Raw genomic sequence first — 72089 nt, forward strand, 5'->3', positions numbered from 1 at the left:
AGGACCCAATAAGCCCTCCTCCTTTTCCCTTTAAGCATCAACCTCACAGCTAGCTCCCTCAGCCAAAGAGGGAGGAACACTGACTCATTTTGATACAGCTCTTACCCCTTTTCCCATCCTTTTTATTCTGACCAGGCAAATCTTCCGTCTCTCCAACAAGGAGGGTACTGTGCAAGGGCAAAACATGCCATATATATGAACTAAAAAAGAATACTGAAATTATTATAATTAGATAAACATCCTCGCATTAGGTTCAAGATTTAGGTCAGTGAATTATTATTTCAAAAATGAAGAGAAATACTATTAAAAGCAAAAAAGAATTAAAGTAATCATGATTTTAAAAAGGTTCTCAGAAACATTTCTTTTTATCATAGCAAAAAGTAATATCAAAGAAAATGGTATCAAAGATAGTAACTTCTTATCTACAAAAGTACTTTAAAGAAAATTCAAAGTTCAGAATTAGACATTTAACTTTGCAATAGTGCAAGTAATGATTCAGTAATATATAGGCATCTTGGCTAGCAGCCCAGTGAAACCCTTCAGAGTTAAATTTCTGTTGTCTTCTACTGCGCCAAAATTCACAGTGTAAACTGTACATAAGATGTCTTTTTATTAACTGTTTCTATCATATAAAAAGAATGATTAGATGGAGTTGTTATCAAACCAATGGACAGGCATCCCATTTTAAACAAGTTTCCTTCTCAACTTTAGTAAATGAAGGACAACAAATTGATTTGAAAACCCTAGAAAAAGCTTTTTTCCCCCCCTTTGTTGCTAACAAAGGTACTTGAACTTGTGCCACCTCACAAACGCCTGTCAGATGTTTCAAATCCACATTGTCCTCAGGGCATTTATACGTTTATATGAATCAAGGACTTTGGTTATGTGCTTTGAATCAGAGGGTTGATAATATGCATACTGAATGCATCGGAGCCATAAAGGATCTCATTTATGTTCTCAGGGTATACTGCTTCAGGCACAAAACAAAGTACTTTGTGATTCAAGCTGCATATACTCCCCAAAGTACAGTCTGTTGTTGCAATGTATGTTCACCATATCTGAGACAGTGTACATTGCTCTAACTGGAAAGAAGTTGCTGACCAATAAATAGTCTGCCATATGTAGATTACCACATATAATTTTCAAGCTTCTTTTCAGATCTCATCCAAAGACCAGAATTTTAAATAGCATGTGCAATGATGATTAGTCAAGCAATTCCTATTAGTAATTACTGATTTTACTTTATCTGACAATTGGTAATTATCTTTACTAAACACAAGAACTGTGCCAGAATTTTGTGCCTAACAGCAACTATTAAAAAGGTGAACCATTTTAAAGGATGTAATCCTCACTGTACAGTACATGTTCATAATATGAAACCTTCTTTTCTGTCTATAAGTTGAAGAAAAAAAGAAATTTCAATGGTGACCATTAATTTAAGTCCACATTAACACTGTAGATTTTCTTCAAGCACTTGTTTAAATTAGAGCTGACACCTATTCCAAATCATACATTTCTGAAATCCTTATAAATAAGTTACCACTATTTTGAAATATTCATCCTCAAAATTAGGTCAGATGATTAAGGGATTATGCCTACAAAGCTTAAAATTTAGAGTGTCTGAACACCCACTGAATTAAGTAGAAGTTGTACTTGCTCGAAAGCCACATGATCTAGTAGATTAAGTCTAAGCCTGGTAGCCATAAGATTCTATTATTTCCTCTCATTTACTTTTTTTTTTTTGTACTTAGCATTAGCATTATTTAGTTACAAGTTAGGTGTATATCATTTATTCCGCTTTACTGATTGGGGCAATGACAACTCAATAATGTTAAATGATAGCCTGAAGGCATAAGAATTAATGTACCAAATTATCCTCTGCCATTCTATATTCTCTTCAGTATCATCCTGTGCAAGCAAGTGTGTAGTGGGAGAGAGGGGAGAAAAGGATGGGGACCTCCCTAATTCTGAATGTCTGTTTGTACCCCATCAAAACCAAAATGAAATCAAAAACAACAAATAAAAAAGAAATCAAATAGCCTTTGAGTTTTCTTAATGACAAAATAAACATACAATTACTACAAAATCAATACTGAAAGACTGGCAAAATTAAGACGGATCTGTCTAACATATACCAGTAGATACATTATACTTCATTTTGAAAATATCAGAAGCTCCAAAAAGAGCTTCAAAAACAAGCTCCAAAAAGCTTCAAAAAGAGCTCCAAAAACAATTTTTCTCTGAGCAGGATTCTTATTGAAGATAACAATGTGTCATATTTCTCCCCATCACCTTGCATCTCTTCTTGGAGTGAGAAGAATTTTCACTAATGTTTTGTTGCTTATACTAACAAGATCCCGAATTTTACAATAATATTCCCTTCTTTTTCCAGTAGCCAGTCCCTTCTTCTCCATAAGGCCATTACAGAGTTACAGGGTGTATTCCTGTCTCTTCTAGGTTTTACAAATACAAGCCTCATAAAGATAAAACTGATATTGTGGTTGAATAAGACATTGTAGTAACAGCAGATTACTAAATTGAAAGGTGCTACCTATTTGTTGTATTTATAGACTACTACAAAAATAAAAGTGCAGTACAAAATGCAAAATTTAAAAAATATGTTAATATACATAAACACATATGCACACACCCAGACACCAACATATTGTGTATACATATAGACACACAAAAATAGCATATTATATCTATAAATGACTATAGATTAATACGCTTTACAATAAACTGAATAATTTCTGTGGGATGATCTAATCTACTAGGAAGGTTTAAAGGTGCCACATAACTACACATGTAAGTATGTCCTTATTGCTGACCTTACAATGCACTTAGTATCTTGCACTTCACTAATGCTGTTTCTACCACTACAAGCAATTTATTCTACCTCACGTTCATCAAGTGCTCATAAATCAGCATTAGGCCACTTTTTTACTGAGTTGCTGATTTTTAGCCAGCTGACAGCAGCAGCACTTGGATTCAAAGTCTAATATTGGCACACATATTGATTTTAATTAGTCTAATTAGTTCATTACACTAAAAATCAAATAGACCATTTATTACATTCCCAACTAATGACATATGATCAAGGATTTAATATGATAATGAGCCAGATCAATTATCACTCATAAAGGAAGTCATTAACAAGTGTAAACACTGCCAAACTGAATACCATTACAAATCATGAAGTCATAGCTAGGTCATTTGCATAAGCATACCAATTTTATTTCATGATATTCCTTCTATTTAATACTCTGACTCCCTTTTATAAAGCTCCTTTTTTCATGAGACTTGATTAATAGCTGCAAAGTCAATTCAAACTATCTGTAATGCAACTGTTCACTACATAGTCCTTAAATTCTATGCTATTAAATCAAGGTTCAAGCAAACCAGACAATGTCTACGTACTCTCTCAGAAAATATTATGGAATATTACAAGAAGGAAATGAGGTTTCCAGGTGTTCCAAAGTATTTCTCTATTGGGGAAAATTTCAGAACTACTTGCTCTGTGGTCTGGGATATTTCACAGACAAAATTAAGCTAGCGATAGAAGTCAGCCCTGCCAGAATTTGTTTAGCAGTATAAAGAGGAAACATTCATCAGAGTATTTTTACCTTACTGTATAAACTGCAGAATTCAAACTTTTAAAATCAAATCACAACTTGAGTTTTAAGTGGTTAAATAGTCTATTATCCTTGAAGATTCAGTACTTAATTCTAACCTTAATTCTATTAGAATTTTTCAAGGTCCCTATCACCATCATTATCTATTTTGTATTTCACAGGAGCATCCAAGATGTCAATCAAAATCATAGCAATTATACTTTCTATTATAGCAGAATCCTATCTACATGGTAGATGATATTCAAGAATGTAAAGGATAAACCCTCAATCTCCCCAAAGCGTCTTTTTTCTCCTGAGAATTGCTTTCTAGTTTACAGTGGTTACTTTGGAATACTTTTAACATGCACATCTCTACATCTGAATATATTCAGTAAATACATGATTAGAGACATATCATATGAATTTATACATACGATGTAGCTCAGTATTTGTGAAATGCATAGGGGTTTTATTTCATTTGCTGTAATTTTATAAGAAGAAGTTTTTATTTCCATGAAGCTATTTAAAGATTTCTAAGTGCAGATGCTATAACTGACACATATAGTCCAATCAGTGGATGTTTAAATTCTAAGGATATAAGGAAATCTGAACTTACTGTTACTCTGATTAGAACCTCACTCAAGAAGCAAAAGCTTTTTAATATAAAACTGCATTTTTAATTTACAAAAATATATTCTTCTCCTGAAGACTGCTTGGAAGACATTGTTCTAAAAGTAACACACACTACTCCAATCAAAAACATCCAACATTAATCTATCTTAGAAAGATAACTAGCTCTTACAGATAATGTGTTCATCAATAACTGAAAGCCATACCTTCAGATTCTTAGATTAACTTTCTGGTCAAGGCATCTTTGATGGCATCATCAAAAAGTATTCAGCACCCTATAGAAATGAACTGAATAGCATCACACTCCAGTTTTGCACTAAAACATAAGAATAATGTAAATAACATAGGTGCATGTTTTTCAGCATAAATAAAAACGAAATGCTAACTCTTAAGTTAGTGCATCCTTACATCACATAATTTAGTAAATATGCAGAACATGAAGAAGTTAAAGCAGCCATGTAGCTTTGGGATCATAAAGATCTTCAAGGCACTAGGACACCAAAGCAATAACTCATAAGCGTGTAGAAGATGAAGGCTGGAGACTAGTCACTCCTTCTGTGAGGAGAAAGGCTCTTGCTGCTCCTGAAGACTTGCAGTTGATGAACAGGTTCAGTGCCCTTCAAGCTGAGGAGGAGCTAGGCATGGCTTCAAGTGAAGCAACTGAGCCAGTGAGCCCTGTGCCATACAGGATCACCTGGAAGAAGCGGTGAGTAATTGTTCTGGGTGACTCCCTGCTGCCGGGGACAGAGGCACTCATGTGCCGACTAGGGAAAACCGCTTGGCCAGAGGGGTTTGTTGCCTGCTGGGGGCTCAGATCAGAGACGTCAGGGAAAGACTACCGAGGCTTGTCCACACGTCTGACGATTACCCCCTTCTACTCTTCCATGTGGGCACCAACGATACCAAGGGCAACTTGGAAACTATCAAATGGGATTTCAGAGCTCTGGGGATGGTGGTCAGGGGTGTGGAGGCCCAGGCTGTTTTTCCTTGATCCTGCCAGGTAGGGTGAAGGATGAGAGGAGGAGTAGACGGATTCTCCAGATAAACAACTGGCTGCACCACTGGTGTTGGCAGCAGGGTTTTGGTTTCTATGACCATGGGACCCTGTCTGAAGATCAACAACTGACTGGGAGAGACGGGATCCGCCTCACCAAGCAGGGCACGTGTGTCAGACACGCGTCAGACTGGCCAGCCTGGTAAGGAGGGCTTTAAACTAGGAAAGAGCGGGGAAGGGGAGAGTTACAGAGACCGTGCAGTCAGCAAAACTGCTCAAGCGGGGATACGTGCAGCAAGTGCATGCAGCCAAGGAAGTGCCGACAAGACATGACTGTGGGGTACCCTAGCGCACCCCTTCTGGGAAACCGGCATGCTCGAATACCTCTCTGAAGTGCTTGTACACCACTGCACGCAGCATGGGGAATAAACAGGAAGGGTTAGAGAACTCTGCGCAGTCGCAGGGCTTTGATCTCACTGCAGTTACAGAGACATGGTGGGAGAGCTTGCATGGCTGGAATGTTGTCATGAATGGCTACATGCTTTTCAGGAAAGGCAGGCCAGGAAGGTGAGGTGGTGGAGTTGCCCTTTATGTGAGAGAACATGTGGAATGTATGAAGCTCCGCCTCGGGGTGGACGATGAGTGGGTTGAGAGCTTATGGGTAAGGACTAAAGGGCAGCCTAACATGGGTGCAACTGTTGTGGGTGGTTGCTACAAGCCACCTGAACAGGAGGAGGAAGTAGATGAGGCCTTTTACAGACAGCTGGAAGCAGACTCATGATCACAGGCCCTGGTTCTCATGGGGGACTTCAACCACCCTGACATCTGCTGGAGGAACAACACAGCAAGGCACAAATAATCCAGGAGGTTGCTGGAGACCACTGATGATAACTTTCTGACTCAGGTGATGGAGGAGCCAACAAGGAGAGGTGTGCTGCTGGACCTTGTACTAACAAACAAGGAAGGCTGGAGGTGTGAAGGTTGCAGTGACCTTGGCTGCAGTGACCATGAGATGGTAGAGTTCAGGATCCTGCGAGGAGGAAGCAGGGCAAAGAACAGGGCAATAACCCTGGACTTCAGGAGAGGCCTCCTCAGGGACCTTCTTGGAAGGATCCCGTGGCATCAGGCCCTAGGAGGAAGGGGAGCCAAGAGAGCTGGTTAATATGCAAGGATCGCTTCCTCCAGGCTCAAAAACCGTGCCTCCCTAAGGGCAAGAAGTTGAGCAAAGGGAGCAGGAGACCTGCATGGATGAACAAGGAACTCCTGGAAAAACTCACACAGAAGAAGGAAGTGTACAGGAGGTGGAAGCAGGGACAGGCCACTTGGGATGAATATAGGGACGTTGTCAGAGCATGCAGAAATGTGACGAGGAAGGTCAAGGCCCGCTTGGAATTAAACCTGGCTAGGGTGTCAAGGACACAGGAGAAGGGATTCTTCAAACACATCATTAACAAAAGGAAAACTAGGGAAAACGCGGGCCCACTACTGAATGGGGCAGGGACCCTGGCAACAGAGGGCACAGAGAAGCCCAGAGAAGGCAGAGATACTGAATGTCGTCTTTGCTTCAGCCCTCACTGCTAAGATTGGCCCTCAGGAATCCCAGACCCTGGAGACCAGGGAGAAAGTCCGGGGAAAGGAAGACTTGCCCTTGGTGGAGGAGGATCGGGTTAGAGATCGTTTAGGCAAACTCGACATCCACAAGTCCATGGGCCCCGACGGGATGCACCCACAAATGCTGAGGGAGCTGGTGAACGTCATTGCTAGGCCACTCCCCATCATCTTTAAAAGGTCATGGTGATCAGCAGAGGTGCCTGAGGCCTGGAAGAAAGCAAACGCCACCCCAGTCTTCAAAAAGGACAAGGACGGAGGACCCAGGGAACTACAGGCCAGTCAGCCTTACCTCAATCCCTGGAAAGGTGATGGAACAGCTCATCCTGGAGGCCAACTCCATGCGTGTGAAGGACCAGAAGGTGATGAGGAGGAGCCAGCATGGCTTCACAAAGGGGAAATCATGCTTAACCAACCAATTGGAAGCCTTCTGGGGTGGAATGGCTGTCTGGGTAGATGAGGGGAGAGCGGGGGTTGCTGTCCTCCTTAACTTCAGCAAGGCTTTTGACGCTGTCTCCCATAACATCCTCGTAGGCAAGCTCAGGAAGTGTGGGCTGGATGAGCGGACGATGAGACGGATTGAGAACTGGCTGAATGGCAGAGCTCAGAGGCTTGCGATCAGTGGTGCAGAGTCTAACTGGAAGCCTGTAGCTAGCGGGGTGCCCCAGGGGACAATAGCGGGTCCCGTGTTGTTTAACTCATTCCTCAGTGACTTGGATGGAGGGATAGAGCGCCTCCTCAGCAAATTTGCTGATGACACCGAGCCGGGAGGAGCGGCTGGCACACCCGAGGGCTGTGCTGCCATTCAGAGGGACCCGGACAGGCTGGAGAGATGGGCAGAGAGGCACCTCCTGGAGTTCCACCGAGGCAAGTGCAGGGTCCTGCCCCCCGGGGAGGAATAACCCCAGGCACCAGGACAGGCTGGGGGGTTGACCTGCTGGAAAGCAGCTCTGCGGAGAAGGACCTGGGAGTGCTGGTGGACAACAAGTTGACCGTGAGCCAGCCGTGTGTCCTTGTGGCCAAGAAGGCGAATGGTATCGTGGGCTGCGTTAGGAGGAGCATTGCCAGCAGGTGGAGGGAGGTGATCCCGCCTCTCCGCTGAGTCCTGGTGAGGTCACACCTGGAGTACTGTGTCCAGTTCTGGGCTCCCCAGGACGAGAGAGAATGGAGCTCCTGGAGAGAGTCCAGCGAAGGGCTCCTAAGACGACGAAGGGAGTGGAGCATCTCTCCTGTGAGGAAAGGCTGAGAGAGCTGAGAAGAGAAGGCTCGGGGGGGAGCTGATCAATGTGTATAAGTTCCTGCAGGGAGAGTGCCAAGAGGATGGGGCCAGACTCTGCTCAGTGGTGGCCAGCGATAGGCCGAGAGGCAACGGGCACAAAGCGAAACACAGGAAGTTCCGTCTGGACATGAGGAAAAAGTTCTTTCCTGTGAGGGTGACTGGGCCCTGGAGCAGGTGTTCCAGCGAGGTTGTGGAGTCTCCGTGCTTGGAGACGTTCAAAAGCCGTCTGGACACACTCCTGGGTAATGTGCTCTAGGTGGCCGTGCTTGAGCAGGGAGGTTGGGCGAGATGATCTCCAGAGATCCCTTCCAACCTCCACCATTCTGTGATTCTGTGAAGGTTTATAAAGCAAATGAAACCCCTTCAATCTATGTTTATATTAATTATTTTTAAAACTGTGTCACTGATCCTGTTCAATGCATAATTTCTTAATATCATATTTGTCCCACCCTGTAGCCTATACATTGTTTTCTCACTTTTTTCTTTTCTTCTCACTTCTACTCCTCTGATCTTCCCCTCCATTTCTTTACTCTGCACTGTGCCATTTTCTTCCCCCCTCTCTCTTTCCTACATGTCTCTGTGTCTTAGCCACCTCTCCTCTTCCCAAACCAGACTTTGAGCTGGCATCAAGTACAAACAGAAGATGACATTGAATTTAAGCACAGGTTCCAATCCTTACTTGAAAACAATGCAGATTTAGCCATATACACTGAACTAAACATATTATTATGCTAGATAGGATTTATAGGAACGACTTCGAGTGAAGATTCGCAACCTAAAAAAAAAAAAAAATCACAATCCACCATAGCGAGGACAGCTACTGCAAAAAGCCTATGAAGTACTTTTCACAGAGGATGCACGTTGTAATTTTTGCAAAAACAGAGCTCTACTCTTTTCGTCTCTTACATCTAGTGCTTGAATGTAGCTTCAGCCTAAAAGTAAATAAACAAAACCATGCAATTTCATTCTTAAACAGAAGAGAGGTTTAAAAGTTGAGCCTAGAAGAATTCCTATGTCTTTTCTGTGAGGGCATTTTGCATACAAGGCAGCTGGATTAAATGTGTTGTCCTAGCTCTTCTCTCCATTATTTAATGGTGGGTCGTAATGCCAGTTATTATATTGCTTTGCATGAGTTTTGAGAAGAAGGATTCTCTAATAAAGCGTAAGGCTTGGATGCCTCAGGAGAAACGAGACCTCAAGAGGACAGAGTCATATAATTGGTCTAGACTGGATTAATCTCTTACCTCAAGTCTTTGCTAATTTGTATAATAATCATTGGTAGGAGGATCAATTTCTCCAGAAAAAAAAAAAAAATCCAAGTAAAAAACGGAATTGACCCTTAGTCTTCATTTAGGATTCCACTATTATAAATTTTTAGTCCTGTAGTGATAAAACTAAAGAAAGAAATGTATTTTCCACGGCTTCTTTTAAGATAGCAAGAAATTATTGAAATACTGTCTCATATATGGAAGAAGAATGAGAAGTCTTTTGATTTTTTCAGAGGAAAGGATTGTAATTCTTACAAAGGCAAGTTTCCATAGTGCTTAAACTCATCTCTGAGGAACTGAGATAAAAAGAAACAAGGATCTGAAGTATATGTTGAAAACTATATGGACCAAATGGATTCTGTTTGTACATTCATTAATTGTGAATACATACATGAGCTTGCTGGAGGGGAGTGGGGGGGGGGGGGGGGAGGTAATAGCTTGGGAGAAACTGAGTATTTTTACCTTGCTTTGGCTGTGGTCTGAAAGCCACGACATATTGGACCGTTAGGAAGTGACACAAGAATAGAAAAATCTCAATAAAACCGTGTAGCTCTAGGGATTGGAAATTTTATGTAGCATGTTACCAGCAATAGGAAGAAACTGGACTGAGATGGCCTAGGATATATTTTGCCTTCCCATATACGTACTGGTTGATTTTTCTGTCCTCGGGTCTTAATTCTCTGTGGTAAGCTAAGAAATCTGAATTTAAATAGAGTGCTATTAATGCTAAAAAAATTTGCTTTGTCTGAAAAACTCTCACTTCCTTCCAAAAAAAATAAGTGATCTGAATAAACTTTTTTTGAGTAAGCAAAATCAAGTAAATATAAAATTTGTTGCTTTTTGTAATATTCTTACATTTCAGATTAGAAGTTTTTATTTTTTTCCAGCAAAAAACACATTTACCTGATATTACTCAAATGCTAACTTTATGCTAGCTTTTCTCAGTGTTTTTCGATTGAAGTGGTTCAGGAAAACTACCTTAACTGGTGAAGAAAGTCTTATTAAAGGGCAATGTCCCAATTTCACATCTGAAAGATAAAGAGAGATGAGAAATAAGAAAATCTGCATGAATCTGCGTGTATATATGCCTGTGGTAATGGTTTAGGGCTGCTGACGAGAGTGGCTGGCTACTTTTTTCCGAGAGAACAGAGTGAGCAGGTTAATGAGAGCCAAAAAGATTGTCTAGATGAAAGTGATCTATCCTTTCAGATTAAATATGTTTTGAGAACTCTATGGTTCCACTGTTCCTCTTACTAAACTTTCTCTTCTGCTCGATTCCTCTATGTATTTGAACTTCAGGTCAGCAAGAGAAGGATTTTTATTTTCTCTGGTCTTCTTTTTGTTCTTGAGAATTTTGTTTTGCCTCTCCACAAGCTTATGTTCCCTGTAATTATATCTCTGGTGTAAAGACACATAATTTCATCTACCTTGATGTCACCCTCGGTCCACAAATTCATTTATATCACACAGATGCAGAGCTAATTTATAGTAGGTGTCACTTTGTAAAACATATCTTGCTGTACTATTTTCTGAAGTAATGTTTTGACAGTTTCTAATCAAACTTTTCTTTCCAGCTTGTTGGAGATAAAAGAATACATCAAGACACTAATGGGTACTTTGAATTATTAAGGTAAATTAATTCTAGCAATTGCTATGAAGATAGAAAACTGAAGTACAGGATAAGGTTAATAAAGATTATTTAAACCTTTTGCATACACAAACACACATACACACACACATATACACACACACACATACATATACTGTGAAGATTTACATTTCTTAGAATGCTTGTTTAGTATAGCTTTCAACTAGTGGACTGAAATATAACTAAAGACCAGGGCAGAATCAGGCTTAGCTGGAAAAGTACAAATAGTTTTGTGCTCCCTTTCCAGAAGCTACAGTTTTCTGCTGCAAAATGAAATCATAGTTTATTGAAAGGATGTTCTGAAAAACAAAAAAGCCCCTAAAGAATAAGAGAAATCCTTCTGTTAAGCTCATTAGGCTGGGGTATTTTCAAAGATTCAGTGTTGTCCTTCTGCCTTCAAAAGTCACATAACAAAAAAAAATCTTCTAAGGAAGTATGTCTCTCCTTTACAAAAAGGCAGACTTAGTGAATAAGTACTTCTGTTCTGAGTTTGATGAAGTACTAATATACAAGAGGATGGCGAAATATTGTCATCAAAGGCAAGCCTCCAACATTGACAGATATTCTTCAACATCGTGTGATTGAAAAACTCAGAACACTTTTCTTTTTGTATCTTTGTAGAGTCTTAATCAAAATGTCTAGGGTATATAGTTGAATGCTTACAAAAGTCTAACTAGTCTCCTGGGACCTGTGATGGCTTGCATATTCGTAATGTTATTTGACAGATTATATATAAGACCATTTCAGGTATTGTTCAAGTCAGTAGACAATCCAAAACCATAGTGCAGAGTATTTTTAGTAAAAATTCCAATGAAAAGATTTCTTCCCATGAAAGTGAGTGAATGGAAATAATATCTATGTAGAAATGTTCTGCTGATGCCTGTCATGACATATCTTTAGAAGATCTAGAGACACACAAGTAGATCAATTTCAAAATAAAGGATTAACATAAAGTCATAGAATAGTTCAGGTTAGAAGGGACTTGAAAAGGCCAACCTCCTGCTCAGAGCAAGGTCAGCTATGAGTCATACTTTATCCAGTCTGGTCTTGAAAATTTCCAAGGATGGAGATTTCATAACCTCTCTGGGCAGCCTGTTCCAGTGCTTGAGTGGCCTCATGGTGAAAAAGTTTTTCCATATATCTGGTCAAAACCACTCTTGCTTCAACTTCAGTATCCATCATCCATCACAGGACATGTGCTTCGGCCCCCTGACAATCTTAGTGGCATTCCACTGAACTCACTTCAGTTTATCAATGTATTGTCCTGGGAAGGATCAGTATTCTGGAGGTCATCTAACAAGTGCTGAGCAAAGGGAGATAATCACTTCCCTCAATCTACTGGCCATGCTCCTCTTAATACAGTCGGGATGCTGTTGGCCACCTTTGCTGCCAGAGCACACTGCTGGCTCATGCTCAGTTCCCTGTTTGGCAAGAGCCCCACGTCCTTTCCAGCAGAGCTGCTCCCCAGGCAGTCAGTCCCCAGCCTGTATCAGTGCAAGGGGTTCTTCCTTCCTAGATGCAGGACTTGGCAATGTCTTCGTTGAACATCATAAGGTTCATGTTGATCCATTCCTCTGTCCTGTGATACTCCACTTGTAAGTGGCTTCCAGATATAGCTTGACCCATTTACCACTACCCGCTGAGCCTGACTGTCCAACCAGTTTTTTATCCATCTATTTGTCCATATATCCAAACCGTAACTTCTTAACTTGTATACAAGAATATTGTGGGAGACAGTGTTGAAAGCCTGCTGATTACTAATGGATTCCAAACACCATTTAAATGTTCTAGCATGAAGAACAACAGGGATGCCATTCAAGACTTCCATTGTTTCTATCTGGAAGATTAGTCCATATCATGGTGGGCAGAGTAATAGCTATTTGTATATAAACACATATATGTGAGGTCAAATTGTTTGTGGTTTGCAGAAATCTGTTTTGGGCTGGTGCATCACTGATTGAATTAGTCTGATAGTTTATTATCTCTTGGGAGAGATCATAGACTTAGTATATATTCAGTATGAAAGTCTCCAGTTCATCCAAATATGTTTAAAATTACCATCTAATTTTCACGTGTTCCCTACTGCAGAATAGGAAGCTTTCTGATATGAAAATGTACACAGGATAAAAGTGTTTTTTTTCTGAGGACACCATAACAATTTGTGAACTGAGACAGCATTTTGTTACTATTGTGTCATCTTCCATTATTGTGGAAGACGTTATTACTTTTAAGATAAAAGTGGTATTCTTGATTTGCTGTTCACCAAATCAGGGCATTTTGTTTTCTGCATATTATTTATTCCTCTTTCTAAAGAGTTTTTTGAAGGGCTGACTTATTTTTATTTTCTTTTCAGGAAAATCCTCCCTCCTGAAACTTAAAACTTTGTTCTTTCAGTATTGCTAGAACCTCAATTAAAATAAGTGCATCATCTCTGTAGGTATTGTTTCATTATTTATGGGGAATAAAAACTTTACATTCACTATACTCCATGTGGACACACTAATAAAGAATTTGCAGCATCTTCTTAGGCCAAAATGTCCTTGAATTTTCATTCTGATCAGTACACATCTGTTTGTTTTTTTCCAAAGCCTTATTTCTTTCCAAGAGAAGCAAACTTAATATCTTATAGAACTCTTTTTATCACATTTACCTAAAAGCCTATTTGCAGATCCTCAGTAATTAGCTATGCTATTTATTTTTTTGGCAGCAGAGCTAAGATGAACTCAGTTTTCTTCTAGGGAGAATCAAATTAAATTTCAGACTGTATTTGTCTAAGCTATGATATTAGCAAATTAAATGTACAAATTCATATGACAGCTGACAGAGAAAAAGGGGTTAAACTGCTTCCAAAGCATACTTTTGTATGTTCCCAATTTAGGATATTTGCAAGGCAGCTTTTTGCTTTTCAGTACATATTTTTACTTATCATATGAGCAGTTGGCTGTATAAGGACAAAACATACAAGTAGAGTAATTTTATAATTAACATTGACATGAATTCCAATTTCCTGCTCCTTGAAGGACCAACGTTCTTGCTAATCAATTGAGAAAAGTCTATATGTACACATACTTTTAAAAAAAATCAATAGAGTTCAGTGAGTTAGATTTTTCGGTTGTTCTGTACAGAGCATTTTTACAGCCTGCTCCCTTTCCCAGAGTTTAGCATTTTGCCGTCTGAATTTTGAGTGAAGAAGGAACTGGATGATGGTTGAGATTGCTGTGTCTTTTATTCCTCTGTATACATATGATATAAAGTTCTGAGGAAAACTTTCTGAGATTCAGAGATTACTTGTGTATCACTACTATGATGTGCATGTAAAGAATGTCTTGAGGGTCTGAAATAAGGAATTAAGTTTTTCCTGCATATATTTATATTATTGTAATTCTATATTGCAGTGCAGAGTTGATACTAATAGAGAAGATATTTGGAGTATTAGAGATTTAAGTCTGTCAGTATCTTTCGGATGGCATAGACATCAGCTGGTTCTTCAGATCACCTGACTGTGAAAGTTGGATGAGAGTTAAAATCTGAAGCTCCGGGTGGATTAAGTGAACTGTCATCTGGCTAAAGGAGCTGTTCAGAGAAAATGGCCAACATAAAAGCACTGCATGCCATGGTATATTGGTACAATTCAAAACAAATTTCCTTTTGATTTATTCCTTATTCATACTACTTTTCTCGTATTTCATAAAATACATTTTTTCTTTTTAGTTAAAATGGCTTTCAACATGTTACCTCAGTGTCATTATGGTATCAAAGAGAAGTAGCCTTTGATTTGTTATAGTCTATCTGACCTATAGGAGAGTTGTATTTGTTTTTCCACATTTTGTTAAGCATCTTTACTTACTCTCTGAATTTATGTAAAAATATGTATGTTCAAAAGTGGAAAAGTTTGAATTTGTTAAATTCAAATTTGACATAAATTGTATACATCAATGAAAAGCATAATTAGTGATTGCAATAGTTAATCAAAGAATATAGTGTATTCTTCATTTCTTGGCAATATTAAAATTATGAGTGGCTGTTTCTCTAAAAGGAATGCTGTAGTTCAGCACAGATTATTTGTCTTGATTTGGAAAGAACTGGGTGAAATTATCTGGCCCAATTTTGCAGAGAGGCAGACTAGAATGTAATTGTAGTCACTTCAGTCCTTAGCATCTACAAATGAATCAAGATATTTTGTCAGAAGTTAGAAAAATAAGTGTGAAGTGTAATTCTTGCAATACTGATAAGCCTTCTTTAGGCTGGGAAACAGGGGTGATTAAACAAAGGGAAAGCACCCCACCATATGTTTTTGTTTTGAATTGACAACATTTTGAACAACTACAATTTTTGAACAAATAGTTTTATTTTTGAAAATATTCAATAGAAATAGTCTAAATTAATGCTCTGAAAAGATAAAATTGGAAATGGATGCAATTTAATTGAATGTATAGCAATTTTGAGAAATACTATTTTTTAATGTGGTACAGATTGTGGTTTCCTGTTGTGAGACTTAAAGAAAATTTTATGGTCCATTCTACAAGTTTCAGGTTTGTTAAACTTATTTTAGTGAATCAAAAGTTGACTCTCTTCCTTCTTAAATCTGAACATTTATATCATTATATTCCAGCCTTCTGCTTGTTATTGCATCTTGCTAGTATTTAGTCTTGCTATTTTTTACACTAATCTGAAAAATTAAAATGAATAATGATATGGTCATCTGCTAGTTTTCTTTGAGGAATATAAATTAAATTTTCATCCGATATAATAAAGCACGTTTTGAAAGCTAGAGACCATTTCAAGGTGTAATAAACTAGAATTTGGAGATGGGAATGGGGCACATACTAAGTTCTGCCTTGGAAGCTATAATTTTTTTTAATTTGTATGGTTTTTAAGAGTCATCTGAACTCATTGTTTATATGTAATTCATGAGAATATCTATAACTTCTGAAGTACGTTTTACTTTTGACCCCACCCTCTCCACAATGTCCCAGAGTGCTTTTCAAACTATATTGTGCCAACTGTTAGAAACAACTTGTCTCTGTCTTCTGAAGCGTACCTTCGTTAACACAGAATCACAGAATGTCAAGGTAACATGCATAAAAATCATGGATTTTTTTGACTATCTTTTAAAGAAAGAATGTTCACATTTGAAATTCTTTGTAATGTCGATGTCTAAACATTTGTAATTTCAGCCTCTTAATGAAAATGCGATTCACTGATAAGTTATTTCCTGTATTTGAAATAAAAATGTTATTAAAATAAGGTAGTGAGAATTTGGTAAAAGTTTGTTAAAGACTTGATGGAGCTCTGTTGCTGATGGTCACCAGATTATTATCATATGTAATATTTATACTTATGTACTTTGAGGTAATATTTGGCTGCTGCTTCTACCTGTGACCTCCACAGAACCTTCTGGCAAAGCACAGTCTGATGATGCTTTTATCGTGGAATACTTGGCTTGTATCCCAAATACCCTTGCCCCTAAGACCAACATCAAATATACTAACGTAAGTACATTGACCCTGACACTCCAACCTTCTGGGCACTTCGGTTTACAGTTTAACTGTCCAGGGACCATGTAACAGTTAAAGCAAGGAACATGCCAGCTTTGCAGTGGATTTTCATAAGCATCAATAAAAGGGGCAAGAGTGCTATAGATCAGTGGAAAACCTAAAGAACATCTCCATATAATTCCCTGCCACAGTTTCTTTGCCAAAAACTGAAAGGTTTTGGGTACTATTCTGTATCCCTTACTTGTTCAGACTTTTTGTTTTTGTTCTCCTTCAGTTCAGTCATCTTATTCTAGTGAAAAGACGTATTGAGAATCTCTCTTAAGAGTAATAATAATGATAAAAAAACTCTCTGAACTCTTTCTCCAATTGTTCACACTAGGATTTTTCATATTAAAGTCTGAGGGTAAGATTTCTGTTTTCGAATGGCTGACAAATACAGTAACCTCATCTATCTTTGAAGTTTGCCCTGTTTTAAACAAAGGGCAGGGCCAGATGACCTCAAAATGTCCCTCCTAACCTAAATTATATTATAAACTGAAAGTTTCTTGTTCTGATTCTGTCAGATATGTTTATTGTTCTGCATAAGTAAAACTATTCAATTCTTAACGCTTTTCTCATTTAGATGGACACCATGATTTCTTAATAATACTATTTAATGTAGTATAGTACCCTTGCACAGTTGAGAAATGGAGATAGCTTTTGGTCAGAGAACTTATCTAAACTCCCATTACTTCCAATTTATCCATGCCCCTTTAAACCTCTTAGACTAGATGTCCAGAGATTCCAGCTCCTTGAACTATAGCAATATTAGTAGAGTTCTTAGATATAAAATTTCCAGCATTGATATATGAAGTGAGAATTAAAAGCATTGCATACTCACCAAACTTGTAAATAAAGTTTGTGAAATCTTAAATGAGAGTAGCATCCTAACAGCTTTATATTTTAAGGGTATGTTGGCTCATATTTTTAAAATAACATTTAAAACTCTGGGGCCTGTGTTGAAAAGTTACATGCTTTTGCTCTGTAGACTTAAGAGCATTCAAATTGTCCTACTGGATCACACCCAAAATCCATCCAGGCAGTTCCTTGTCTCAAACAGTGGCTCGTAGTGAAAGGCTAGAAATACTATAATACAAAAAGCATACAGTGATGCCTTTCAGGGTGAAATCCTCCAAGCTCACAGCAATCTTCTTCTTAGCTACAGGTAACATTACCATGTTTTGTTAGCTTTTATCACTGTGGCATGTGAAATTGCATTTCCTTATTTTGAATCTGTCATTTTGACGTTTTCTTTTGAGGCCTTCTAATTCTTGTCATACGAGAATAAGGAAAATATCCCTTGGTATCTTTCTTCATACCACTCATGATTTAAGAAGTCCTTATCACATCTCTTCTCAGTTGTCTTTCCCAGATGGAAGAGTCCCTGTCGAGTCCCTGTCTCTGGCAGTCTGGAAGCTATACTGTACCTTGGTACCCTGCCTTTATATCGCATAAGATTAGAAATTCTTTTCAGATGGAAAAGAGTGGGACCAGAATGTATAGATGTGGATGAACAATGAGTGCTATAATATAATTAAGACCTGCAATATTGATTCTGTTTAATTCAGGGTTTAAGAGAAAATAAGAGGTCCCTGCAAAGGAGAGATAAGACTCAAGTAGTTCATACATATCCAAGAGTCCATTTTGTTTTACAAAGTGACACCTACTATAAATTAGCTCTGCATCTGTGTGATATAAATGAATTTGTGGACCGAGGGTGACATCAAGGTAGATGAAATTATGTGTCTTTACACCAGAGATATAATTACAGGGAACATAAGCTTGTGGAGAGGCAAAACAAAATTCTCAAGAACAAAAAGAAGACCAGAGAAAATAAAAATCCTTCTCTTGCTGACCTGAAGTTCAAATACATAGAGGAATCGAGCAGAAGAGAAAGTTTAGTAAGAGGAACAGTGGAACCATAGAGTTCTCAAAACATATTTAATCTGAAAGGATAGATCACTTTCATCTAGACAATCTTTTTGGCTCTCATTAACCTGCTCACTCTGTTCTCTCGGAAAAAAGTAGTCAGCCACTCTCGTCAGCAGCCCTAAACCATTACCACAGGCATATATACACGCAGATTCATGCAGATTTTCTTATTTCTCATCTCTCTTTATCTTTCAGATGTGAAATTGGGACATTGCCCTTTAATAAGACTTTCTTCACCAGTTAAGGTAGTTTTCCTGAACCACTTCAATCGAAAAACACTGAGAAAAGCTAGCATAAAGTTAGCATTTGAGTAATATCAGGTAAATGTGTTTTTTGCTGGAAAAAAATAAAAACTTCTAATCTGAAATGTAAGAATATTACAAAAAGCAACAAATTTTATATTTACTTGATTTTGCTTACTCAAAAAAAGTTTATTCAGATCACTTATTTTTTTTGGAAGGAAGTGAGAGTTTTTCAGACAAAGCAAATTTTTTTAGCATTAATAGCACTCTATTTAAATTCAGATTTCTTAGCTTACCACAGAGAATTAAGACCCGAGGACAGAAAAATCAACCAGTACGTATATGGGAAGGCAAAATATATCCTAGGCCATCTCAGTCCAGTTTCTTCCTATTGCTGGTAACATGCAACATAAAATTTCCAATCCCTAGAGCTACACGGTTTTATTGAGATTTTTCTATTCTTGTGTCACTTCCTAACGGTCCAATATGTCGTGGCTTTCAGACCACAGCCAAAGCAAGGTAAAAATACTCAGTTTCTCCCAAGCTATTACCTCCCCCCCCCCCCACTCCCCTCCAGCAAGCTCATGTATGTATTCACAATTAATGAATGTACAAACAGAATCCATTTGGTCCATATAGTTTTCAACATATACTTCAGATCCTTGTTTCTTTTTATCTCAGTTCCTCAGAGATGAGTTTAAGCACTATGGAAACTTGCCTTTGTAAGAATTACAATCCTTTCCTCTGAAAAAATCAAAAGACTTCTCATTCTTCTTCCATATATGAGACAGTATTTCAATAATTTCTTGCTATCTTAAAAGAAGCCGTGGAAAATACATTTCTTTCTTTAGTTTTATCACTACAGGACTAAAAATTTATAATAGTGGAATCCTAAATGAAGACTAAGGGTCAATTCCGTTTTTTACTTGGATTTTTTTTTTTTTTCTGGAGAAATTGATCCTCCTACCAATGATTATTATACAAATTAGCAAAGACTTGAGGTAAGAGATTAATCCAGTCTAGACCAATTATATGACTCTGTCCTCTTGAGGTCTCGTTTCTCCTGAGGCATCCAAGCCTTACGCTTTATTAGAGAATCCTTCTTCTCAAAACTCATGCAAAGCAATATAATAACTGGCATTACGACCCACCATTAAATAATGGAGAGAAGAGCTAGGACAACACATTTAATCCAGCTGCCTTGTATGCAAAATGCCCTCACAGAAAAGACATAGGAATTCTTCTAGGCTCAACTTTTAAACCTCTCTTCTGTTTAAGAATGAAATTGCATGGTTTTGTTTATTTACTTTTAGGCTGAAGCTACATTCAAGCACTAGATGTAAGAGACGAAAAGAGTAGAGCTCTGTTTTTGCAAAAATTACAACGTGCATCCTCTGTGAAAAGTACTTCATAGGCTTTTTGCAGTAGCTGTCCTCGCTATGGTGGATTGTGATTTTTTTTTTTTTTTAGGTTGCGAATCTTCACTCGAAGTCGTTCCTATAAATCCTATCTAGCATAATAATATGTTTAGTTCAGTGTATATGGCTAAATCTGCATTGTTTTCAAGTAAGGATTGGAACCTGTGCTTAAATTCAATGTCATCTTCTGTTTGTACTTGATGCCAGCTCAAAGTCTGGTTTGGGAAGAGGAGAGGTGGCTAAGACACAGAGACATGTAGGAAAGAGAGAGGGGGGAAGAAAATGGCACAGTGCAGAGTAAAGAAATGGAGGGGAAGATCAGAGGAGTAGAAGTGAGAAGAAAAGAAAAAAGTGAGAAAACAATGTATAGGCTACAGGGTGGGACAAATATGATATTAAGAAATTATGCATTGAACAGGATCAGTGACACAGTTTTAAAAATAATTAATATAAACATAGATTGAAGGGGTTTCATTTGCTTTATAAACCTTCACAGAATCACAGAATGGTGGAGGTTGGAAGGGATCTCTGGAGATCATCTCGCCCAACCTCCCTGCTCAAGCACGGCCACCTAGAGCACATTACCCAGGAGTGTGTCCAGACGGCTTTTGAACGTCTCCAAGCACGGAGACTCCACAACCTCGCTGGAACACCTGCTCCAGGGCCCAGTCACCCTCACAGGAAAGAACTTTTTCCTCATGTCCAGACGGAACTTCCTGTGTTTCGCTTTGTGCCCGTTGCCTCTCGGCCTATCGCTGGCCACCACTGAGCAGAGTCTGGCCCCATCCTCTTGGCACTCTCCCTGCAGGAACTTATACACATTGATCAGCTCCCCCCCGAGCCTTCTCTTCTCAGCTCTCTCAGCCTTTCCTCACAGGAGAGATGCTCCACTCCCTTCGTCGTCTTAGGAGCCCTTCGCTGGACTCTCTCCAGGAGCTCCATTCTCTCTCGTCCTGGGGAGCCCAGAACTGGACACAGTACTCCAGGTGTGACCTCACCAGGACTCAGCGGAGAGGCGGGATCACCTCCCTCCACCTGCTGGCAATGCTCCTCCTAACGCAGCCCACGATACCATTCGCCTTCTTGGCCACAAGGACACACGGCTGGCTCACGGTCAACTTGTTGTCCACCAGCACTCCCAGGTCCTTCTCCGCAGAGCTGCTTTCCAGCAGGTCAACCCCCCAGCCTGTCCTGGTGCCTGGGGTTATTCCTCCCCGGGGGGCAGGACCCTGCACTTGCCTCGGTGGAACTCCAGGAGGTGCCTCTCTGCCCATCTCTCCAGCCTGTCCGGGTCCCTCTGAATGGCAGCACAGCCCTCGGGTGTGCCAGCCGCTCCTCCCGGCTCGGTGTCATCAGCAAATTTGCTGAGGAGGCGCTCTATCCCTCCATCCAAGTCACTGAGGAATGAGTTAAACAACACGGGACCCGCTATTGTCCCCTGGGGCACCCCGCTAGCTACAGGCTTCCAGTTAGACTCTGCACCACTGATCGCAAGCCTCTGAGCTCTGCCATTCAGCCAGTTCTCAATCCGTCTCATCGTCCGCTCATCCAGCCCACACTTCCTGAGCTTGCCTACGAGGATGTTATGGGAGACAGCGTCAAAAGCCTTGCTGAAGTTAAGGAGGACAGCAACCCCCGCTCTCCCCTCATCTACCCAGACAGCCATTCCACCCCAGAAGGCTTCCAATTGGTTGGTTAAGCATGATTTCCCCTTTGTGAAGCCATGCTGGCTCCTCCTCATCACCTTCTGGTCCTTCACACGCATGGAGTTGGCCTCCAGGATGAGCTGTTCCATCACCTTTCCAGGGATTGAGGTAAGGCTGACTGGCCTGTAGTTCCCTGGGTCCTCCGTCCTTGTCCTTTTTGAAGACTGGGGTGGCGTTTGCTTTCTTCCAGGCCTCAGGCACCTCTGCTGATCACCATGACCTTTTAAAGATGATGGGGAGTGGCCTAGCAATGACGTTCACCAGCTCCCTCAGCATTTGTGGGTGCATCCCGTCGGGGCCCATGGACTTGTGGATGTCGAGTTTGCCTAAACGATCTCTAACCCGATCCTCCTCCACCAAGGGCAAGTCTTCCTTTCCCCGGACTTTCTCCCTGGTCTCCAGGGTCTGGGATTCCTGAGGGCCAATCTTAGCAGTGAGGGCTGAAGCAAAGACGACATTCAGTATCTCTGCCTTCTCTGGGCTTCTCTGTGCCCTCTGTTGCCAGGGTCCCTGCCCCATTCAGTAGTGGGCCCGCGTTTTCCCTAGTTTTCCTTTTGTTAATGATGTGTTTGAAGAATCCCTTCTCCTGTGTCCTTGACACCCTAGCCAGGTTTAATTCCAAGCGGGCCTTGACCTTCCTCGTCACATTTCTGCATGCTCTGACAACGTCCCTATATTCATCCCAAGTGGCCTGTCCCTGCTTCCACCTCCTGTACGCTTCCTTCTTCTGTGTGAGTTTTTCCAGGAGTTCCTTGTTCATCCATGCAGGTCTCCTGCTCCCTTTGCTCAACTTCGTGCCCTTAGGGAGGCACGGTTTTTGAGCCTGGAGGAAGCGATCCTTGCATATTAACCAGCTCTCTTGGCTCCCCTTCCTCCTAGGGCCTGATGCCACGGGATCCTTCCAAGAAGGTCCCTGAGGAGGCCTCTCCTGAAGTCCAGGGTTATTGCCCTGTTCTTTGCCCTGCTTCCTCCTCGCAGGATCCTGAACTCTACCATCTCATGGTCACTGCAGCCAAGGTCACTGCAACCTTCACACCTCCAGCCTTCCTTGTTTGTTAGTACAAGGTCCAGCAGCACACCTCTCCTTGTTGGCTCCTCCATCACCTGAGTCAGAAAGTTATCATCAGGGGTCTCCAGCAACCTCCTGGATTATTTGTGCCTTGCTGTGTTGTTCCTCCAGCAGATGTCAGGGTGGTTGAAGTCCCCCATGAGAACCAGGGCCTGTGATCATGAGTCTGCTTCCAGCTGTCTGTAAAAGGCCTCATCTACTTCCTCCTCCTGTTCAGGTGGCTTGTAGCAACCACCCACAACAGTTGCACCCATGTTAGGCTGCCCTTTAGTCCTTACCCATAAGCTCTCAACCCACTCATCGTCCACCCCGAGGCGGAGCTTCATACATTCCACATGTTCTCTCACATAAAGGGCAACTCCACCACCTCACCTTCCTGGCCTGCCTTTCCTGAAAAGCATGTAGCCATTCATGACAACATTCCAGCCATGCAAGCTCTCCCACCATGTCTCTGTAACTGCAGTGAGATCAAAGCCCTGCGACTGCGCAGAGTTCTCTAACCCTTCCTGTTTATTCCCCATGCTGCGTGCAGTGGTGTACAAGCACTTCAGAGAGGTATTCGAGCATGCCGGTTTCCCAGAAGGGGTGCGCTAGGGTACCCCACAGTCATGTCTTGTCGGCACTTCCTTGGCTGCATGCACTTGCTGCACGTATCCCCGCTTGAGCAGTTTTGCTGACTGCACGGTCTCTGTAACTCTCCCCTTCCCCGCTCTTTCCTAGTTTAAAGCCCTCCTTACCAGGCTGGCCAGTCTGACGCGTGTCTGACACACGTGCCCTGCTTGGTGAGGCGGATCCCGTCTCTCCCAGTCAGTTGTTGATCTTCAGACAGGGTCCCATGGTCATAGAAACCAAAACCCTGCTGCCAACACCAGTGGTGCAGCCAGTTGTTTATCTGGAGAATCCGTCTACTCCTCCTCTCATCCTTCACCCTACCTGGCAGGATCAAGGAAAAACAGCCTGGGCCTCCACACCCCTGACCACCATCCCCAGAGCTCTGAAATCCCATTTGATAGTTTCCAAGTTGCCCTTGGTATCGTTGGTGCCCACATGGAAGAGTAGAAGGGGGTAATCGTCAGACGTGTGGACAAGCCTCGGTAGTCTTTCCCTGACGTCTCTGATCTGAGCCCCCAGCAGGCAACAAACCCCTCTGGCCAAGCGGTTTTCCCTAGTCGGCACATGAGTGCCTCTGTCCCCGGCAGCAGGGAGTCACCCAGAACAATTACTCACCGCTTCTTCCAGGTGATCCTGTATGGCACAGGGCTCACTGGCTCAGTTGCTTCACTTGAAGCCATGCCTAGCTCCTCCTCAGCTTGAAGGGCACTGAACCTGTTCATCAACTGCAAGTCTTCAGGAGCAGCAAGAGCCTTTCTCCTCATAGAAGGAGTGACCAGTCTCCAGCCTTCATCTTCTACACGCTTATGAGTTATTGTTTCACAGGGCACAGAGCCCACTTTCCTCCCTGCTAAATGGGGGTTGAGCCTCCTGAAGCAGTAGGGTTTCTGAAAATATCCTGTCTGTCTCTTGCTCATCTTCACAAATGCTACACAGCCTGCTTACTTCCTTCTTGTGTGGGAAAATGCGGAAGAATGTCGAGGAGATAGGCGATGGAAGCTAGCCAGACTGTTCCGTGGGAAAAGGAGCATCAACAGGGCATGGTGATCGACAGTCATGTGGCTGAGCCCTCACCAGTGTGGTGCTGCACCTGGGCCTTGAATTGGAAGCAGTGATGAGCTCAATATGCTTGCTCTGCATATGTGTAGTCCATAAAAACCTCACATAGTGCCCCCCACAGCGTTCCTCCATGGACTGATGCTTAGTTGTGCCAGGGACTCTCCCGCTTCATTATTGCCTTGATCAGGAAATCGCTGGGGAACACCCTCTCAGATGCAGAGGTAATAAACGCTCAGCATTGACCCTAGTGTGCCTTGTGTTTGTGTATTCCTTCCTGCCCGGAGTCCAGGCGGTGACCCTGCCTTACCCTTATACCCCTGTAACTCCTTGACCTGGCAATTCAACTCGTCAACAACAGCACACCTTCTGCAGAAGAAATGACTGTCATCCCCACCTTCAGGGAGAGCTCTCAGGCACTCCCTGCAACCTGAGACCTGCAGAGCTACATCCACTGTCAGAAGGTCTGTCTGGGTGGAAGCCTCTGACACAGATGACACAGCAACTCCAATAGCTACCGAGGAATGAGCTCAGCAGCGTGTTAAAACCATACCTGAGGGAGTACCACTACTCCCTCACTACTCCCAAGACTAGAGATGAAGGGGCCTTCTGCTGCATCTGTTTGCTGCCTCTGGGAGCTTCACTCTAGGCCTGCTCTTATATAGGCCTCTGCCTCACACTGACTCACAGAGTTCTTGACCCATCCTAATCAAGGGCTAGCTGAAACAAAAGCCCCAACTCCCTCTCATCAGGGGCAACCAACAGAGCTTGTTAGCAGCAGCTACACCTAGCTAGAGCTTCCCAGGAGAAGTTAAGGCCCTCTGTAGCTGTCCTTGCCTAGCTCCCCTTTCCTGTCAGCACCCTCTATCTAGTTACTCAGAGAGTCCTCAGTTCAAACAATGTTTAGTTGGAAGCAGGCTTTAACATGGCATTAAAGCTCTAATATTCATGTTTTGCTGTGATGGAGGGCTAATGCTAAAATAATCAATCAATCAGCTCTATTTTTAATTAACTCCATTTTTTTTCTCAATTTGATTTTTTTTTAAGATCCTAATGCTCTGGTGTATATTTCAGCTTAAGATTTTTGCTCCATATACAAACTACAGATTAAATTACTTAAAGTACAAAGAATCAAGATATCTGTAATAAAAGCTGTAATAGATGCAGTGAAAAAGAAAAGTTATTTAAGAGTCATTAAAATATTATAGCGAAGTTACATTCTAATATGTTTATTTAGGAAAAACAACAACAACAAAAAGACTGAAGACCATTGAGTTTTGCCTTTACCTGGACTGACATCCAAGAAGCCTAACATGTTTCTCCATCTTAAGAAGCAATTTACCTTTTTCTTGAGGGTTCTTATTCAGATATGCTTGTTTGTTCATATTATTTTTATTCTTTCTCAAGAAGGAAGAATCTCTCAAATGCCTTGCTTTTCCTTTTTTTTCTCTCTATTTCAAGCAAAAAGCCTCTCATCACAGTGAAAACTACTCATTTTCCCATAAATAGTATGAAAAATTAAAAGTGATTTGGCTCTCTCTCTAACTTATTTGACAGAGATTTAAGAATTTGGTATAATTTATTATACCAAATACATTACTATAATTATTTGGTATGATAATGGTACTACACAGAAAAATTGCCCTAAACAATTGTCCTGTTTCTGACAGTGATCAGTATCTTACATTTCAGTGCAAAACAGAAAAGAGCATGAAGTAAACATCTGGGGGGAAAATATGACTGTTTGAAAGTATTTTCCTAAGTAAAAAAATGAGGAATCCTGGAATGTGTCACTGCTAAAGAAAGGAGCTTCAAAGAACAGGCATACCACCACAAGATACAATCCTTATATTCCCATAATTCATTTTTTCCTTGAAAATGTTAATAAAATCAAATGTTTAAAGTGTATTTTTCTGTAAAATGATTTTCAAATAATAGAAATTATTTTTAAATTGGAGCTTTCCAATACATTATGAAAATTCTGCACACTTATGACAGATGCTACCCAAGGAATTCAAAGTACTTTCAAATATCTGAAGTTGGAATCATAATGTAAAGTTCAAAAGTCAGAATTTAGTTCTGAAATATTTACCCTGATAATTTTAGCAAAATTATTTAAATAACTCAATATATGTTTAATTTAAATTCATTTAATCGTCTTAAAATCATTACAACTAAGCACACCAGCAATTTAGAGAAAAATATTAAGCACAACAGTACTGTAAAGTTTAGTACTTTAAAAAAGTATGGTAAATCTGAATTTTCCTTATTCTTTAAGCATATATTAGGTTTATGTGTGTGTTAGATATTTCTAAACTATAGAAAGTACATTTTATAGAAAAATTCCAAGCTATTGAAAAAAATATGTGAAATTAATGTTACACTTGGAAATGAATCCTCCCCACCCTGAAACAGAGTTGATTCTATTAAAAGTGATAAATGAAATGGAAATTAAAATTTTAATGAGGTGCTTGTTAATCCATTTGTTCACATCTAATTTGAACTTGGTTAAATTGCTACTTATTATGAAGACTATAGATATGATTCCTTCTAAATCTCCAGGGCAAACAAAATGTTAGAGGACTGCTTGTCCCAAGATAGGTCCCTAGTATATTATCCAAGCTTCTGAAATTAAGCACTGGAGCTATTTCCTGTGATACATTTCATTTAAGAAAATTAATGACATTTTAAAGTAGTTGGTGAAGTCCTTTGACATGGTAATTGCCCACACCAGAACAATAGACAAAATATAACCAAAAGGAGACTGCCTACCTGCCATTGATCATTTCAAGACTGCAGGGTTTGTTTGTACCTATTGCAATTCTGGAGGACTTTATTATCTGCCATTTCTCTTTGCTGGGTTTTGGCTTATTTTATTTCATTCGGTGGATGTGCAAGAATTTGGTACAGGCACACATATCAATGATTCTTTCTGTTGGACTGTGACGAGCAATAAAAAAATATATCCTCATCTGCAAGACAGCACTGAAACTACAGTATCAATAGCACAGCATACATTTACACATAAAAGCAAAATGTAGAGCAACTACAGTAACTAATAATGTACAATCTTATAACAAGGCCATAAAAAATCACTGTATGAAAAGGAACATGTATACGGACATAAACCAGGAGATGCCAAAATCAAGTTTGCACATACACATCCCAAAAGAGTCTGTTGGTATTACAATATTGGCTTTACTTAAATGGCCCCATACATTTTTTCAAATAATTTATTTTTCATACAAATATATTCAAAGCTAATAGCACTTCGTAATATTGCCTTCAAAACTGCAACTTTGAATTTGTCTTATTATCAGGTTAGTTCAAGTGTAATGATAATTGAACACCTGAAACATTGCATAATTTTAGTGAAAGGCAGAAGAGTTTAAGACACACGGTTTAGAATCTTTTTACTTCATATATGATCAATTATCTTTTCTCATTGGTCTGTATTTTTATTTTAGTAACATAATTTGCTGAACTTTTCAGAATCTCATCACCTAATCCAATATATCCATAATATGATTCAATAAATGTAACTGTTCCCTGAAAGCAGCTATTTTTCTTAACATTAATGTTCATTTTTAAAGGATCCCAAAGTTTCAGTTTTCTGAAAAGTGTATGTCCAGCTAAATTCATGGATCAGATATGTAGTTTGTTCTGGTGACAACAGAACATTTAACACAAAAAATCTTTTTGCCTGTTTGGTATTTTCCACAATATTTGCTATCATAAAATAAAATAAAATAAAATTTATTTAAATAAAAATCATTCACCAAATAAAACCAAAATTCACCAAGGACCAATCCTCAGTGCATTCTATTAATAATGCCCTTATAGTCTGATAGTTGACCTTCCAGGATAACGTATCAATTTCCTTTTTTAAATCTTTATCCACCTTATATTCCTTCCTGTCTTCTCCACTTAATACTTCCCCATCTGTATCATCTACCATGTATCTAGAATTCTAAATTATCTTACATATCTCTGTTGCACCACAACCTAGGAAAAGGAAAAAGTATAGAGGAAGGATCCTTCAGCTGAAAACTACAACAAGCAAGGTTTGGCACTTATTGCACTTATTTTAGTACTTCTTCTGAGAAATAGAAATTGATTTTTCCTCCCCTTCTGGTATGGTTTGTATGTATTTTCTAATCTAAGATTGAAGTAATCTAAATATAACACACTAGGAATAAAATTTCAAATTGCAAGAAAAGATACCGTTTTGATAATCATCAAAATTCAGCTAAATAAACGCGGTTTAATTTTAGGGTACTTGCTTAGAAAAGAAAGAAATATACTTGAGAAAAAACAGTAGCTATTTAATATTACTGATACTAGCTCATGTGAATCTGCTTCATCCAGTACTGAAATGAACTTAGAGCACTTATAAATTCAGTTACCCTATCTCAATGGAGTAGGTTGTAATGACCTGCTGGAAGGTAACAAACTCTAAAAGCACTACATACATTTTGTAACCAAGCATCTGTCTACATGTTTAGTTAAAACATTACTCTGTGCATTCCTCAGGTTCTCTCTTCACTTATAAAATTTGTTCCTTTTGACTTCCGAAAAATGTGAATGCGTATCTACCGTGACAATCAAATCTGGATATTTCTCATGAAGGAAGATTCCCTGAGATTGATTTAGGATAGTATTAAATTTCTCTTTGTTATTTCCATTTTTCTCACAACAGAATATTAATTTACAGACTGAAAGAAGAAAGGAAAGGCAGGTAGAGATGATATAAGACTGTGCTGTACTATCCCCCAAAACAGCCTTCCTCTGAATCTGTGATAAGGAAGAAAGCCTCTGGAAATGTTTGTGTTTTCTATCGTTGAGTAAATGGCTTTGTCTACCCCTGTTTACTTGTTTTGACACATACAGATTTATATGATTCATCTGAACATCATCTCTTCCTTACATTAGGTAAAAAATATTACCTCGATTAACAGATTTCTCACAGAACTTAACGGACACAAAAAATTTTCTCTATCACATGGCCTTTAACATACAGCAATTTTTTTTTCCAGAAATAAGTTTTTTTTTTTTTAATTCAACTCATTTATCTTTGTTCCAGATGCAGATTTGCAGTATGAACTTTTAGAAAGCTCCAACAGGAGCCAATGGCAACTCAGACTGACCCGGCACAGTTTCAGTTGCTTCTGTCCCAATTAGGTAGTAGAACCTACTGAAGCAGAATTTGCCTAGCAAGAAATAAACGAACGATAGCAGAATCCAACTAATCAGCAGTTAGTTATGGAATCTCAATCAGATGAAGCCCAGAACATCAGGTATTTTGGGACACTAATGGAAGACACTTTCCATAGCAAGTCAATACACAATCGGGGGAGAAGGATTAAAAAGGCAGTAGCCATCTTCTTAACACCACCTCAGTTAAGAGTGAATTGCTGAGTCCTGTGCTCAGAGCATGAGCCTAAGTAATTGAACTAAGCAATTCAATTGAACTAAGCATTTGAATTAAGCAATTGAACTGAACAACTACAGCTAGGCAAGCAGCAGCACACCTGCACAGGCAAAATGGCTCATCTGGAAAGTGGCTACTGGTGACACATGAGAGAAAATGCAGGGGGACTATGGGGCACACAGGGCTGGAAACTTACCTATGGAGAGCAGTTTTTCATGATTGCACTACTGCATGTTTTTTCTTACTTTTATTTGAGGAGTGCACTGTACTTAAATTGGAGGCAGCTCCAGTCAATAAAATACATATGTTCTTACACTGTGCTAATAACTGCAGTACACAAGCATAACAGAAGATTTCAAAGTCAAGCTGTACTATTGAGTATCAGTGTAAGAAGCTGGACATTCTTTGCAAATTTTAGATCCAAAGAGGTCAAGCTCAGGATTCCCATTAAATTGCAGACGCACGCCTAGAGATAGCCAAACACCTGCATTGGAGTAAATCAGTGGGACTGAAGAGGAGCAGTCTCTGAAAGTAATCGGCAATGGGCAGAAAAATGTTCTGTTTAATACTGCAGTTGAGTGTGTTAAGAACAAGATTCTCCTAGAACAAGATTTAAGGATGGTGGCAAGTCTGAATTCAGTAACATCCTACCTTTCCCCAGACGTAAACTCCATTGCCTACATTTCTGCACAAATGTGCACTCAGCAGTCAATCTGCAAATGCACAATAAATTCACTGAGTCCTGATAACATTTGATTTATAAAGTTCAACCGTACTGTGTGTGCACAGTAAATATCTAATCCCTTCCCATAACCAAGCAGTAAACAATAAAGAAATAGCTAAGAGCAGACTGCCTTCATCGAAGTAATTCATTCAGCTCATAGCTAGTTTTTGGCTGACATCTTTCTTGACAACATATCAAATGTCAGCAACAGATGCAAGGTAGATGAATAATATTGGTGGTAGCAGCTAACCCTTTCCATCACTTCTCCAAGGAGCCATATTACTGCGCCTCACAGAAAATGATAACCAAATGCAAACTACAGAGCAATTAGACTGTCTGGATGGGTTAGATGCAAATGAACTCTGCAGGTGAAGCACCATGATACAGGGGGAGCACTCCCCTTTTTCTGTCCTCTCATCTTTTCCGATGAGAGGCCAAGAATCATCTTTTTGTTTTATATTTGTGCATTAGCTGTAAAGTAGATACATGATCCACAATCACAGTTTATTCAATAAACCACACCAATAATATATTATTTGTTATTTCTAAGAAGAGATATCCCTTGCTGCTAATCTTGAGAGGAAAAAAATTACTTCAACCCTACCAAAGAGAGGAGCACATTACTGCTATCATTTCTCAAGCCTATAGAAGTGTAATGCTTCCTATCACTCCAACAGATCCCTCTTGAAGGGCTACCATCTTTCCCATATGGTAGGCTTCCAAAACCTGGCGCACCTTAATGTAGCTGATTTTACATAGGAAACCCCTAAAAATCATATGGAAGAGTTTTAACTAAGAACGAACAATGAGAACTTGTAGAGACTTACTCTACAGATTCCTTCACCAGGCCTTCCTTCACTAAAATAACTCTTTTTAACCTTTAAAGCAATTACCATCCATCAAAAATTTCAGTAATAATAAGCAAAATTTGTCAAAACATTGTATTTTAATCACTTTCTAAGTCATATAGGCTTACATATCCTAAGTCATCATGACTACAAAATTCTAGCAGTCTCTGTAGCTACTAAAGATTCTAGTTTGATTTTCATATTAATTCACTCAAAATTAGACCTATCAAACTCCATCATCATAAAAAAAATCAAGATATACAAAAATTATCCATGAATGATGTGTATAGCATAGATATTAAAAAGATGCGTGGCAAAGTTCAGATGAAAAAGAATGAAGAGTTAGATGCAAAAGACAATCCTTCAAATAGGAAGAATAACTTATAAATGCCTAATTCTCTATTTTAACCCATATTTTGTTCTTAATATCAGAGATCTCTAAAAGCAGACCAAAAAATAAGTTATGTAGATGATATCACCAGATACCAGACAGAGGATTTTGCTAGACACAGGTCACGAGGATGAAAAAATGGGATGAAGCTCAAGTGCACTTGCACCTCTAGGGTTGGGATTGCAAGGACCAATCAAATGATTTATGGGTAACCGGCTATTTCATATACATTACTGTGGAACTCTGTTACTTTTTCATTAAACTGAAAGGGTAAAACAGTGAGATGAGGTAGAGAGAGATATCTTCTACTTTAGGGAGGCTATCCCTTCTCAGTACTCAACTAACTTGAAAAAGGTACAGCACTCAGGCACTAGGTTTCAATAACGGAGACTGCGTCCTTCATAAAAAGGATTATTTGATTCTATCAAGTACAGGAATCCCTCTAAGACAATTATGAATTCTAAAAGTATCAGAACTGCCCACGTGCACAGTGAGGGACATTCATTCCATTGCTCTTGGAGATTTCTGATGATATTACAGAGTGTGAATGCATAATCAGCACATATTTGTCCAATGCCTAAGAAGATAGGGCATAGAGGAGCTGCAATGAAGAACACAACCTACAACAAAACGTTCAGCTAAGTGAATCTAGTAACTGGCTGAGCTCTTGGATCCAGAAGCACCAAATGCAAGTAGTAGCTAGTTGCATATTTTTTTCAAAATCAAAAAGGATAAAATCAGTAGGAATGGACACACACTGCATATGTACACATGGTCAGGTTAAACTGATCTAAGATGTGCTGCCTTAAAAAATGCAATCTCCCTGTTCCAGAAGATGTTCCAGAAGGTCCTTATGATGGCAGCCATCATGCAACCACATGATGAATCCTGATTTTTCTCCCACGTTTTCAGCAAACTTATCTGTGTTTTTGCAGTAGGGACAAAGGGACTGCTTTTGCAGCAAGACAATTGCCTAGCACTTGAAGCTGGCCACTTTCAGCTTACTTGAATGCAGTGGATGCAAGGAGACAATGAGAACAGGGAAAGTTAAATTGCAAAGAAAAATTGCAATGGTTCAGAGCAGGGTTGAAAGCCATGACTATTGCATCTCAGAAGTCCTTTTTAAAGCTTGTAGTATAGAAAATCAACACCTTATGCTTATTCACAAGAACTGTTGTTGGCAAAGGCAGTTCACTGGTTTTACAGGTACACCTCTGCAATTTCAACTTCAGAACACTAAGTCTTTTTTTTTTTTTTAAACAAGTCTTACAAGACACTGATTTTTCATTTCTTTCGCACTTTTCAGATGCATCAGAATGATGAACGACAGGGCAGGAGGTGGGTCTGCCTCAGATAAGAACATTACCCCATGACTTCCTGCCTGTGGATGGGTTTGAAATCAGACAACATGCTAAAATCAAGTCAGTCATGACTGCACCAGAAATCTAAAGGAAAAACATGAAGGCCTGGTCCAGCTGTTCATATACTTAGGAATCAAACTGGACATATGCATGAAAAATCATGCATTCCACATGGCAAACCAGAACCTTGTCTGTTGGGAAACAAAGTAGATAAGAAGGTATCATTGAAGCAGCTGCAGTCTGCCTTCAAATGTGCATAGTGTATAACGTATATTTGTGCTAGAAAAGAAATAGTCAATTAATGTCAATTACAGCTAATTAAAAATTATGGGACAATGGGAAAGAGGACATGGACATACAACCCTCCCCTCTCCTCCCCCCCGCCCGGTATCTGTGGCATCTTTGGTGTCAGCATGCAACAGAAATTTCAATTACAGCCAAATATATCCAGAGTATTGAGTTGCAGCATTTATTTTGAAGGCAAATTATGTATTTAATACTGATCAAAGTCACTGAAAACTAAGGTCTGATCTTAATAAAATCCTTAAGAATCTCTTCAGTGGCACATATACAACAGGAAGAGTTTCCTAGCAAACATTTATGTCTTTTGGTAACAACTAAAGCCTGTGCTTCTCACTACCAGAAGTCATTTAAAGTTATTAAGGACCTTCAGACTTGCTTTATACACTTTAACATCCCCTTTTCAAGCAGTATATGTACTATAATGGCATTACGGCTAGGAAGATGGAAGATAACATTCAAGAAAATTTCTCCTTAGGTTAGGCAAGAATTCCAGATGATGCCCAACTGGCTTTGGAACCACAGATGCGGTCAGCTGCGGGAAGGGGTAGACAAGACACTTTGTCTAGGAACTTTCAACATATCCAGTCCCAGAGTTTCTGGAATTTCAGGGCATAGAAAGAAATAGAATAGTTGGTCCCTTTGTGGGCAGCATGATACAGAGTGCTTTTCACTAGCACAGCCTGGCTGCTTATAAAGTATCAGATCAATTGTAAAAATGCTTGCTGTAATATGGAACGATTAGTTTCCTGATTTTAGAGTTGGAAGTTGAGTTACATAGACAAGCCTTACATTAGTAACACAGCAAGCAGGTCGACAGACACTGTGTTTTACAGCACGTGTATGCTTTGGCTACATGTTCAACTGATTTCCAGAGGCCTGTAACAGCTATAAATTATAAATATACTAAACAGGATATAATTAATATTCACTTGCCTTGGATCCAAATATTAAGTTTACTAAAACAGTGTAACTGACAATACTGTGTATTTTGTAACACTGTAACTGCATAGACATAACATGTAAGCATTCTACTTAAGTGAACAACGTGATCGCCAAAAAGATGAAGAAAAATTGGTGTAGTTCACATAGGGGACATCCGAGTAACACAAGTTGTCAGACAAAGGACAGGGGTAAGCACAAGGGACTGAAAATAGACAGGATGTTCTACTGAATACACCAGGAAGAAAAGTGGCAAAATCAAAAAGAAGATAAGCAGTACTGAGAGCAGGGGAGAAATTCCCTTTTTGGGAGGGAAGCAATAGCATAGAAATATCTGGCCCAAGTGAGAAAACCAGGAGAAGAAAGAAGAAAAGCTCACTTTGGTTGTGACTTCTCTCATACCAAGGGCCATAATCATCAGTGCTAACCATATCGCATTAGCTCTGCGGTATTATTTATTCACAGATTATATATGTGTTAAAAAGCAACTATTCTGTATATGATTGACAGTGCTTAATAATGTGTATGAACTAATCATTAGCAAGATGTGTACTGTTTAATGAATTAAAGTTTAAAATTGGCCTGATTTGTCAGCCTTCCAAACACCCCATAAGAGCAATCTCCTTCCCTGTTATACATACATACAAACTTACATATATACATACACACACAGCCATCTCTTCAGTTGTCATGAATGTCATGCTGGTCCTGAAAGGGTGACAGAACCATGATAACAGTGCCATTTTCATGGACACACTTGGTCACATACTAGGGAGATTTCTGGATATTCAAAGTTCAAGAAAGGACTTACTTGTTTTTACAGTGTCTTTTTTTTTTTTTTTTAAAAAGTTTAAGTTGAGTGAGCTGGTAACACACTGAATAAAAGAACCATTATGGTAGCAAATGTATGAGCCATCCTGGAAAGAGTGGAAATCTCTCTGAAGCAGTCTGAAATAGACAATAAAAAGGAGTTCTTTCAGTTAGAGAGGTAGCCCCGTTAGACAGTACTCCATGATTTTGGAGCCCTGTGAAGCACCTCCTCTTTGTATATGTGAACAAAACCCTGAATATCAATTACAACTTCCAGCAGTGAAGGAAAATAAAAACAAAAATCTGTGTTGTGCTGGTCAGAATCCCCAAAATTTTAGTATTACTTTTTGGACATGGTGAGCTGCATCATCAAGTGCATGGATGGAGCACATTCTGATCCACGTGACTATGAAATGGAGGCCTAACAGCTATTATGATTAACATTTGCCTTATAACGATTAATTTCTCCTCCTTTTCTACATAATGTCAGCTGAATTTATTTTCTGTTTTGCAGGAAGGAGACAGTTACGATATACGTTGTTCCCAACTGAATGGCCAACAGGAGAGCTGAGAGAAGGCTACCCAGACTGTGAGAAATACTCTGGTGTAGCAGAAGCACTATGATTTGTTGTTAGCACACATCATTCCTGTTCTCTCAATTCAAGTAGCTACAGCTATGCAATATCCTGAATGACCATTTAGATATGGAAACTCCAGAACGTGGAGTTCTGGAGCTCAAAGAACACAGAAGCATTCTTGATCACTTCCTACATTTAGTCTAATAAAAATATCAACTTATTTCTCCAATAATGAGCTGGAATGGGGTATGGAAGTATGCTGCCTGACATGGATGCTGAATGAATTTTTTGCATGAGTTTTTAAGGAAGTCTTGTATAAAATAAAGTTGATATAGCACCATGGTTATTGTTCATGGGAAAAGAGAAAGCACATTGGTAGAGTTGTTCATAAATCATGATTCTCCTTTATTAAATGTGGGATACGATCTTTGGTTGAGCAACTTACTGAATCAAATGTCAGGTGAGCCCAGAATAATATATATTAGGATGACGGGGAAGTGTACCCATGCTTCACATTACATCCTTTGACACAGACAAACGTGTTCAGTTCTGAGCTTGAAGAAAAGCTTGTTCCTTATCAGCTACACAGAAAAGACTCTGTCTTGCCCCAAAATTAAAGAGTTGAGAGAGATGAAGTTCTGTACATACAAACTGGAGATATAAAAAAAATTGCTGCCTGCCATTCAAACCACGTCAAAAAGACATTTCAGTGTCTGTGTCACCGTTTGATTGTGCCTAAGTCAATGAGAGAATTTCAGATATCCAAGCTACTAATACAGAACTCACACAGATCACGAGCATCAAATCAGATCAACAGCATCATATTGTTCATTTAGAATCTCTACTGGGACATGGATTTGGTTGTTGGATCCTTCTAAACCAATCTGTTGATTTCTGCAGAGTATGTCCATTTGCACAGAAAGAATACGAAAACAAGAAGATTGGTACCAGAATCCTTAATCACAGGAAACTCAAACCTGACTAAAATGAAAATAACACACACAAAAAAAAAAAAGAAACGTCAAGTTATGTCAAGAACTCAGTAAGGCAGCTTACATGGGGATATACTCTTTTCAGAACAGACTAATGCACAACTCTGGAAAACAATTTTGCAAGAAGAAAAAAGATTCCAAAAGTTGGTGAAGGAGATGCTAGACCTTCACTCCTTTTGCCTTCTTGATTTTTAGAAGTTAAACTTTCCTTTTTAGTAGCCTTTTTAGAAGTTAGGATTTTCCAATTTTGACACATTAGGGACACGGCAATGAAAGGAAAGAGATTTTTCATTTGAATTCTAAGAAAAAGTTCACTAAGTCTTCTCAAGTTAGCCAGAACATCATTTCCTAATGGCAGTTCAGACCAAAACATCGATACGGTTTGTAATGTCGTGTAACAGGCAACGTTTTTTCAAGAGCCATACAGCAACTGGTCAAATTCCTGATTGAATCTAATGAATTAATCACCTGTTCAAATAATAAATGCCTGTGAGAACTGGGTTCCATTCTAAGTTTAAACATAACTTTTTTTTAAAGGGACACTCTCCCTTAAAATAATTACTACACTTGCCACTAGCACTATTAAAAATTGTGAGAAAAGAGCTAAATGATCAGAAAATATTCTAATTCCCAAACTAAGGCCACAACATTAGTTTAGAAAAGTCTGTAACAGTTGCAACCTACATCTGTATGCCGTAACTGTAAAATTTATAGCTGGAGTTGTTTAGCAAAAAGGCAGTCATTTATATGCTCAGGAGTTACATACACACTGTTAACATATCCGTCACAAAGGAATACCAATAATGTACATACACTGGAACACTCAAAATAGTTAAACTGTGATTAATCCTTCTTCCCTTTGTTACGCTATCACCAGGCATCTTGGAATTAACACAGAATCCCTAATCACAGGGATTCATACAAATACATCCAAAGTATTTACTAGTATTTACCTTGTCCACTATGAAATGGTAAAAAATTCACTATAAAGAGGTGTTCATACGCACTGATATGAAAGCAAAAGCACTGAGAAGGCCAGTGAAAATGATGAGAGAGCTAGCAATGCTGAATTGTAAAGAAAAATATTTGAAAACTAAAAATACACAATTTCACTAAGGGAGATTATAAGGCAATACAGAAAGTCACTGTAATACTAATAACTATGTATTATAATATTTGTGTAACTAATTCTTCGACTTAAAGAGTTACTTAGAAAAGGGAAATGAATAATCAGGAGTATTATAAAAAATAAGAAAAGAAAACCTGCAGCTGAGCATCATGAAAAACTACTTGGCAATGAGATCTGTAAAATAGTATAAAGCACCCCAAGGGAAGTAGTGGAATCTCCATCATTTGGGATATTTAAAATAGAACTGGACAAAATGTTGGAAAATGTTCTGTAGGGAATAATCCTGAATTTGTAAGGAGACAGACTGGATGACCTAACAGGTCTTTTTCCATCTGTAACATCTATTACTCTGTAATTGTCTCACGTCCTCAGTCCACACATTAAGCAATCCTCACAAAGCTCCAAGGCCAAATGGTTTGGTTCCAAAGCTCCCATTCTTTCTATGCTCATCATTTAAGACTAGCAGAGCAAATTCTATTTAGGAATGAAAATATTCATAGCGAGATCAAAAACAAGGAAAATAAATTATTCCGAGGCCCATCTATGCAATTTCTCCTACACTAGAGGTTTTCAAATTGTAGTAATGTGTACTATTCATAGAAGTGTATCATTAGTAAAACACAAACTGTGTAAAAATGGTATGCAGCCCATCTTCTGCCCATGCTTCTATTTCTTATGAATAGTGCCATCTAGCAGAAAACATTTGTTAAATCCTGTTGTTAAATCCTGTTGCAGACTCTGCACGTCACAGGAAAAAATTCTGCTGAAAAAGAATTCTGTAAACTCAGTCCAGTTTTCTGAAGCTGTACTTTTCCAAACTGACAGTTTCTTTCAGCTACAATATCAATTTAAAGCAGTGCCTACCTCTGTCATATCCTTACCACTCAATCCAAATCTTTGTTGTTTCAAAACAAAGTTTATTTGCATACTGTAGAAGCAGAAGGGAAGAGGCAGTGCAGCTGCTTTTAACATTCATTATTACAGATTTTTTTCCGTAAAGGCATAAGGTTCTATTCTATAGTTTCATAATTCCTAATATTATTTAAATATAATTTTGGAAAATCAAAAAAGCAATCTTTGATTAGGGACAGCTACTGGGTTTCCATAATGGAGATACAGCATCAGGTTTCATATTTACAGTGAACGTGTTTCAGAGCATGAGTTTGACAAAGCTGGAGAAAGGCTTTCAATCATTTCCATGAGGCATACAAAGCTTTAGCTTGAGCAAATGAGCAAAGGTGTCAGATCACAGTCACACCTTGGTAAATACCTGTGAGATTGCTGGGTTTGGCTTTTTGTTTAACCAGAGGTGGTACTTTAAACTTCAACGTTTAATTGCTCTGTTACTCAAACTATTGTTCTATTTCATTGCTCATCAAAATATGTAGAAATGAAACAACAGTATCATATTAAGGACATCTAAAAATAAGAAATTTAATTACTTAAGTAATTTAAGTTGTCTTAACTTATATGAACTTATATCACTAATGTTCCTCTATGGCCATGCTTATTCTAGCATACAAGTATCCAAAGATATGATATAGTTACATAATTAGGCCAGGGTATTTCCTGGTTTAGCCACACCTTTTATTTTCTTTTCATAAATTCCACATTTTGCATACAGGGATATTCTCCTGCATCTCAAGACACTACAACTTTTCCACATGCATGTATAAATTAATGTTACATACACTGTTCATATAGTGCAAAGTATGAGGAAAAAAGGATGATAAAAAATGTGCATTTTCTAAACAATCTGAGTATTGCACATTTAAGCAGATACTTAAAATATTCAACATGAAAGCTTAAAGAGTACTTTTTAAAAAAACTATATAAATAGATGAGAGATGTGAGCCATGTGAAAAAGAATCTAGAACAAAATTTAAATCAAATCGATACCAAAAAAATGAGAGAAGAGGTACACAATAAGGTCACCTCTACCATCATGTTTGAAGTGGAGAATAAAAAACATCAGAATTTTGCTACCGATCTCCTAAAATGAACCTTGTGATTGTCCATAAAGAAAAGCAACAGAAGTAGAAATGCTTTCACTATATGCACAAAAAGCAACAAAATGTTTACTAAACCACTTTGCAAATATTTATTCAAATATCAGATAAACCATCACCGAACACAATGAAAATCCCAAATGAGCTGGACTTCAGTTAATATCTCTCTTCTATATTACCACCCATGAAGGCTAAAAGAAAGCAAAAGAACTGGGATGTTATACTTTTTTTCAAACAGAACTTATTCCCAACTACTGAATACTGTTATTTTGTGCTCCAAGAATTACTCTGAAAGAAGTATGATAAAACGCAGCAATGAGTGCTTACAAAAGACAGGTAAATACAAAAATAAATATTTAACTCTTCACAAGATATTGCACTGATGCAGAAAGTCTACGGTTTTGCACACATGAAAAGAAGTACTTACTGAAAGTAGTTTAAAGAATAAGATAATTCTTAGCATATTACGAAGAACACCAAATGTAGCCGTTTTAATTTTAAATTATGATAAATACATTAGCCATGTTTGTTTTTAAACTCTAAAGAAAAAAATACCTAGTGCTGCATTGTGCCATATTTTCTACTCTTGATTTTGCTTCATAGAAAGGAACACCATCTCTGATAGTATCTCACTGATACATCATTTGAATTCTTACTATTTCATTCTAAGTCACCAAGTATAAATCACAACAAAAATGTATCTGTATATGAAAATGCATTTATGTATGTTACTTATATATGTTACTGGCAAATTCAAAAGGTATTTAAAGCTTGAATTAAAATTTCAACCTTGAATATTCAAGATATATGTTGTTTGAGCGGAGGGACCAAAATGAAGTTTTCGTTTTTGGAATGTTTTCAGACATTTTAAAAATGTTTAAGTTTTCTAGACTTCAGGGTCAAAACAAGTGAAGTGCTTGTGGATACAGTGTATTATCTTCCTCCTGAATCTACGGTCAGAAAATAAACCCAACACCTCCATTGCATCTGAAAGGTTTTACCAATCAGCAACACATTAGCATAAAAGCTGTAAACAGTAAATAGCAAACATGCATCTTGTCACTGTGTTGAGAAAGTACTAAGCAGCAGCAAAGGCAAGCACTGGATTTTGCTAAGCAAATAGTACAATTAATAATAATTGAAAAAGAAATACATTTTGACATCAAAATATGAGCAATTTCATGGACCTTTTAAACTTACTGAGGACACCACATACACGAAGGCTTTAGTTTTTAGAAAGGTTCCTGCTGTCCCCATCAGTTGTCAAAGCAAAGCTATCTCCTACAGCTCCAGAAAATGGTCCCAAGATAGAACTTGAACTGAATTGCTGTTGAATTGAGAGAGGCCTCTATCCACCTTAAAACCACTGTTGCTTTTAAAATAGATTTATTAATTAACCCTTTGATATAGGCTGCAAAAATAAGCAGCAGCACCACTGCAGAGAATAAACTACACCCTGAGAAGAATGCACTGTGAGTAATCAATAATCAAGGCAAGAATGAGAGGAGTAAGAAGGAGCAGGGATGACTTATAATACTTTTCCCTTACCTACTGCACCCAGGTAAAAATGCATTGCTGAAGATAACTCACCTTATATTAATAACAGTAAAATCACAATACCCAGTAAGGACAGTGTATCCTGTGAATTTATCAGCATGCAAAAATAAATACAACTGAAAGGTCAAGCACTCTTACACAGTCATAAGAAACAGGGAAAAACCTACCATACAAAACCTAGTAATTCATATGACACTATCTATTACGGTGCAAGAAAAGCAAGCCACCTGCAAATTTGTAAGATGACAGATTATTTAACTGGATTTACAGTAAATTTATCATCAAAAAGTCCAGATTACTGATGAAAAGTTTAGCACATACAGAATAAAATACCAGTCCATTAATATGATCCTGAAGGGATTGTATAATCTATCATCAGCATTCTAAAAGAAGAAATAATCCAGAAAAGTCAAGTACTAGATTCACTACAGGAGGAAGACTTCATGCATCAAATATTTCCTATTTACCCTTCACTTTTGGAGGAGCCAGTTTAAAATAGCAGCATTCTGCCAACTGTCAACTGGGCAGTCTGAAGTTCTCTGAAGTTTCAAATATGACCTTGAAACCGTGAAGAAAGTACTCAAGAATGACCTTCTCATGTTTTTCTCATGTTTTTTCCCCTGGACTTCATCAGCAGCTTGATAAGGCCTCAGAGTCATCTGCTACTTGTTAACTCAGCGAGACTTTACACAACACTGAGCTAGAGACACAGAAAAACACAAATGATATGCTGGCACGTACAGAACATACTCTACCTAGTAACTTACCCGATGAAAGTTGTTTCAGATAAAGAATAACAAGTCTACTTTGAATTTTCAGTTATTTTTTTAGGTCTTCATTTTGAAAGTTTCATGTAAGGAAATCATAATTAAATATAGATGCAGGCAATACTACATTTATCCAAATGCAAGTCAAGATATTATTTTGTTGTGAGAAAACTGCCCTAAAAATACACTTTATCCTATATTCACGTTTTGCTTTATGCTTAGGTATATGTGGTCGAGAAGCTGCAAGACCTGGCTGATCATCAACTCTTGCTGCCTCCAGAAAGAAGGGGTTGTTTGGAAATATGTTGCCTCTTGCAGCTGACAGCTGCTTGTTCTTCAAGGACTCTCGTGGTTGCTTTTAATCTCTACTGCCACTGACCCCCAACTCAGGAAAATGAAGAAGCATTCATGGAGGACAGCAGCATTTATCCTTTAATGAGATAGGGTGAAGATGAGGCACTGCTCAGTGCCGTTACTCGGCACCAACCCTTCTTCCCTTACTTCACACTCCTGTCCTTCACATCTGTTGTTGCACTATGGACTAACAGATCAGAATTCATGTCTCTCAATTAAGCTTTTCATTTTTGTATCCCTAAAAGAAAAAATGAAAAATGTCACTGCATCAGGTGAATGCCCTAATAAAAGGGGACATGCTTGGTCTGTAAAAGAAGGATGGAGCAAGTGTCCTCTTTCTATCCATACCCTGGTTACTCTGTTTGCTTTCTAATTAGAGAAGCACATTCTAAAGGGGCTGAAGAGATGCTGGAGTGGTCACCTACATTCGTGATCAAATCTTCTCCCTCTAAAAAGATAACACAGGAATGGTTTAACTATACTACTAGTTCATACATCTACAACTGCTTGCAAGTCAAAACATGAGACCCAGAGTCACAGTAAATCATGTAAGCACCATTTTTAGCTGGTTACACTTTTTGTTGACTTGATCAGTGGTCATTAGAGTAAATTTCTCTGTCACTGGCAACACAGGCTTTTCACAAAGCCTAGTCTATGAGGCAAACAAACAAAATGCATTAATGTAAATAAACTGAATTGCACTAGCTCTGGTTAAAAGTAAGAATTCCCTGGCAAGATATTAATGCAGTTACTTCAAAAGAAATCAGAACGCATTAAAAATTTAATTGACATTTCTTCCTTGCACAAATACAAAAACTGGTCTTCTGTCACATATCCTTTACGTTAAGTACTGTACGTCTACTGTGCTCTTCCTTTGTTTTCCTTACTAAGACTGTATTTTTGCTTCTTCTCATACACATAAGAGTTCAAATTCTAGATTTACAGGACTTAAGGCTACAAAAAATATTATGATCATCTATGCCGATCTCCTGAATAACAGACAACACAATTATACGATTCCAAATTAAATCTGTATAAACTCTTACTAACAGAATAGTTTGTTGTACTTAATGACCTCCAATTCCAAATTAAAAGACTTCAGGCTCTAAGGAGTCCATCATACTCCTATACAATTTGTTCTACTGGTTAAGTACCCTCATGGTAAAATTAAATTTTATCTAAATTTGGCTAAATGCACCTATCATCCACTGATCTGTTTATTCATCTACTAGATTCAAGACTATCAGAAATCTCGTCTAGGTTTCTATAAGTTTTAACTAAGTCTTTTCTTGAGCTTATTTAGTTAAACCAGCTTTTTAGTCTCCCTTAGCTACGGTAGCCTGAGGGAGAAGATATTAATCCAATTTAGCAAGTATTTTGGAGAATCAGTAACCTCAAAACATATGGAGAAACATATGGCAGAGATAGGCAAAAATAGACATTGAACACAGATGTAGAAAGATATGATCAGAAGCAAACATAAAGCTGAAAAAAATTGCTGCAAAGAAATTTATGTTTATAGCAAGTTGGCAGTGATTACCCCACATTAGTTATCTAACCTACTTTCAATATCTTAGGATCCAACTGAGCAACTTCTTCACTGGCCTCCCTTCAAACATCTTCAGTTGTTTGCAACAAGACTCTTATTTTGATCTTTTAAGATCAATGATACAGAACTGAAATACTCTTCTTGTCACAAGAATTGAGAATATAACAAGAAAAATTAAGCCCATAACATTAAAAAAGGATCGTCTCTCTAAACATTTTGGTATTTACCGTAAGTTAAAATACTCATTTACTCCTCACCTCTCTCTCTCTACCTACATTATTCCATCATCCAATTTTTTTCCTAATTGCCATAAGAAGCATAACCATGTAAGTTAATATATATTCAAATAAAAATTAAATGGAATCAAAATGTTTGGAAAAGCAGCCCCAAGGAACTGCTGGGGAAGAGGGCATGCTTTCCAACTTTTATTAGAAGTTTAGATTGATCTAAAGGTTAAAGGTTCTGTAACATACTAACAACATGGTTTCCTTTAGGATATAGCTTTTGGAAGCTGACCAAGACAAATTCTAACTCCTTGCACAATTCTAACACTGTTTGCCAAACAAACCTCTTTGCCTCATTCAACTCCTTCCATAAACTTAATGATTGCCACAAGGACTGGAAGAAGTGAAATTATTTTTATTAAGTATCCTAACTCGCAGTTAAAATATAATAGCACTTACAATTTTCTACAGCTCCATCTTTTCCCCTACCTGATGAATAATTATTATACGAACATTTTAAAAATCCAGGTTCTATACAACACTGGATTCTATACATAACCTTACAGGAGAGGTAAAACAGTATGATGCTTGACCAAAATAGATTTCAGATTAAACTGATAATTATACAGAGTTACGCTTCAAAGGAACAGATAATCACAATTAAACTCTGCAACTAAAAACTAAATCACTGAGAAAATGCTGAAAACTTAATAAGATGAACAGAAAGCAATACTTTCAACAAAGCATAGAACCAGGAAATAGTTTTCCAGAACAATAAGAAAAATGCCAGCAGGATAAAGGAAAAAAGAAAAGTGACCTATCTGTAATCAGCGTAAAAATGAAATACTCTGTTCAGAGAGACAGACACAATTTTCTGAAGTGTTTTGTCAGTCATTCGAGAAAAGTCTAAAGGAAAATAAAGTTTGAATTTTAAGTAGAAAAAACACACTGATCAGACTTCCATATTCTTAGGGCCTATGAACCAAATGCAAGTCTCTAAATTTCTTACATAGTGAATACAGTTAGCCTAATTACGAATTAAAGAGCTATAAGAAAGAGGAAGGACCGCTAATAAAAAATGTCAGTGACAGTATTTCAAATGCAATTTCTCTGGTCTTAGCTATCTAATATCACTCTATGAGGAACATTCCCATTACATACTTCTATGACACTGAAATTCACTGCCAAAATCCTTCCTCCAAAGTAGATGTCTTATCCATCCCTTGAGTGATAAAAAAAAAAAAAAAAAAAAAAAACTTACCATCTTCTAAGGAAAATCAGCAGCGAAAAAAGTCAGTGTGCTCCTTTCTTCTCCATAGTTTTGCACGGAAACATGAGGCAGACATCTAAGTTATCTGTCTGTTCATTTATTCTCTCTTTCACCTACCTGTAACAGACATATATCGTAGGCTCTAAGTAGCTGGGGCTGCAGTGGTGACCTGTTGGTTGACAGTAAATTATCTCAAGTAAAATTCTCCAAATGTAGATATTTTTGCCCAATTAAAATTAAATTTTAATCCATTGATCTAGTTCTACCAAATCTAAGAGGGACTGAGTTCTCAAAGATATTACAACCGTTATGATACTCAGTACAAGGGGGCAGGGGGGAGGGAGCGAGGGCAGGGAGGGAAGTGGGGAGTAACCGCCATTAATTCTCTGACCAACAGCAGAACAGGGAGATCTTACATTTTACTCATGTTGTTTGACCGCAGCCAGCACATGCATTGTTTGCAATGAGCCACAGCCAAGGATCACTCCTGATTCTCCAAGAGAAGTAAAAGGAAGCTGAGGATACTACAAGGGTATGTATCTGAAGGGGTGTAAGAAAGAAATGAAAGAAACTGCAGGGGGAATTTAAGAGATATCAGAGAACTCAAGGTAGAGGGATATAAGGGGTTTTGCTGTAGAAAATCCTAGGGAGATTTGAAGGTCCTGTTGACGAAGAAGTCTTAAAAGATGCCAAAGAGGGAGATGGCAAAAACCTGGGTTTGAAGGTGGCAGGATGTGGGGGACGTGATACAAAAATCAAAGAAAATGTACTTTGCTACGTCTCACTGAATGAAGTGTAATATTCTATTCTAACAATAGAGCACGTACACAGAAAAGAGGAGATAAAGGTTATCTTCTCAGTCTGAAAATGCATACATTGCTTCCCTGGTACCTGAGCGACCATGGCTGGGTTGTGGATTATTCACTATTCCTGCAGCTGTAGCTTTAGGTAGTCAGGAACGCGAGATACCTGCAACCAAGTACCCCATCATGAGAAGTCCACCTTCTCATCCTGCTCCCAAGAATGCTTACTGTTTCTCTCTGTAAGATCCACTCCTTCTAAGCTCTTCCAAACTTCACTATAAAATGACAAATCTTTGTCACTTTGTTATCAGTTGGTATCTTTGATACAAATTATGGCAGCCTCCTTCATAACTCACTTGCCTTTTATTATTATTACTTTTTAACAATTTTCATACTACTACTTATGTTGCCCTTACCATTGGCAAGATGGTCCCTGTAAGATTGTGCTAAATTTTTAAGTTTTATTGAAAAAAAATGTATTTTACCAATATAATATTTTAACAAACTAATTAGTATGAACTTGCAACCTATTAACTTATTGAAAAAGCTGTTAACATATTTCCATTACGCTATTCCGCAAATTAAATATTAGCTATGAGACTCTAGAACCAGGTCTCTGTTCGGAGAGGAAATCTCTCTTGCTAAGAAGGAGAATCATTTTTTTCTTTTTAGTTAGAAAAATAAGATAGCTTACAAAGGCATACATATTTCCCTCACACACACATATATATATGGTGTTAGCCTGAAAGTATTTAAAGATATCAGACTTTCCCTAACTCTTGAACTTTATTTTTCACCTGCTTAAGTGCCAAGCCTTATCTTTTGGCTGGTACTTTTTATGCTTGTCCCAGATTGTACTTTTTCTTTTTTTGATAAAACAGAGAGACATATAAGAATGACAATAAAAATGGTGCATCCACTTCAAGAGCAAAGTACACAGGAAAAGTTTTGTCCTTGTTAAAACATGAGCAATTGTTTTGATTAAAAGCATAAGCCTCATCACAATTTAACGCCAGAACTTGAAAGAATGTACATGAGATGAACTACACCAACTCCGTGCTTTTGTGAGCCCTGCAAAAAATTTTCCACCCTCAACCAAGTTGTGAATCTCTTCAAATTACACTTTGCATGTGCTCAGCCAAAACTTCACTCTAAAAGCAAAATCCTTTAAAAGAAAAAAAATCTCTCCTGAGTATTCTCCAATTTGGAGATGAAGGAGCTAATCCAACCTTTTTGTAGTTGCCTCTGTTCCAGGCTGCTATAAAGCCTATTCTTGCCAAAGACAAGAATAGACAGCAAGGGAACATTTCCTTCTGTGCCTTTTGTTCCTTCACCAATGGAGCACTGAGAGTTCACAGATGAGAGAAGCATAAAGGAGGGAAGAAAGGCCAAAGACAATTAGGTAGATTAGACAGACAACTGCTTTTGGAACAGTGATGCAAAAGGTCAGGGGAAAAAAAAAAACTGTAGAAGGGGAGAAACCAAGATGAGACACTTTTAAAACCATATTTACTTATGAAAGACAATGAGTAAAGTCAGGACAGAAAGTAAGGTGAGGATAAGGAGTAAGTAAGACGAGAAAAGACACCAGGAGGAGACAGGCTGGGTTAAACATGAGGAAGCAGAGAGTAATTCTGTATCTAGTTAAATACATCCCACACAGAAACTAGAACACAATCTGAGATTACAATCTCAGCGATCTTCAGTGATTGGTAAAGTGTGTGCTTTAACAACCTCTGGAATTTGGCCCATACACAGATGACTGTCATTAGTACTCTTTCAAATTAAGTAGCAGATGAAGGATTCAGTTGAATTCAAATTCAGTTTTTCTGGATAATGTTATTTCCCAAATAACTTATCTCTATTCTTTCATTTCAAAACTCACCGATGTAGAAGCACTGATGCTGTATTTAAAACTTGCAAAGAGTTGAGCTGACACCAACAGCAAAGGGGGAAACATTTTTTCAAGACCTTTCTACTGCTTCACAGGAAATTTTCACCATCCATTTTCACCATTGGTCCCAAACCAATAAATAACCCTGTTGTTGAATGAAACATTTACATTCGTCCTTCCATTGAAACATAAAATTTTACTGAACAAACAAGTACCTTTACATTATTCTGCGGTATCTCCTATCTCACAGAATGAGGTCAACAAAAGAATCCATTTAATTCCCTCACCAAATATGACATCATTAAGGAAAAATCTCTCTCACGATAAGCCATTTTTTTCAATACTGTAAAAGCAATCACTGTATTTATCATGTTCTCCCAATCTAAACAATCATGGAGATAAGAAGGAGACCTGTTTTTGTGAACATGGCTCAATTCTTTTCTTTCAAATTTTTCACATTATTTTTCATCGATAGGGTTATAAAATAACATGTCTTTATTACTAGTTACATGCAACACCAAAGTGAAGTTTACAGGGAAGTTTAGATTTCAGTGTTGATCTCTGCAACATCATCAAATATAATCAATCGGATACACTATGGTGTTCTTGGTCTTCTGAAAAGCTATACAAAATGGGACATCCGCACTTTGAAAATCAAATTAGCATATGCAGTACTAAAAAGATCTAAGGGACAATTGATGCCAAGAATTTAAAATAGAAGTCTAAAATGAGAAGGATAGTCCTTCCAAAAGAAAACAGGGAGAGAAGATATCAAAACAAGAAAAAATATACCTTTTTTTATCTCCAACTATTGGTCTGATGAAGAATCTTAGGTCTCATATCAAGAGAAATATTGACTGTAAAGCCCAGAAAGCACATTTGTTGCATTAACAGTTACCCTTTTTAAACCGTTAATTTTCATATTAAAACTGCTCGTTACAGTGATGCACAGAACTGCAAAGCTGAAGAGAGGGATTATAAAACAGAAAGGGTACTCTTCAGTTTAAGAAATATTTTTATTGCTCTCCAGTGAGATTTATTTCATCCACCATATAGCATGTGTCAAGAGTTATGCTGATCTTCCATTGGGAGCTAAGTACTCAATATTTTTTACATCACCATGCACCACAATAGCAATCCTTGACATTGGTTATAAGTGTCAGACAGAGCGTTCATTAATTGTCATCATCTCTAAGATATAAAAAACGCTCTTCTTGAATGTTATTACACAAAAAGTGTACATGTTATCTATATACAGCAAGTGCAAAAAATGTTTTGTACTGTAATAATAATCATTTAGAATATATGGGATAGAAAGTGTGCTATTGTTAAACTGTCAGTCAAAACCTTTGTTATACAAGGACAGAACATCACATCCATCTATAACAGCTTTTCCTGTCAGTCAAATGTGTTGTTCTATACAAATCTAACATCAATTTGATTTTTAAATTGGCAGAGGCTGTAAAATATTATTCTGATGTGATATCAATGTGATCTAAGTTACTGCTGATATCAGAATATAACATAGCTTTCCTCTCAAATCCAGTTGTCCTCCTGCTTTTAGGTATCCGCACAACTTAGATGATTTTGCATATATAAGTACATGAACAGTCAACTGAAAACATGCCATGCTATTTGGTGATAATTTCCTCTAATCTGCAATAAACCATAATATGAAAACTCTAAATCAGGTTGACGAAATCATTTACTTAGAAAAACAATAAATGTTCCCATTTATCCATCACATTCCTTCATTCAGAATCAGGTTAGCCGTTAGCCCCTTTATCCCAGCTGTGAACATCAGTGGCTTATGAAAATTGAGTTAAAAAGCACTGAGTTCCTACAACATTCTTCTGTGATATTAGCTGCAGAATGAATTGAATGGGATAAATAACTCACTCATAAAAGAATACAAAGTTCAACTGTTTCTAATCCTACTGCAAAATCGAACACAACTAAAAAGACAGACACGAAGAATTCAAAATTGATCACAAAAGAAAAATAAAAAACGATAAATCAAGACATGCTCTTGCCCTTTTAGGCCTGTTCCCATGCATATCTTGATGGCTACACTTTTTTTGTACTAAGGTACTGGGATATACGCAGGCTAGAAAAAGTATATCAAATCAACCTCTCCATAACCACTAACAAATGAAACGATCCATTTTGTTCCCTCTGTGAAGTGTGCAAGTAGAGGTAATCCAAAGTACAGATTACCAAAGCAAGATTAAGTTATCTTGACTTTTTTATTTTCTTTTTTCAGTATTAAGTTCATATAGTAATCCTTAATCTAGAGTGATTTATTAACATCCTTACAACTATAAGGGCATCTGAAATGTAGCAGACCTTTTTCCCAGGTATAACTTGTGACTTTCAATATACTTAGTGCACCTAAAAACTTTATGGAATATTACCTAGGGGTTGACAAGATTCTAAAATTCTCAAGAGTTCTGGAGCAAGTTTAAACAGATTGCTATAGAGATGCTATCATCAATCTGTTTCCCGCTCGAACCTTTTAGTAATCCCTACGGTCAAGTGGTGGGTGTCTTCAGATCACTAATCCTTACCCTGTTAATGAAGGCACAGGACTATGAAATAGAGAGACTAAAATGCAGGCTCATATTTTAGTTTACCAACTCAGCCAACCTGTTTGACAGAATTTTTACAGAATTGACGTAAACAGCTGCATAACAGTAGCATCTTAAACTCAGTGAATCAGAGTTGGAACTAAGTCACTAGAACTACTAAGCAATGGATTCCAATATCAGACTGTCTCAAAAAAATCACTATACCTTTTTTCTTTTCTCAGCTTCAACACTTTAATCTCCCATTAAACCACTTAATATTTCTATGGGTCAACTACAATCAACTGTTATGTCTCGAAAAACTCTTATAAAGTCAAACTAGTTCATTCTTATTAAAAGCATGAACACTTCATATAAAAGCAATTTTTGAAGGCAATCAAGATTTTATTCATAAAAATTAAATACAGGCAATATAACTTAATAATAACAGCAGGTTGCTCAGGATCATGTCCAATACTGCTTTGAACATCTCCAAGGATGGAGACTCTACAGGATTTCTGGCCAACCTGTTCCAGTGTTCAATTTACCCAAATACCCCCATTCAAATATGGGAGACAGAATAAACCACTCACTCTCAGTCAACCATGATCCTAGCAAAAATCGCAATATAAGTATAGCTTTGCTAAGGAAAAAAAAAAATCTAAATCTTTTTGAAGACATTGCTTATTCTGCTTAGAAAAGTGGTTTAAAAATAACAGCAAAATTAGAAATATTTCTTCCAGGAGAAGCTTCGTGAGAGGATAGGTGCTTGATACTGCACAAATACATAGGACACAATCCCTATCTCAGGGAATTTACATGTATACCATCAGAGCAAAACTTAGGAAGAAAAAGAAAAAAGAAATATGTGGGAATGCATCTAAAAACCTGGAAATTAAAGGTGCACAGTCTGCCAGGGTTATACAGTAGACATGTACCTTTTTTTAAATGGATAAGCATACTTATACAAACCGAAGTGAGCTAAGTTCAGTTTTCATTTTCGGCTTCCTTTAAAAACACTCTGTGTATACTTAACACTGAAAAGAATAACTGTTTCATCTTTAGAAAGAAAGAGTAAATGAGAAATAACCCTGGGTTACTAAGATAACAACTAAATTAACGTTCAAAATTTACCTGAGGAAAAAACTTTGATCAAGCTCTAGCATACCTTATATACATTGGAGTAAAAAAAATAAGAAGTATACTTATAAAACAATTCAAAGGTGTTTCCTAGGTATCTTAAAATTACAGGGCTAAGACATCACCATGCCATTTCAGTGGAAATCTGATGCTCACAAATAAACAATAGAGACCAAGAACCACACAAAGACAAAATAAAATTAAAAAAAATAGGCAAGATCTTTCCATTACTTCACAAATCACAGAATTTATCACAGAATTAAATCACAGAATTGAACTTACATAAAATTACTTAATCTGGCACAAGAAAGAAAAACTTAAATGTGGAAGTTACTATGGAAAGCCCTTTATTTTCTTTTCCATAATGCAAATATTGAGATTCATTCCTTCTCCAAACATGCATCTTCAAAGAATACCATGTCACAGTTAATTTTAAAATTTATGGAAATAGTCATGGAAGACAGCACAAAAAGTTTCACAGTAACAGTCAAATTCTATTAACATTTTGATTGACAAACATGTCTAATGCATATACAACATACAGTAATTTGCCTACTATACAGTTTCCTCCACCAAAAACCATGTCAAAGTTTTTCAGTAAATTAAACTGTCTTACGCACCACAAACTGAGCAACAGAAACAATTCTGTCAACATACCTACATGCCCACCAGAGTTTGGTTTGCTGTATTAGTTAGGTACTATGATTTTTTTCCTACCTCCTGAGCTATCATTATTACGCCAGCAAAAAACAGTGGGTTGGACCAGTCTTTAAATTTTCAAAGCACAGAGCAGATATTAATTTATGTCTACAGCACTGAGAAGCAAGCAGGTATTTTACATATGGGGGAATCAAAGACAGGTGAAGTGCTTTGTCTAAAGGTACTCAGAAGAAATCAGTTACAGAGCTATAATTAGAACTCAACATCAAGCTTTGTGTTAATACCTCTAGACCTGCTTTTTTCAAAGTGCACGATTCGGGACATCAAAAATAAGAATCAAACTTGATATTAAGATGGCACATGTGCTTACTGTCAGAATTCACTCCCTTCTCTCATACACACTTTAACAATGTTAAAAAAAAATCATTCAGCTTCTTCCTTTGTAACGATATGAACAGTTCTCTTTCTCAGGAATCAATTTTATGATATCATTTTGGAGTTTAAAAAGATACCAAAAAGAAAGCAAGCGCAGAGTTAAATTAAAATTCTGCATTTGATTTGGCCTATACACCTATAGACCGAGGAACTCATAAGAAAATACAGATACGTGCCAGGTATGCTAGTATACCAAATTATACTAGACAGATTTAATTAGTTTGCTTTCAATGCAAAGGTGCAGCACCTCAGCAATTATGAGACTGTTAATACAACAGAGCATAACAGCACCTTTAGAGGTCTTGCCTAACCTCTAGGCACACATATAACTCCCATTAAGGCTAATGGGAGTCACATGTGTGCATCCAAGGGAGAAGAGACCCATTAAAACTGATACAACATATCCATTAATCTTCAGGTCACTCTTAAGGTCAAACATTATAAAAATGTTTATGAACAGTACTTACTAGGTATGCACAGTGGCTACTTGGGTTTTAGGACAGACCTGCGGGCAGCTAAGGCCATGGAAAATGTCTGCTTTAAAAGCATCACCATGTTTCAAGTAGTAGCAGGGAAATTTGAGAGTGCTTTTGTGTACAGAGAGAGGACATTTTTCTATCATCTCCTGAAAGAATTAGGATAGAAACGACAGGGAAGGTTAGACATGAATGAAAACCTTGGACAAAGGTATACTCTAGCTTTTTGTTTTTCTTCCATCCCCCAGTCTTTCTTCATATTTCCGTCCCTTAGTTGTGGTTTTCTGCTTCAGGAAGAACATTAACTGCAGTGACTAAATTCCTAATCTGTGAAGTCTGCTACAAAGACACTACAAATAAGATTTTGATTATTGAATCACCAGCAAGCCACCACAATTCAACCACTGTTTATGGGGAGGAGGGGGGCATTGAAAGCTTTTCAAAAGAGAAAGGTAATCTCACTTCGCTACCCATTTCGAGTAACTGAAAACTTCCTTTTTCACCAATGGAGTTCCGCTTAAGCAAGCATCCTCTTTTCCAGCTTAGAAAAGGCTAAGGCTACCTGTTTCTAGCCATTCAATCTGTAAAACTTGCCTGATCGGAAGCGGATTTGAAATCTTCATCCACACTGAGTCCTGGAGGAGAGACATATTTCTCTCCAGCATGGGTGCCAGATGATCTCTATATGAATAGAGGAGAAAGAAAAACAGGAAGAAATGCAAACATCAAACGAGTACACAAGTGAGGATGAACACCGGCTCTCAGCTTGTTTATTGTTTCTTTCAAGGACCAGAGTGGGTGAGGAAAGGTGGCTTCATTTTAAGTATTTTACTCAGGAACTATTCTGAAACTTTTCTTCTGGAATATGTGTCAAAACTCTTGTTCTGCATGCAAGACTCATTCAGTACTCCCTGATAAAAGCTTCCTGTTACAGGGCCCATATGTATTTCAAGCATTGACAACCACTGTTGCAAGCTGCTTTTGCTCTGAGACCTCATATGACAGACACAGATGGTCAGCTGCACCTGGTGTGTCAGGTCACAACACAGAAAAGAGGCTGGAGAGCAATCTTTAACTCAGAAAGCATGTCTCCCACAGAGAGTCACAATAAAATCAGCCCCAACAGGAAGAACATTGCTTCAGTCCTGAGTTGCAGGTCCTTCTCTGATGCATTACTCTGGTATGCTCCATGTCACGTAAGGTTTCACTTAACTAAACTTCTAAAAGCTGAGAGGTCTTTTTGCATGCAGTGCCCTGTACAAGTAAGGGTTTTTCTTTGTTTCTAATTCAAACATGCAAAACAAATGATAATAAATATAACATTCATTCTATTATTCACCTAAATGAACGACTACATTTTCTCCTCAGCAAAAATAAATGATTCCATGATTTTTACGTCAAAAATGCAAGAAAAAAAGAATCCCCCAAAAATTGTACAGTACATCATAGATTATCCAAACACTTAGAGGGCACTTTGTTTTTCCCTACTGGTGGTCATATGCTTTCTACTACCACATCTTGCTGTGAATCACAAGAGAGGTCCTAGTACAAAAGATAAAGTGTTGTCCTAATTTTGCTTAAAATATAGTTTTCACATTAAGAAAAGTAAATTTGCAGTATCAGTCATGTGTTCTTAGTCCTATTCACCTCAAATAGTTCTTCTCAAAGTATTAACTGCTTACAACTGTTTGAAAATGCTTTACTACTGTAAAAATGACACATATGCTTTCAACGGAAGTATTCTTTCAAGCTCATAATATTCATAATAGGCTTTATTCCTTCACGTGACAGCAGAGGTAACCCAGAAGACTACCTATTTTCTTGACCAGAAGCTAAAAAAATTGACACAGGATCCACCAGTATCCACCCACGGAATATCCTCATAATCACTAGCACTATGTCTCAGCAAGTTATGTGAAGCACTGAGACGTTAAAATCATCTGCGAATATGCCAAAACTAAGTGCAATTACAATTCAGGGGGGAAAAATTATTTATTTTTTAATTTTCATGCTTAAAAATATAGAATCCTCCCAACTTGTCCTTATAGCTCAGTTTTAGAGATTCCCCTTCAGCTGGCTTTCTAGGAGAACATGCAACTTTTTAGTGAAGTCTTCCTCAACCAAGCGTGCAGCACGTTCAAGCATTTACATAAAAATGAAACACTCAGAAGCTAAAAGTGCACAAAGGTTTTCCGTACTTATTTCATAATGTGCAGTTCAGCCACTCTATTCGAACAGCAAGTTAAGGAAAGGACTGCAATCTATTTCCAGAAGTCCCACTTAAAATCATTTTCAGGTATTACTCCCAGTCCTCTCTTCGTTCCCCTGAACTCCTCCGCGGCACACCCGCGCCTGTTACACCGCTCGCATTTTGCCTAGCAGCAGCTATTCCCAGCCTCGGGGCTAGGCTGTGTCACTACCACAAGCCACCCGCCTGCCAGGTGTGCAACAAGCCGTGTCGCAGTAAAGCTGTTGGGGAAGCGCCGGCCTGCGCCGCCCACAGCCTCGCATCATCCCGGCCGAGGTCGGGCCTACCCGGGCTCGAGAGGCCGAGCTAGCGGGGGCGGAGGGTGTAGGGATACGGTTAGTGTGCAGCAAAAATTCCTGCTGCACGACGCATCCCCGCTTCCCCCAAGGGGCTGAGACGCTCACAGGGCCCGCTGGGCCGCCCCGGCCCGGCCAGGCCTAGCCTGCCGGGGAAACCGCAGAGACTGCCTGCCCCCCCTACGCAGCTACTCCCTCACGCTCGGCCCCGGCCCCGCCCTCCTCCTTCTCCTCCATTGGCTATCCACCCTCCCCTCTGAGCTGTCTGATTTGTTCTCCGGCCCGTCAGTCAAGTGCCCCCGTATTCCCCCCCCCCCCCCCCCGCCTTGCCCAGGCACGAATGCTGTCGCGGGAGTCTTTCTAGCGCGCCATCTCGATCGCCATGATTACTTCCTGCGTAGCTACAGCCACTCTAGGCGCTGCTCTGCGGTATCTATCGCCCGTGCCGCAGCTGTTCTAGGCCGCGGGAGCGGTCTCTGTGGCCCGCGGGGGCTGTCAGGGCCTGCTGGCGGGACGGTTCCCGGGAGCAGGGGCGGAGGGACCCAGCCGGGCCGCCCCGGAGGCAGGTCCCCGGCGGGCAGAGAAGGCCCTGTCCACGCGGGCTCTCGCCATACAGAGCCCCCTTCTCCCTTGTGCCCCTGCGGAGCCCCTGCGGCCCGGCAGCGCCCGCCCCTCGCTGCCGCGGCCTGGCCCCGGCGGTGGCGCAGGTCAGTCGGGGCGAGGGGGTTCGGGGAGGGGGGAGGGAGGAGCTCGGTGCCCTCGGGGTGCGGGGGGAGCCGAGGGGCGGCCAGTGACCGGCCCTTCGCGCCCCCCCCCCCCCCCCCCAGAGCCGGACGTGGCGGTGGCCGGCTGGGCTGTTGGCCTGGGCCTGGGCCGGGTCCGGGTCCGGGCGCGGGGGGCGGAGGTGGGCCTGCTGCGGCGGCCTTTTCCCGGTCCTCGCCCGTGCCTTCCCGGGCTGGCTGCAGGCGTGTGGCCGGGGCAGCCTCTGCGGATCAGCTCGAGGGGTGCCTTCCTGCCCCAGTTTCTTTAAAAAAAAAAAAAAAAAAAAAAAAAAACCTAGATTCCTCTTAATGCTCTGTCCGGGCTTCTGAGTTTCATGAATCCCCCGAAACTGTTTTTCCTGTTGTGTATCTCAGTATGTAAACACTTTACAGGCTGCCAGCCAGGCCCAAAGTGAGAGATAAGAAAAAAATGGAGCCTTGTGGTGCATTAAGTAGAGAGGAAAGGAAGTAATATTTTGCTGGAGGTGAATTTTTGTTCTGAATTGTTAATCTGATGTCAGCTGCGAGAATGAAACATTTAAAGGCTTCCAAAAGTTTGTTCTCCGTTGGTAGATGCTGTCTGCTAAAGGTGACAGAGTCCCCATTCCACTGTCTGTTAAGCTGATTTTGTGCAGCTCTCAGTTGTTTGGTGGCAAAATAATGGTTTGTCGCAAACAAAGTTGAGGTACGTTTAGTCTGAATGGCCAACTTATTTTGGCAAAGAGATGATTTCCACTTAACAGTCACTACCAGAAAACATAGGACTCTGTGTTTCTTTAAATCCAAAATCATATTCCTTTCATCTGTCAGTTGGAGAGATGTGTGCATCAAGGTCAAAGATGAAATACGGCCAGCTTGTAGTGAAGCTTGATTCCAAAATACTTATTTATCTCTTTGATGTTACTAGAACGTAGTGAATTCTGGTATGACTTCTTTGAAGCCTATGTTAATAAGCAATTCATCATTAACTGCTCATAAAATGTACACTCTAAGGCTATTGCTACTTTTATTCTTTATCAAAGTCATTTCATCAGCCAGTCGGTTTTTTTTCCTACCAACTTTTTTTTTTTCTCTTTATGCCTTAGTTTCTTCTCATCAGCATTTTCTTCTTCACTTCCTGGAAGGCTTCATCATCATCTGTTTATCTAATGAAGTGATTAGTAAGAAAATATTTAAAGTGTCATTACTGGCTCAGGAATTAGCATAGCAGACTGTAAAGGGGAGTAACAGCATTCATATCTCCGAATTATTTTGTTTCAATCTGTGTTCACGCTGCATGAAGCATCAATTTCAGTTAGTTCAGATTCAGAGAATTAAATTAACGACGACCAGTTGGAATGGACCAATAGGACCCATACATTATGTCAAGAGTGTTGGACAGATTTGACACTAGTACTTTAATTCCTCTCTGGTAGAATTTGCTACGAGAGTAGATGATCACGTCAGTCTTGGAACACCTATTATTGTGGCTAGTGCTCTTATAAGAATATCTGCTTAGAATTAAAAAAGTTACGTTGCCCATGTACTTTTTCTTTAGAGAGAATACCTTACCATTTGTATCTGTGGTTGGGCATGTGAAGAAGAGATGGTGTTTTGTGCTAGGTGTTACACCACAAATAGGCTAGTTCAAACTTATTTCAGTGTAATTTTTATGAAGAAAAGACTTGAAAGTAGATACACACTTCGTTTTCTCTGCATACTGTTAAAGAATTTATTTAGAATGTTGGTTTTTTTTTTCTTTCACAGTGAAAAGAGCAGTTTTTGATAAAGTGATGAATTTGCATCGCCATCCGTGTTTTGGAGAACAATATAATAGTGAAGTGAGCTTTTGTTATCATTGTAATATGTTTTTTAAGCATTCTTCCAATATTTTACTATCCTATACATTGCAGTAATGTTTAGTAAGGAATTTGTCTTGTCTTTTGGGTAAATTAGATCTTGCTGTTAATTACTAGAAATTGTCAGAAGGTTGCCAGTAAGCCAGACTGTGCAAACTGTGTGTTATCCAAACAGCAGTATGAAATGTGGGTTATTATTTTTGAAAAACTTCTTTTTTTTACTAGTATTAGCTTACATATTTACATTCTAATTATCATGACGTTTATAGTGTTCTCCATATTGTTAGGCTATTGATAGATTCAGTGAAGAGGAATATGCTCAGATATTATATATGAAGGTTTTGCAACTATCTTATATTTATGTACCCTGTCATGCTTTCCAGTCTGGGTTGTATTACGGGAGGGTGAGAGAGTTTGGATGTTTTGGTAAGTAACAATTTTATGTAGCACATTTTATGTAGTTTTTACAATTTTAAAGCAACAATTGGATATGTGTATGTTAAATACAAAATGTAGGAAAGTGCATTAGTCTGGGGACAAAACAGCTGAAATAACTTTTAGCTTAGACTTTTGCCTCTGCTTGATAAGTCCTTTGACCTTCTAGGCCTTCCTTGATTCAGTTTTGTTCATTTTCAGAACCCAGATGGAGGAAATGAATTCCAATTGAAGCGTAAATTGAAACTTTTAATGTTGATATAATTACCTAAATAATTAAAATTAGACATTTCATTGAACGAGTGCCTAAGTTTCCTTTACTCTTGCTAGAAATGTGGCAAAACTGTAGAGTAATAACGGTGAACTTGCACCAGTCTGAGTGAACTCATGCTGAAATCTCTCCAAGTGTTCCTTAGAACTCTCAGTACAGCAGTGCAAGCACATAAAACATCATCCTCTGAATTTATTTTAAGAAAAGTTCAACCTCTCAAGTAATGGGCCGGCCTTCAGATGCATTATAAATCCATTCAGTGATTAAAAGGCTGTCAGGTAGGTGGGATGTCGTGCCCCAGTTCATGCTGGTGGATTGTTGGGGATTAAGTTAGATACACCCAGCATGAATTTAAGGATCCAGAGGTTTATTAATAAAATAGGTGAAACTGATTCAACTTAATCTCATCATTAAGGGTCAGAATTTTCTTTGCAGATGATGATGATTTTAAAATGCAAAAGCTTTCATTTCTGGTTTTGTTGGATGATAATTGATGACTTAAATCAGGTACATTATTAGATTAGTATGTGTAGATAAAATAATCTGGCCTGACAAAGATATTTCGCTTTCAGTTATTGATCATTCTAAAGAGCTGTTTGATAGAGTGACTTAACTTCCTTTTTGAGTATCTCCTGTTTTTCCTTTTAAATTGAATGACTGTTTTTGGGTGGGGGTGATGTTGTTTAAATTTGGCAGGGATTTTTTTTTTTTTTGAGACCTTTATATATCTCCTTTTAGAAGAATTTCTTTTTCCTGAGACTCTAGATATCACTTATTTTATTAAAAAAGGTAATGACTCACAGAGATGTTTTGACACTTTACTGTGATTCAAGGATGTGTAGGAAGCAAATGTTCTTCTGATGGACTAAATAAAACTCAATTAAAACTTGCAAACAGGTATTATTATATAAAGACTTCAATAGAAACTTCTTAGAATAGGAAAGGTGATTTCTCTACTGTGATAGTTTTTGACACTGTTACTAATCCAGAGACTTCCATCTGTGCTTTGACATCAAATACTTTGGTGCAAGTCAAGAAAGATATTTGATCTTATATTGTGTTTAATCCTTTAAGAGCTTATAGTCTTTTAAAGTGATGGTTCTGAAAATTGCTAAAGACTGATCCTCAGAGAATATTTGGGAAGGAAGGAATGAAACAAGTTTATAACTACATACAATCAGTGCTAAAAAATAATGTGATAAAATAAATGACTTCAAAACACAAACGAGGGAGAGGGAGCAATATCAGAATCCACTATTAACATGTATCTTGCAGCAGTAATCCAACAAGTAATTACATATTCAAAATGGGAGAAAGTGGGAAAGGTTTCCTTTTTACTGTTTGTATTTTGGGAGGGAGGAGTGGGGAGCAGGGTTAAACTATTTAAAAAAGTTATGAGGTTCAGATAGGCTGGGGGCAAGGCAAGGAGAGAGGAGATATAGATTTTTAAAGAAAAATTAGTAATTAATTAAAAAATAGACCAGTAGGTCACCAATTTCGGGTCACAATATAAGTACTTTATTTCCTGATATACTGTGTTTCTATATTAATTGTAATGACCTACTTTTTAAAACAAAAAAACCCCAAAAACCTCGCACCTGTAATTTGTATGTTTATTAAGTGAGAACAGGATCAAAAAGATGTAAAATAATTTGTGTCCAGCTAACACTAACTGATAACTTCCAGGCATAGATGCAAATTCATCAATGTAGCTCATAAGTGTGGTGTACTCCAATAATAATAATTAAAAAATAGACAAACATGAAATTTTATATTGAAAGATAGTACTGTACTTAATCGGAAATATGCTTCAAAGACTACCGATAAATTTATTGTGGATTAACATCAGTGTAATTACAGAATAAATTGGATTATTTTACATTAGTATATGGCTTGTGAAAGTTTTAGGTATTTAATGCTTTTAGGGGAAGGATTTTTTTTTTCTAAGGCTCTCTAGATAATGCATTTTTAATTTTTAAAAAAAAGCTCAACAGGTTTGTGCCAATTTACCTAACATCGTCTTTTATCTGCATGCTCCCTAGCCGAAACCAGTATGATCTTGCTCTTGTTTAGGCAGTTACTGATATTAGTGTCTGCTTTCTCTGAGAGCCTAGTTTAAATATTAAACTTGCTGGAATATTAAGTATTAAACTTGCAGGAACGCATGAGAAGCTTACAGTAAATACACTGATCCATAATTTACCCCTGTTATCACATTTTTTAAAAAAAGGAAGGGGGGCACATCAGTGGCCTGCCGTACACATACTTTAGGAAATTGGAGAAGGCAACCCTCCTTACCACTTCAGAAAGATCACAGAAAAGACTCCTTTTCCAATGGGCTTTGAGAGAGGCATATTTTTTTAAGTAAGCTCAAAACCAGCTCTATCCTATGATTATTGTAAAGTGTCCATTGCTCCTTTAAATGGTAAATATACTTAACTCTATACAAATACATTAGCTTTATATGTATGTATAATATATATTAAGCTGAACAACTCATAAGACATATATCAGTGAAACATTAAAATGATATTTTGTACTTCTAATGTGTACAGTTAGAAGATGATCATGGGGTCAATTCTAATCACTCTTTCACTAGAATACCCTAATGTGTATTTCTCCTTAGTAAGGGGTGCTTTCCAGATTTTAACTTCTCAGGCGCAACATCTGAGTTCACACTAATTTCTTTTGAGTGTGAGTTATATATTCAGAGATGTATTCAAGCAGTCTTATTTTCTGCTCATACAGACCCCATTTTAAATTAATAACAACTATTCATGACCTCAAAGTTAGATACCTACTAAGGTTTTTTATCACTTTCTTGTAGAGAGTGAATTTAAGCTTTCAGCCTAAACCATCGACTAACAGTGAGAGTGGACTCAAAATCACTGTGTTGCTGCTACGGTTATTGATGGTAGCCTCTTTCTGTTAAGATGGGAGTGAACTTCTCTAAAATTTGGTGCATCTAGGAATACAGGAGGTTACTTCAGCATGGTGTTTTCAAACAAGCTGCTTATGGTGTTCCAGTTTCATTTGTTTGGGTTTTTTTCCTCCTTAGGAGACATAACAGAACGCTCACACGTGCACACATGGGCGCATACACACACGCACACACTTTTTCACGTAGACCAGTGAAGAGAAAAGAGAGGACGTCATGCTACAACTCTCGTTTTAACAAGCCAGTGTGCTCTCAGTGACGTAGTCCGTAGCACCCACCGTACTCTTCAAGTAGCAAAGTTAAAAACAGTGAACGAAAAAGAAAATATGCTCTGCTAGAAAGCCGCAGACCTAACTCATGAGTCAGATTGTGCTGTACGTGTACAGAGAGGGTAAGAAACTCTCTGGCCTGCCACTTCTCAAATGAGCTAAATGGCTCCAGTGGCCATGTAGTAGCCGTTGTATGTGGCCTGCATCTACAATTATTGTCAATTCATACCTGATCTTTGCAGAAGTCTTTAGGAAAAGGAAGACAGAAAGGAGGCTATCTCTTTATAATGTGCCTATCTCAGAGACGGTGGTGTTTTTTTGTTTGGAGGTGGAATGTAGTCCGTGTGCTAGAAAATTTGGAAATTTTTCAGGCTGTTTTGAAAAAAGAAATTAAATACAGATTTTTCAGAGGAAAGAATGTTAAAGATAAAAAGAAATAACTTGGAGCTGGAAGAAAAAGAGGAAAAATATGTGATATGGGAAGAGAAAAGAATTATGACAGTGGTGCAGCTTTTCATTCTTGGGTTTAGTCTGAGTGGGTCTGAGCCCTTCCTCCTTTCCTGCCAGAAGGGACCTATGGAGGTTCATATTCATTGTGTTCATATCAGTGTCTGCCTGGGGAAAAGCTGTCTAAAAATAATGTCTCTGCCACTGCTTATCTCCCACCATCTCCATGACTGCTAATATTGGCAGTGGGGTTAGGAAGGAAGGGAAATAATACAAGTTTAGAAATCTAAGAAAACTAAGAAATACATTAAAAAATAATGTCAACTTTGTAAGCAGAGGAACTGACAGCAGATTTCACAGGAGGGGACTAGCATGGAGAAGGAGACTTTTCCAGGAAATGAAATTAGTATAGGACCATGACACTGTGGGGCAGAACTAAATCAAGAATGGGCCTTGGAATTGCGGAGAAACTGTAGAACCTCGATCTGTGTACAGCTGACGCTTCAGAGCAAGGAAATGATTTTTCCTCTTCTAAACTGCTACTTGTAATATGTATAGGCAACTGTGCTAGTGGATTCTAAAATGCTAATGTATTTATAGCATTGAGGAGAGTGTGGTGAAAGCATATCAGTCTTCTCTCATGTGCTTAAAGTTACCATAATTACCAGCTAATAAGACTGTCAAGACTGGGGGACACCAAGCACATCTAATTCTCCCAACATCCCCGTTAGTCACTGTATATACCAAACATTTCAAAGTACTATCATATCAAAAAGGTAAGAATAGGGAGGAATCAAACAGTATTCCTTGCTTAAACGCAGTAGCCTCTCACCAGCAAATCTGCATGAATCCTACAGCTGACTCATGCAAATAATTGCTTTTTTTTTCTTTTCAATATTCAGATTTACAGTATTCTGGTATTATTTTTGTCTGTTCAGCATGTCAGATTTGAAGACCATAAGAACAGTTGTACTAGTCAAATGAAAGGCTGTTTTCTGTCTCAGTATTGATTGGTAGCAGATTTAAGAATACAACGCTGAGATTCAAAGGCAGCCAGTCTCATGACTACTGTCATCCCACCTTTATTTCTTGACACCAATGCTGGTTTTTTTTTTTTCTGATACTGCATAGGTCCTTCCTCTTACCTGATGCTTGGCTGACCTGTTTCAGTGTACTTGGGTTCCAGAAAAATAAATAAATACATTTTTAAAAGATTTGCTTTCTGCCAGTTTAACATACTAAAACAGTTCTAAAACAGTTCAGTGGAGGGTCAAATGAGCATTGGAGCCCATAAGAAGAGGTGGGAATACACAATTGAGGGCAGACGGGAGGGAGTGACTGTAGATATCAGAAACTGTGTCAGCTTACTGGAGCCTAAAAAATGAGACACATACATCAAGTAAAGTACTTTTCTTCATCCTTCCAGCAGTTGAGAGTACTTAATTATAATTAGATCTAATCATTCATAAGTTATGCCGTATAATATGAGGCCAAAACTTACAGGTGACGGTAAACAGGCTTACCTTTTTCCTGATGCCAGGCCTTCTTGACTTTAACATACCATAAATATATACAGCCTGTTATAGCACTGGTTTTGCAAACAGTCGTCCTTTTTGTATTGTGGTGGATAGAAGTTAACTATGAGTTAACTGTGCCTTTAGGACAGATTTTACCTTTCTCGTATAGTAGATGTTTTTAATAAAAGATTAAAGAACATTATGTTCCCGCAATGCAGTAAATTTAGCACTGTTATACTTAGATATGTATAGTCATGTATTTAGACATACACATATAAAAAGGAAGAAAGATGGAATAAAGTCTAGGCAGTGGTTGTGCGTTTTACGAATAAGGGGTTCTGTCATCTGTGGCAAATTGCATCTGAGTATGTAGAAGAGGCATTGCTTCTGAATCCCTTCTACATAACTTCTCAATCTTCATCCTGACATCTCCATAGCTATTAGGTGATCCATTCAAATGAATCAGACAAGCATGGGCAGAACAGAAACACAACAGAGCTGTGAAATGGGAGTTAAGTTAGGTTACTCCGTTTGTTGAGTTAGTATCAAACTGAAGAAGGGTAAGGGGTGGCATAGAAACAGAACATAAATTTGGGAATGACAGTATGTTTAACAAAGAAGGCTATGTCAGATACAGTGTCCTTATGGCAATAGAATCAAATATTGCATATGTCGCTAAGCGTAAAGCCAACTTTTCAGGTAAGCAGCAGAAGCCAGAAAATGGAGAGTTACGGCTATAGCTGCCCACAGCATTCTGACAACCGTGCTTTCATGCTCTGTCTTTGAACCATTCCGAAAAGGAGCTGCATACCTCTGCCACAGTGTGATGTTTCGCCTACTTAACACGAAGGATGGCATATCTACTAAGCTTTACATCCTTTTCACTTTTGCAGTGTATACTTTCAGTTATCCATTATTTTATCTAGATACCTCATATCCTCATCCTGACCAAAATCCTTTCAGGTACAAGGATCTCCTTGTCATCTGCTGATGTGATCTTCAAGAGTTCAGTTCAGCAAGACCTACGTTTGTAGCACAAGGGGTCTTGTATCTTTTTTTGTGTGTTGCTTATACATAGTGATACTGGCTTAATCAAGACATGTTACCCCTTCCACACAAGGGGCTGGTCCTTCCTAGTTAACCATCACAGTAACAGCTCTGCCACACTGCTCCAACTGACCCCTCCACCACTTAGGTTAAGCAGCAGTGACTGCAAAGCATATCTCCAGATAATTCTCGAGAAGTACCACTAGTTTCAAAGAGAGTTAAGATTGTGTGGGCATATATTTTGGCTCCTCATCTTGGTGCTTGAGAGTTTTCTGTACCACGTATTTTGGAAAGCCTCAAGTTACCATGCAACTTTGTTTTATCAAGTTTTTTTTTTTTTCTTTTCCTTTTTTATTCTGGAGTTATTTAAAAGGAACTGCAGCTTACTTGAATTTCCTACAGTCAGGAATGGGAATTTGCAAGCAATATGGACATGTCCATTGAGTTGAGTTTGGAATTTGACTTAGACATACTAAGGGATGGTCCAAAAAAAACAAAAAACAAGAAAGGAAATAAGATAGGGCAAGAAAAGAAATGCAGGAAAGGAAAAGGAGGAGTGACTGAACCTATGACTCACTGTCTGCTTATCTTTCTAATTATTTTAATAAATTAAAATTAGGTGCATATCCAGAAAGTCAGTAGGATGATGTTATCTCTTCATGTTATACTGTAGGGAATGCAAGTACACTTACCTTTGAGCTTTTGTAGCATTAAATTTAACATTGCAAACTTTATGAGCTAATATGTTAAGTATCAGTTATGCAGTAATCAGGGAACCAAATCTAGTTAGTTGTTTTGAATAATCTGTCTTTCAGAAGTACTGACTGATCACAAATTTCTCTGAAGTCAAGGGAAGCTCTTAGTAGCCAGAATATTTTTAATTCTGGCCAATAGTAGTCTTCCTTGCAAGTATTCAAGAGAAGGTATTATGCAGGATTTTCAGTTTCTATCACATATTAACAGAAATGAGTGTTGCACAGCTTCTAATAGTGCACTACTTTCCTACTGCTCTTCGTTGCTGTTGTATCAGTTCTGGATCTTCTGAGCTTGTGAGTGTGTTCCTTGAAGCGCTAATGTTTTGACTCTGGCAGGTACACTTGAATTTGTGTCTTCTGTTTGTTGTTCTGGCATTGAATAACTGTAGCAGTCAGGATTAGGGGATTTGTTACTAGTTGCTCATTCAAATTCCATAGTAAAAAACCTTAATTTCATCTGTGGAATTGACTTGTTGTTCAGTCATTCAGTGTTTTCCTTTCCTTTCTCTGCTTCTCAAAATGATAGTCCCACCTCTCAGGAATACTGAGAGAAATAAATGTTTTCAGTGATTGCAGTGTGTTACTGGTATTTCAATTAGTGTTAGTAGTTATTCCAAATGGTTAGAGAATCTTCTCTGTGTTCTTTACAAAATGATAGGTATTTAACTGAAGTGTATAGAAACCGAGACTGGAATATAAACTCAATCTTTTGTAAGGTTATTTGAGGTAATGATATAGTGATAAGTTAATTTTACAGTGATTAAGAGACAACACAGTTGGGGCTCCCAATTAGACTTTAATCTGAGGATATTTCTCTCTACACTTGATAAGCAGAAAAGAGACAAGAATTAATAGTAAGACAGAAGGTTTTCACTAGCTGGCGTCTCAGTTTTGTGCTTTATTAGGGGAGCTTTTATAGCTATCTGAATACCTGTGGCTTGATTTCTGATCTGTAGAGTTTAGTGATTTCAGACTGACATGCAGAGCATCCTCTACCATTGAGAATATTTGAAGTTAGATGGAATAATTTCCTTCCATTCCCTAAAATCCCATTTAAAAAAAATCTCAGCATTCTTATGGTGGGTGAAAAAGTCATTTTCATTGCTCTCTATTAGTACACTAACCTTGTGAACGTAAAGGGAGAGGGATAGGAGACCAAGGGTATCAACACAGAAGCCTAATGTCTTCACTGTAATTCTGGCCTTCATCGTATTGCTTCTTTACTTGCTCACTGGCTTGCTCTCGCTGTCTCTGGCATACACACAGTATGGCAACACTGAATCCACAGGAACAGAGTAATACCTTGTGGCTCCTGCAGAAGAGAGGAGCTGTCTTGTGTTAGTGATGGTTTATTTAGAGAGGCTGTGATTCTTAGCATGCCCACAACATACTATTACCTGGGCCATAGATCTGAATGTTAGAACTCTGCAGAATCTAGTCCATTTAAAGTGGTGCTTTAGTCCTTTGCATCTTGTTTTAGAGAGTACCTTGTAGGCCTATGTATTTTTTTGTTTATAAATAATAAGGTAAATGTTCCTTACTGATGGGCTGATAGTAGTCACAATTCAAACTTTTCAGTAGTTTAAAAACTTTTTTTTTCCATTTTTCTCTAGACTATGTTTCTTCTCTATCATTTATAATGCTATATTAATTCATCTAAAGTACAGAAAATTTTATACATTTGTTTTCCTGTGGTTCTTCTGGAACAGGTATTCTCATAATATCTTCTGCAGTGCAATTGGTTTGTGTAGTGAAACTTACTTAAAAAGAGCAAGCAGGGAAAATGAAGTCTGTGCTGTGTTTTATATCAAAATTATATGTTCTTGCTGTTAAATTAGGATGATATAATGCTGAGTGTTTCTAGGTAGAGGTAAAAATGAGAAAGAGCAAGACTATGGTTTGATCTACAGTATACTGCCTAATCAGGAGAGGGTGACTGAAATATTTCATTCTTGGAATGAAGTAAAGACAGAACTTGTTTTAGAAGGTCAAAGAAGCTAGTAAGGGAACAGCTGTTTTAGGTTCAGCTCTGCCTGAAAAAGAAGACTTATTTGAGAAACTAAAGGTGGAAGGGAATTTTAGTTGGAAGTGACTGAATTGTTAGATTCACTCAGAAGTAGGACAGAGAGAATAGATAAAGATAATAGGCATTAAAAAAATAATCTTCAACGGTTGCAGGGCTGTAGTAGGCGGTCTTTGGACTTTAAAAAAAGACCGTCAGAGCTAAAAAAAAAAAAAAAAAAAAAAAATCTGTTATCTGTCTTTTATTTGCATTGAGATAATTATAATAAACTAAAATAATAAATGTTAAAGAGACTTTATGTATTAGGAATTCTTCAGAGGCCTGGAAATAAAAAGGAATTTCATTCTTTTTTATAAAAATGCAAAAAAATCAAAATAATTTATAAAATAATGCAGCATGATTAAGGATGAATGTAAAGCAGTAGTATAAGAACGTGAGGATAAAATCAGTAACTTTGTTAATTGAAACTTATTTTATTCTTCAAAGCACAAAAAAACAATGAAAAGGTTTAAAAATCTAGGCAAGAGGGAGCACAAAGGGATAGGTCCATTACATATGTCTGTTATTAAATAAGAAAGGAGAAGAAGTAAGAGATTTTCAAAGACTGAAATCTTTTGTATTTCATACTTTATAAAGAGGTAAGTTATGACCTGCAATTTTTAAAATTAATTTTAGACAGGAAATAAGAGTGGAACCAAAGCACAGAAAGAATAGCCTAAGGAATCACAGAATCACAGAATGGTTTAGGTTGGAAGGGACCTCTGGAGATCATGTAGTCCAACCTCCCTGCTCAAGCAGGGTCACCTAGAGCATATTGCCCAGGATCACATCCAGACGGGTTTTGAATATCTCCAGGGAAGGAGACTCCACTACCTCTCTGGGCAACCTGTTCCAATGCTCTGTCACCCTCACAGAATCTTGATATAGATTTGTCCAAGTGGCAAATTCTAATAAAATTAATCCTAGAATGATTGCGAAATTGGGCATCAGTGATGTTATTTATATATTTATTTATTTAATGTCCTGGAGGATGAAAGCTGCCAGCAAAGTGTCTGTCTGCAGACACAGAAAACTGTCAGTTTCAGTTTCAAAGAAAGATTCAGTAGTAAATAGTTTAGCAATTAATTAGTATCTAAAAATACATAGATGGGAGCCTGTAAAACAGTCGATATGGTTTGACATGACCTCTTTGTAATAAAACTCAAACTGTTTCTTCTCCTGGAAAGGGTGACAAGCTTAATAAGGGGAAAACTTTAGGTAGGATATCGCTTGATTTTAATAAAGATATTTTCCCTTTATAAACAAGCTAGGGAAACATAATATCAATACTATCTCTAATAGATGGTAATATAAACAGCATCTGGTTGAAAAATTACCTTTATAGAATAATTATCTGGAGTACCCCGTCAAGATGAAAAGGCGTTAATGAGTTGGATGATGGAAGAGAACACACACTTACAAAAAGTTACTGGTGACGCTAAGCTGAAGAGGGGTTGAAAGTTTGGGAGGTTGTTTTTTTGAACATAAGATCTGAATGCAAAGTAATCTTGACAAATTAGAGCTAATCTCTCAAATCAACAAGATGAAATTCAGTACAGGCAAGCATGAAGCACTGTATTTAAGAGTAAAAAAAGTAAAATATATGAATACAAAACAGGAACTAAATATTCAGACAGTAAAGTGACAGAAGAAGATCTGAAGGTACAGAAGGTCTAAAGTTACATAGTAACAGTTTGATTCTGGAAGACAATACTTGGCACATTGTAGGAAATAGATTCTGTAGTTTGGCAGGTCTTCTCTGTGTGGTTCAGTGCTCTCACTCTCCTCATTGCTTTTTCCTCTTGAAAAGGTGCAGACAAACTGGAAATTCTGCTCTGTTTTTATTATTCTTTTCTCCTGAAGAATGAAAACCATCTTTATTTGTAATAAAGGTGATTTAGGTTGAATATTAGAAAAAGATTCTTTGTAATTATTAGGGTGATAAAACCCTGGAACCAACTATCTAGAGAAATTGTGGAATCTGCTTCCTTGGTAGTTAAACATCTGTCTAGGTATTCTTGAGCCTGCCTTTATGCTGAGTTAGGATTAGATGGTCTCTTGTGATCTGTTCCAGCTCTGCATGAGTACAGTGCTCAGACTAGATATGGTTTGGCTGCACAGAAGAGATTATCTAAAATAGTTAAATCATGAACTCATGAAAGTGAAAGGGGATGCTATTAGTTGCATCTAAATACAATTTTAAGGCAGGACAGTAAGGAACAGAGTTTATTTTTGACTGAAATACATTTTTATTTGGCTTCTAAAAAAGTGTTTTAGCAAATCATGCCTTAATATCTTGAAGCGTCTACATATAGGTATATATCTATCTTCTAATGATTATGCTAGAAAAGCAGAGAATAAGGTTGCACTAGCAGTGAGACAGTAGAAACCCCTTGATTACTGATCCACAGTGGAATAACCCTGAGGAAAAATGGCACCCTAGAGATTACTTACATTTGCGCATTTCTGCAGGCAAAGTTTACAAACCTGTAAATTTAAATGTAGAATTTTTGTAGGCAGAATGCATTGACAAATATGCCTGATGGTAATACATCTCATACTGATAGTCTCAGAACAGTTCAATAATAGTGCTTATATTGATAGCAGCAGTGCAGGAGATGTTACTTGGTGTTATAGCTAAAATCCATGTTATCCCCTTAATCATAATTACATTAATATTGACAGGCTGTTGACAATACTCACATTACTATTGATAGATTTCTGTCAATAACATGTTTCCAAATAAAATATATTCATTCATAATTTGTACAACGCTCGATAACAGCTCTAATATATAATGCAAGAAATTCCTATTTCCCTGGTGATATACAATAATTTGTTTTGTTGCACAGTGTACTGTACAAGTGGCAATGTCGATTTGTTTAGTTTAGACCTTTTCTCTCTTAAATAACTTGTATTTTGTCTGGGTTTTTTTTTCTTTTCTGATAATTAAATTTTAACTCCTCTTCTTTTCCGTGCAATATCTGTGGTGGTTTAAAATCATCAGGAAACCTTTTAAGGCGTATTCTTCAGTATTTTGTCTCAAAATGTATTTGTATAACGGGTTAATCACACATGGAGTTTATGGTTTATCCTCACTTGAGTTCTGACTATTGAATTCTGATCTTACAAGCTAAGCCTGATGCCATCTTTAACTGAACTTTAATGTTTATCTTTTTGATTGTTAGGTCTATAGTTCTGAGAGTTCTTGAGTTTTAAATATTTTTAAATAGACCAAATAAAGAAATAAAACCAGTAAGGACTTGACAGAACAGAATTTAATGCAGAACAATGGAGAAGAATAACGTTCTGTTTAAGATCTGTGTAGCACAGCAGGCTATGGAATGTAAAACTAACTTTTAAAAGTATGAATGAAAGGTATTG

At 38.2% G+C, this 72089-nt stretch overlaps 1 protein-coding gene and 1 long non-coding RNA gene across 3 annotated transcripts in view; one reads left to right on the forward strand and one right to left on the reverse strand.

Moving 5' to 3' along the window:
• Positions 1-39988: 39988 nt before the first annotated feature.
• Positions 39989-48678, reverse strand: LOC138066024 (uncharacterized). 2 transcript variants are annotated; one of them, XR_011139185.1, is made up of 3 exons: positions 48538-48678; positions 45841-46018; positions 39989-42385 (listed from the first exon to the last, which is right to left on the reverse strand). It is a non-coding gene; the product is annotated as an uncharacterized lncRNA (long non-coding RNA). The 2 variants fall into 2 exon arrangements; XR_011139184.1 differs by having other exon boundaries at positions 39989-43044.
• Positions 48679-56702: 8024 nt separating this feature from the next.
• Positions 56703-72089, forward strand: part of PEX2 (peroxisomal biogenesis factor 2) — a 22589-nt gene continuing 7202 nt past the window's right edge. The window contains exon 1 of the mRNA XM_068932469.1: positions 56703-57072. The gene's annotated coding sequence lies outside the window, so the exon portion shown is untranslated. The remainder of the gene's footprint in view (positions 57073-72089) is intronic.

Source organism: Struthio camelus, chromosome 2 (genome assembly GCF_040807025.1).
Source record: "Struthio camelus isolate bStrCam1 chromosome 2, bStrCam1.hap1, whole genome shotgun sequence".
In the NCBI taxonomy this organism is placed as follows: Eukaryota; Metazoa; Chordata; class Aves; order Struthioniformes; family Struthionidae; genus Struthio; species Struthio camelus.